This window comes from Adiantum capillus-veneris, chromosome 6 (genome assembly GCF_014529385.1).
Source record: "Adiantum capillus-veneris isolate H3 chromosome 6, ASM1452938v2, whole genome shotgun sequence".
NCBI lineage: Eukaryota > Viridiplantae > Streptophyta > Polypodiopsida > Polypodiales > Pteridaceae > Adiantum > Adiantum capillus-veneris.
This window is the reverse complement of record NC_140936.1, coordinates 40,310,939-40,383,027: the sequence shown is the minus strand read 5'-3', so window position 1 is coordinate 40,383,027 and position 72,089 is coordinate 40,310,939. Positions and strand designations below refer to the sequence as shown.

The 72,089-nt window shown below is 42.3% G+C and overlaps 1 protein-coding gene across 3 annotated transcripts; it reads left to right on the top strand.

Moving 5' to 3' along the window:
• Positions 1-15,060: 15,060 nt before the first annotated feature.
• On the top strand, positions 15,061-67,949 carry LOC147455386 (tetraketide alpha-pyrone reductase 1-like). Of its 3 annotated transcripts, none has more exons than XM_086514162.1 (6): positions 15,061-15,472; positions 40,192-40,361; positions 65,362-65,550; positions 65,715-65,895; positions 65,987-66,179; positions 67,427-67,949. In XM_086514162.1, exons 1-6 carry the CDS (start codon positions 15,337-15,339, stop codon positions 67,566-67,568), a joined length of 1,011 nt encoding a protein of 336 aa, XP_086370288.1. In that variant the 5' UTR covers positions 15,061-15,336; the 3' UTR covers positions 67,569-67,949. The 3 variants fall into 3 exon arrangements, with proteins under 3 accessions (XP_086370288.1, XP_086370289.1, XP_086370290.1); XM_086514163.1 differs by having other exon boundaries at positions 15,068-15,472; positions 65,733-65,895; XM_086514164.1 differs by lacking the exon at positions 15,061-15,472 and adding an exon at positions 39,879-40,128.
• The last annotated feature ends 4,140 nt before the right edge of the window (positions 67,950-72,089 follow it).

Below are 72,089 nucleotides of genomic sequence, written 5' to 3'. Positions count from 1 at the left end.
GTCCTTTCCTCTTTATATATTACTTGTCTTTTATTTCAAGTGAGTAAATCATTATGTACAATCTACGTGTATATTTCATTTCAATGGGAATGAGTCCTTTGCTCTTTATATATTAGTTATATTTCATTTCAATGTGTGTGTGTGTGTGTGTGTGTGTGCGAGAGAGAGAGAGAGAGAGAGAGAGAAGAAGAAGAAGAAGAAGAAGAAGAAGAAGAAGCAAAAGTACTGGAAGTTTGGTATCCCGAAGAGAATAACCCAAATTTCCTAAGTGTCTTGAGATATTATTGGTGACTTCATATAGGGATGTGTTAAGTATTGTGAATTCCCTCCCAGATACCCGAGAATGAGCAGCTCTTCAAGCCAGGTTTTTGCAAATAAGAGTGGGACAATTAGGGCTTTTATCCAGTCCTACTACGAACCAACTTTTTGAAAGTGTTCGAAATTCAAGAGCCAACTGTGGTGTAATTCAAGAGCTTTTTGTAAAAAGCCATTAACTAGGTATGTGTGAGATTTTTTGGAAAAAACATTTTTCCAATAGTTTTGATAAGTCCAGTAGGACTGTCTTCTCCAGTTAGAGAGAACTAACAAGGTTAGTTAAGCAGCTAAGTAAAGCCAATAAAGCAAGATATGGGTTTTTGGGAAAGTTGAGTATGTGATTAAGCCCTTTAGCCATGATTTTCCAAAGTGTGGTATTTTCAATTATGCTAAGATCACAAGTGTAGACATGCATACCAAACATATCAAAGTATTTACAAAATTTGATAAATTTGTTACAAACACATTCAAGAATGTAGTTGTGTCAAAGAAAATCATTACAGTAGACCAAAGTTTTAATAGGTTGTTGATACTTCCAACCAATAAGTACATTATCAAGTAATTTGTGGTTTCCAAAAAGTAAGTCATTTGAGCAATCACTATTTGTTTAGCTTGGCCTCCTAACCAAGAACAAATAAGGGAGAGATGAAAGTCCACCGATTTTTTGGGGAAGAGTAGGTCCAGATGGTTGAGGATAAACCAAATAGCATGATCAAACCAAATGATGCTAGATTTGCATGAAGCTTTAGGGTCAAGAAATTTGCAAGCACACATAACATAGGGTCAAAAAACATTACAAATGGATTTTGTGTAGAAATCTAGATTACTTTTGGCAAACTCCATGTTCCCCTTTGTACGAATGTAGAGGACTGTATCGAAGGGGAATTGGAATGGTCGATAAGGTTGAGGTTAAAGGGGGCTTTGATGAGTTCCCCTTTGTCTAAGAATTGTCCTCCTTTCAAAATTTTGAGTCTACAATCCTCAATAGTAGAGGCAGGAAGATTAGCCAGGTACACCCAGGTTTCACTAAGAACTGGTACCAAAAATGCTTTGTTAGGTAGGACCCATAGCTGATGGTCCACCCCAAAAGATTCAATTTCAATTTTTTTGAAAACCTTGGATATTTTTGGTACCATTTCTAAAAGGTTAGAGTCACTAAGAGAGCAAAGATTACTTTGAAATTCCTTGACAGTTTCGAGAGCCACACTATCTCTACAAAAGACACCACTTGTTTGAGGGATAGTTGGAGCAACCGGTGTGCTGATAAAAGAAGGGTTGAGGCCGCATAATTTTTTCAAAAAGTTAGATAATTCAGCCCCAGCAAAGGAGAAAAGGGCAAGCTCTTGCTAATATTGTACAGAGAGTATATGTAGCTGGGCTATGCACTGGGAGATCAAATTAACACCATCTTTGGAGTCCTTGTCCAAGGTAGCTAGAATCTTGACCCAATCATTAAAAGATAACATGTGCAAAATAGACAGCTTGTTATCTGTAGTAAGAGCCAAATCATTAGCTAAAAAGAGATGTCCAAAAAGAGCTCATGTACTCTAAAATGTTAAAGTTTTTAAATTTTTTAAGGAGATGGTTATACATATGGTTTCTATATAGTCCCATTTTCTAAAGGACCTTAATAGATATTTATTATAAATATCATTTTGATCAGAAGGCCATCACCCCTTCTGATCCAAGTGTCTTAATACCCACATCAGCATAAAAGATCCGAACCTTCAATATCCTTTGCAGAGAGTGTCCAATCCAACCTTTTATTTTTCATGATTTAAGACCAGTAAAACATCATGGTAGAGTTTTAGTTTGCCCAAGAGCAGAGATTGCCGAAGCTATGCCAACAAGATATAGCATTCAAGGTACCATTTGTGTCCGGCAAAACAGTCCTTCCAGTTTTTAGGGATAAGAGGAAGAAAGTAATGCTAAACCATCCAAAAAATAACCAGTTTTAAGCTTGATAATTAGATCAGTACCACCTTTCTTAATGCTACAACATTCTTTTGTAGTTTTTATGATGCTTACACCTCAACATATCAACGATACTTAGTCAGAAGAAGTGAACGACAGAAAAATCATAACCCATGTAGAAGAACCCAACAAGGATGATAGCCCTAATGAGGTTGGTTAGGGAAAAAACAAAAAAAAAACCTTTTTCATTGATAATTAAATACGGTAAAAACCAGAGTTTCTATAACATTTTATAAGTCTCTACCGATTTCAAAGAGGTAAACAAGAAAAATTATGAACAGTACGTGTTGCGACAGGTCACCTCACCAATGTATGATGCTCCTGAGTTATGCTTAACAAGCCAGGTGGTATCCTCCTTTGTGATGATTGTTGTAAAGCAAACCAATCAACCAATTTCCCATACTCCCAATACCTTAGGTGCCCCATTTTTATGCAGTAAACTTTTTAAGCAAATTCACAATCGAAAACATAAACAAAAACAGTAACACGATCCTTAAACCATAATCATCCATACCAAGTGTTTTTCCAATCAAATGCCAAACGTAGTCTAACTTAGCCACCCACACAGTGGGCCTTACCAAGCTAAGTCACACTGTTTACATGCCTGTAAGTAGAGGTGTTTACATCACCTTTAGACCTATAGAGATAATCATAATACCAAGAACAAATATACAGTAATTGACTTGTGTAGGTTGCACTGCAAGCTCCATAACAACACAATAGAGAATGAATACACACAGTCCTCTCTTTCAGGTTAGGCAAATAAAACACACACAAGGCTAAGTGAGAGGCATAATGCACCCTCACCTCTTTAAATAGAAGAAGGTTGATCCCGAGTACTCATGGCGTGTAGCGAGCAATATCCATCATCATTCCAAGCATTGAGTACGCCAGGTGCCATTTCTACTAGAGAAACAAAAGCAGTCGCCTCTGATGAGGCTCAGTTTCATAGAACAGAGTAATCTACCCACCATTAGCATGGCAAGGAAGAGATAATGTGTGTGGCACATCTGTAGATGAGAGTTAGGCCTCGTTTATTGCTGCCAACTTAACTGCCCGCGTTTTTGGTTTTGTCATTATAACCCTTTAGGGGTATCATCCGACGAAGGATTCTATTCCAATGTAGCCCAAAAAAAAAGTATGCTATAGCTTAAGTGGAATTATATAGAAAAAATGAAAGCAGTATGGGGGTGTTTTTATTAGAGCAAGGCAATATGTGTGAAAACAAACCAGGTGTGATTTAGAGCATAGTAGTTTTAGGTAATATACAGAGAGAGAAGTACTATTGTGTGTGTGTGTGTGTGTGTGTGTGTATAGAGAGAGAGAGAGAGAGAGAGAGAGAGAGATGGAAGAGAGAGAGAGAGGAGGGGGGGACACATGGAGAGAGAGAGAGAGAGAGAAGAAGAAGAAGAAGAAGCAAAAAATCTCTCTCCAAAAATTGATTTTGGAGCGAAGCGAGATTTTTTCTATTTTTTGCTCAATTGAACAAAAATCTAGGAAAATTTCCCTCAAAAATCTCTCTCCATACCTCATCTTCGAGGTATTAAGAGTAGGATCTCTTGCATGTGGATAAAGATGTGGTAGATGGGCGTGAGGAGCAGGGGAAATTGCAAGCGGACATGTTGGATGGAATTCAAGCCGAGGTATCTAGGCCTATAGATGAGGATATGCAGATGGAGGTGGTACCTTGTGGCTATGCTGAAGTGGACCCATGCTTGAGTTTGGTGGAGAATAGTGATGAAGTTGGGCACAATGCGTATACGTGCTCTTATGAAGAGTAATTTTCTACCGATGATATGCTTCAGGGTAATGTGGTATGGAATGACCCCCTTTCTTCTTTTTCTGAGGATGTGATAGTAGGATAAGTGTTTGAAGAGCAAGGAGGTGAAGTCGGAATGCAAGTGGTAGTGGGAGACTAGTATGACCCAATTTTTGTGGAAGGGGTGTTACAGGCATGGAAGAAAGCACGGAGCTAGTGATGGTGGAGAAGCCTATGATGGAAGAGTTTCCAATGGAGCAGATGTGTCCTATTGTGCATGGAAGAGAATCCCAAAGTGTGGCCTTGTCCAAGCTTTCTAAACACGTATGTGCTTCATGGTTGAAGCGTATGCTTATAAAGGCAGTAGTGCAAGGGATTATCCATTGATTGCAAGGTTCTCTTGGGGAGGACTCTACTTTACATGGTTGGGAATGAAGGTCAGGTATGTATAAGGAGCAAGACGGTGGGCACTATGGTGCTCTATTTGAAGTAGGATGGATGCAGGGTGATACTTGGAGTGGTGAAGTTATGATATGGGCATGTTATATGCATGGATGTCTATGTGGTTGGGTGCAACATTATTGGGAGTTGTTGAAGATGGGTGGATGTGCTCAATGCCAAGTGTCTAATCCAGGGGTTTGGCTATGCAGGGGGTTGGGAAACCTACTTGAAGAGGACCTGTGAGTGAATAAGATTTTGTATATATGATAGAATTTTTTGGTTTTCTCAGAGTGTTTTCTAGCTTTGCAGTTTTTAACTAGTTCAATAAGCATGCCTATGGTTGAACATAAATGTTCAACAAGGGGGTTGAGCACTCATGGTGCAGCTAAAGTAGGTTGATGCTATGTAGAAGGAAAAGCAATGTTATATGCGTCTATACATGCATGCGAAGGTGCTAAGGCAGGTATGCAGGTCAAGGGTAGGCACATAATTGTAGGTGTGTATGCTTTATGAGGTTTTTGGGCCAAGGTGCTTTGCCATAGTTCCTATCAGTGCAGTAAGTGGAATTGTTTGAAGTTCAAAAATGGTAGTTCCTAAGGTGGTCTTTGAGGTGTTATCCAAGCTTGCAGATGGCTCTTCAATTGGAGCTACGGTGTGCAAAATATGGCAATTTGAATGTGGAGTGCTTTGTAGATCCTCGCCGGATTGAACAGGTGCAGGTGGATGATCAGAGCAAAGGTGAGTGTCTAAGTGTGAAGTGCTTGATTTGTGGAGCATCTCGGCCTTTTTAGATCAACCATCGGAGTTGAGATGGCCAAGATATGAGTTGTCAATGTTTTGACGAGGGCTAGTTCTGCTCCATTTTTACTATCTCAATAAGCATAACATCAGATGTTTTTATGAGTTTGCCAATATTTTCAGAGGAAGTGTGCAATATATGGAGCTATCTAAACGAGACGGCTCCTCAATTTGAGCTCTTTCCGAGTTTAGGGTTACTTTAGAAAAAGAAGGTAAGGATATTTTGGACTGTGTCATGAGGGCAATAGAGAGGTGGCGATAGAGAGGGTCAGCACATGACATATGATCATTCCCTGAATATAGCTAATAACATCGATGATGAAGCTCTAGCTGCTATTGTCATATGATTCCCATGTGAGAATGTTGAGGTCAATACACATGACCTCTTTCCTATTGAGAGAGGTTAGAGAGGAAATTAATAGTACATGAGAGACATAATTTTAATAGTTTGGAAAATGAGTAGTACTATGATTGTGGATGCACAAGTGAGTTGTTGAGTGCGAGTGCCTTTTGGCTAAAATGCATCGGTAGCATCCCACCATAGCCTCGACCTGTCCTTGTGTGTTATATATATATATATATATATATATATATATATATATATATATATAGAGAGAGAGAGAGAGAGAGAGAGAGAGAGAGAGAGAGAGAGAGGGAGAGAGAGAGAGATCATGCAAATCCACGACCACTTTCTTACTCCCCCTCCTCCATGGCTGACCTTCTTCCTTGAGCTTTGATACTAATATAAGAGACAAGGCACAACCACCCAATCGTGCCATATATGCCCTTTGCCTGTGCTATATATGGAACCCCTTTATTGCATGAGTGTTGTGGCCCTTGGCATGCTCAATCCTACCTTAGGCCTCACAATCCCCAAAACACAAGGCCCACACAAAGTCAGATGCACAAAATCCTCCCCTACGATAAAAAAGGGTGAAGAACACATGGCTAAAGTGCTCACAATACATCGTTTTAAACTAAACCAATAGATTCATCTTTGATGTCAAAATATTCAATAGCAACATTGATTTGAGATTTGTGTTTGTCTTTGTAGTGGTTGTTGTTGGTTGTGGTTGCCTAGTGCTTGTTGTTGTAATCTTTGTATCTTCAACACTTGGATGAGTGATTTTTTTCAGCAATCCTTTGACAAATAATTTCTATGACCCCAATGTGTGCACTAGAGGTTGATCTTGTCTTTGTTGGAGCGATGGTTGATCAATGCAAATGTTCCTCCATTGTTGTTGTTGTAAAGAGTTTATGGTGTATTCAAGAGAGGGTATTCGATCCGTCTCTTTGAGTGTGGTCACAATTTGTACATACATAGCATGTGGGAGTGCTTTGAAAAGCACTACCAATTGATCATCCTCATGTACACTGCACTAAATGTATGTGAGCTGTGTACAAATACTTTTAAGCTGGTTCACTAGTGAGGCTATGTCTTCATTGGGTTCCCTGTTTAGGCTATTCTACATTTTGAGAGAAATTTTTGAGTGTTTGGCTTTGGGTCCAAAGTGTTTTTCTAGTGTGATCCAAGTGTCATAAGAAGTGGTGCAACTATCTAGATAATGCAACAAAATTTTTGCTAAGTGAGGCAACGAGTATGCCCAAAGCTTGACTGTCTTTGACATGAAATTGAGAAATGCTTTGTCTGGACTTCATTCTTTCACTCTCCCCCAATAGTTTGACCACATTCACAATTGTTTTTTCATTAGGTACCCGTTGGTCTTGGCTTGCCATGTGTGGAAGCCTTTGCCATTGAACTTGTCTGTGCACCATTGCTTTGACAAAGAGTTCCATGTTTCATGCAAAAACTAAACACATTGGTGCAAGGTATCACTTCATTTGGGATATCTTCCCAGACAAGCAAATTGAACTAGTCAAAGTTCATACTTATAACAACCTGTCGGATGCTCTTGCAAAGAGCCTAGCATCAAAGCGGTTTTTACATTGCATTGACACTATGGGTGTAGGGTGAAGCCATTGAAATGCTTTACACTTGTACAAGTTTGTACATATTACTTGTTTTTTGAACACTTTGGGCCACATTTGCCTTTAAGTGGGAGGTTATTGGGAGAAAAGCCACTATGACTCCACAGCCAGACATGGTCACGGTCACCCATCTTCTCACTAACACATTATTCTATACTCTGTGGATAACAGAGAATAAGGAGTTGCACAATTCTTGTGCATGGGCTCCACTAGATCTTTGTATATTCTTCTCTTCTCTTTCTCTCTCTCTCTCTCTCTCTCTCTCTCTATATATATATATATATATATATATATATATATATATATATATATATATATATATTCATTCCTAGGCTTGTCTTTTGAAGTCTTAAGCTTGATGTTTCTTGGTCTTTGGTGTGGCATATTTGAGTTAAGAGAACTGGCTTGGCTATAGGTGAATGTAAATCTCTTAAAGTATGTAAGATATGCTTGAAAGTAGGACATACTATTGACATTTTCATAGTTTGAATTCTAAAAAGCATGAAGAAATGTAAGAATCACATATGGTTTGTCTTTAGGAAACCAATTATACATGTTTTTAATCCTCAAATATTTGTTTGCATAGTAAAACTATGCCACCTAGAACTACAATATGCTCATGTAAGATTTGTTGGCTTTAACAATGCATGAAATGTTAATATGTTTCAATACAAAGTTCTTTTTAGGAATGTGTTTGTATGTGTGTGTGTGTGTGTGTGTGTGTGTGTGTGTGTGTGTGTGTGTGTGTGTGTGCGTGTGCGTGTGCACATGCGCACACATTTGTGGGTGTTCATTCTCTTTATTAGCTAAAACCATTATTATAAGGAGTCAAATTGGGGGGAAAAAAAAGGCTATGTCACATAGGTCAGTTTGGACCTCAATGAAAGGGTGGGCTTTCAACATCTCATTGTGAATTTTCTGTGCCCAATAATGGCTTCAATGAGAGAGAGACTTCAACAACCTTAGCCACCAGTAGCTTTACAACATGTCCACCTCAACAAAGTTGTCTAGATGGAAGGCACCTTTCGTGATGGTGTATCAACTTTTAGGTGTCTTGCTATTTCAATGAGCAAGAGTATTTAGGTATGAAAGTTGGGCAGAATTTGTTGGCCTTGGACTCTCCCTCCATCCCTCTCTCTCTCTCTCTCTAGAACTTTGAGGTCTCCTTTGCTTGCCCCTTATACGATGCTAAAACTTCTCTTTTTCTTCTTCTTCTTCTTCTTCTTCTTCTTCTTCTCTCTCTCTCTCTCTCTCTCTCTCTCTCTCTCTCTCTATATATATATATATATATATATATATATATATATATATATATATATATATATATATGGATATGGTTGTGTGTGTGTCTCATGCAAGACTTGGGAAAAGTAAGGTTTGCTTTATTCATAACGTGCTCATACTAAGCTCTTGCTTTCTCAAAACAATTTCTTAAAAGTTAGGTTTGCTTTATCCATTGATCGAAGATATTACTTTCTCAAATTTCAATATTTGAATGAGAAGGAGAAAAATCCTTTCAAAATTTACACAATTAGCTCATATAAAATTTAAAATTATAGAGATAATACTATGTCCTCAAATTTGGCGTTTTCCTTCTCAAATTACAATGAGAAGAATTTTGAATCGGATCAATAAATTGATAGTCTTGAGCCTTGCTCTCATGTGTGCGCGATGAAAATCATATTCTCAATCTTCTTCTTCTAATCTCTTCTAGTCCATGATTGAGTAATAGCACATATCAACAAATACTTCACGAGAAGCACAAAGAGCTCAATCTGGTCAGATTTTCCATTCAGGCACATTTCGGCCTCCTTTTCCACTACAAGCAGTGCTCCGTAGGCAATTTTGTCATTTTGTGCAGAATTTGTACTAGTGTTGTTTTTTGTGTAACAGGTCCTTACAGTCTTCTATGGGTTGTGCTATATAGTATGTGTTGGTCTTATTTTGTTTCTCCTCTTTTTGGGCAGTTTTCACGTCAGGTAGAAGCATTCACCATGGCTGACAACAACACATATGTGCTCAAGATGTTTGCTGCTGAGGATAGATTGGATGGGGAAAACTACCCAATGTGGGCTTACATGATGCAACATGTTCTTGTGTCAAAGGGTGTTTGGAATGTTGTGTAGGACATTAATGTGCGCCCTGGTTCTGAGGATGCAGACGATGTTGAGGATGTTGTAGGTTTTGGTGGCAGGGTTGTTGTTGGTTTGCCTACGATTGAGCAAGCTCGTTGGGATGTTAGAGATGCACATGCTCATGCATTGATTGCATTATCCATGAAGCGCACTGTTACTCCTCACATTCGTTTAGCTAAATCTACAAAACAAGCTTGAGATATTCTGTAGGTCTTTATGCAAGTCGCAATGAGGCTAAAATTGCATTGTTGCGTAAAGAACTGGAGTCGAAGATTATGCATGAGGAAGATGAAATGGATACTTTCCTTGCTGGTATCAAGGATATTAATGATCAACTTATTTCTATAGGCAAAGTCATTTCTGAGAATTCCCTTGTGCAGACTGTTCTTGATGCTTTGCTAGATTCTTACGAGACTTTTGCAGTTACTTGAAGACTTATGACCCAAGGAAATCCAGAAGTTGTCAAGTTTGATGGATTATGCACATTGCTATTGCAAAATTTACTTTCAAGAAAAAACAGGGCTAAACAACATGCAGTTGAACATGCTTTTATTGTTGCTTAGAGGAAAAGTGGTAAGAGCAATGTAGCCACTTTTCATGGTTCTTGGGCGAGTGGCAATTCGCCTGTTTCCAATGCTTCTGCTAGAAACACCTCGTCTGAGAATTTTGGTGAAAAAGGAAAAAAGAAGATGCGTTGCCATTATTGTAAAGCTAATGATTACTTGATCAAGCAATGTCTAAAATTGAAGGCAAAAGAGGTTAATGATCACTTGATCAAGCAATGTCCAAAATTGACATTTAGTCTGAAATGTTTAGGTCGTAGCATCTACAAACAATGTGTATCTTGGTTCACAAGATGTTGTGTTTGTGGAAGATTTTGTTTAGCCCTTTTTGTTATGTACTAGAGACAATAATGTAATCTCACAAGACATTTACGATAGTTTGTTGCCTCTTTTCACTGGTGGAAATTTGAATGAGGCAAATGTACAGCCTATGGGGGTTTCTAAAAATGTTATAAATCAGCTTATTAATGATGCAGATATACATTATGTACTTGCTGTGGAAAGTCTTGAGAATGAGCAAGCTAGAGGTATGCCAAAATGGCTGGTGCATACTTGGTGTGATAGTAAACTGGATGCATCTTTGTCTAGTCGTACTCATTCAGGTTCTTGCCATGCATCTTATGCATCAGATTGCTATGCTTTGGCTATTTCTAGCTTATGTGATGTAGAGGAACCTCTGTCTTTTGATAAAGCACATAATTTTGAAAACTGAATGGTTACCATGCAATCAAAATATGATGCACTTGTAACAAATGACACATGACTTTATGTGATTTTCTTCCTGGAAAAAAGGCCATTGATATGAAGTGGGTTTACAAGTTGAAATGCAAGTCAGATGGTGAGATTGATCACTATAAGTCTTGACTTGTTGCAAAAGGCTATACACAACAAAAAGGTTTAGATTATGAAGAGACTTTTTCTCCCACTTGTTGTATGACTATTGCGAATTTTCTATGTGCATTGGCAACTCATCTTGGATGGGATGTACATCAATCAAACAATTTCACTGCTTTCTTGAATGGTGATATATTTGAGGAAGTTTATGTAACGCAACCTCGATGTTTTGTCAAGAAAGGACAAGAGGATAGAGTGTGCAAATGTAAAAAAGCTTTGTACAAGTTCAAGCAATCTCCTTATGCTTGGTATGAGAAAGCATAACAAGGCTTCCGTAACAGTTCAATAGAAAACACTTTTGTATGTAATATATAAAGCGTAAGGGTGTTGACTTCTCATTCTTGTCCTATATGTGAATGATTTGCTGATCACTGGTTTGAATGAGGCATATATTGTTGAATTAAAGGCTGATTTAAACGCTACTTTCCATATGAAAGATTTGGGGTTGTTGCATCATTACTTGGGCATACAGTTTAAGCAGTGTAATGGTGGTATTACCTTGTGTCAAACAAGTTACATAGAGACGTTGCTATGTAAATTTGGGCTTGAGGTCTACAAACCTATTGCCACTTCCATGGAAACAGGTTTGAAGTTGAGTCTTCAGGATGTTGGTGATCATGCTGATGTCACTCTTTACCAATGGATGCCTTATTTATGTATGCAACACAAGGCGAAATGTTCAGTTTGCGGTCTCACAAGTCATTAGATTTATGCATAGTCCAGGGTCTAAGCATTGGTAGGCTGTCAAGAGGATCTTTCACTACTTGAGTGGCACTTTACATCTTGGGTTGTTTTATCCCAAGCGGGGATCATTGCCGCCAGCTTTACATGTTTTTTTGGAGTCAGATTGGGCTGATTGTTTTGATACGCGAGTATCCACAAGTGGTTTTTGTTTCATGCTTGATAGCTCATGCATATCATGGTTGAGAAAGAAGAAACCTATTGTGGCCACTTCCAGTTGTGAGGTTGAGTACATGGCAGTCTTTACACCTATGATTGAGTGTGTATGGTCAAGATGCCTTATGATGGGTGTTGGATAGGACACTGCCAACATCATCTACACTAACAATCAAAGCGCATTAGCAATTGCGAGAAACTCATTTTTCCATGCTCGCACAAAGCACATTGAGGTGCATTACCACTACGCCACGGAGAGACTCTCAACAGGAGAGATCAACTTGGCTTATGTGCCAACACAGGAAAACCTCGTAGGTATTTTCACAAAGGCATTGTCTCGTGAGAAGTTCAAAGATTTCCACAAAGCTTTGGGCTTACACCCCTTTGTGGGCTGATCATGTCCTCAGTGCATGGAACTTCCATATACTCTATGTGCCAGCTCTCATTCACCGCAGCACTCCCAGGGGGGATTTGTTACCATATACATGTGGTAGTGATGTGTGTGAACACGCTTAGGACCGCCGTGGCATTTTTCCCTCACTAGGAGTTTTTTTCCCCCGTGAATTGTATATACGCCCATCACTCTAGGGCTATCTTATCTTTCCATTTAACACTAATTAATACTACTCTTTGTTGTGTGCCTTGAGCTTCCTTTGTCTTCTCCAAGCTGTGTGTGTTTCCCTGTAACCCTATTTCCAATATGCCCGATGAAAATATTCTCATCTTCTTCTAATCTATTCTAGTCCATGATTGACAAATGTACTAATGTAAAGTATTCCTAATGGCTTTAGAAAAAAACATTCACTACTTACATAGTGTAAGGACACTTTAAAGAGAAGAAGATGCTAAAGGAAAAATGAAGAAAAAAAAAATGTACCAATGTAAAATCGACACCTCTTTATATGGACACACGAAGTCTTTTGATTTTCTATCTTCATGGGTCTTTTCATTTTCTAAACTCACCCTTCACTTATGCACTTTGACATGATTTTTTATTTTTTGAGATTGGGGGAGATCTTGTGGGGTGAGGATACAGAGAGTGCAAGAGAGAAAAGGAGAGAAGGGGGAAGGAGAAGAACACACAACACATGGTGGAGCTATCGAGAGTCTCAACTCCTTATTGACATTATAACCAAATGAATAAGAGTAAGTGGACAAGCGCCCGACCATAACCGACCATAGGGCCTGAAACCTAACAATCTCCCACTTGAAGGCCCAAGTGGCTAAAGAATGTAGGGGCTATTATGTACAATTGTGCAAACATGAAGTATGACCATAGCTTCACCCTACGTCCATTATCTCTATACAATGTGCGAACCGCTTTGAGGCTAAGCTCTTCGTTAGAGCATTTGTTGGGTTTTCATCCGTTTGAACTTTGACTAACTCAATGCATTTGTTAGCCAAAATATCCCGTACCACATGATACCTGACCTCTATGTGTTTTGACTTGGAGTGAAACACGGGGTTCTTTGCTAACACAATCGCACTCTAACTGCCGCAATGTAGCACTGGAGTCTTGTGTATACCAAGGTCTCCCACTACACGAGATAACCACACAACTTCCTTACTGGAAATGGAAATTGCAACATACTCTGTCTCAGTGGTGGAAGACGACATGCAATTTCGGAGACATAATCTCCAAGAAACTGTCACTCTAGCGAACAAGAAACCGATGTGCCGTGCCATCGATGTGCCATGCCGGATGGAAGTCTTCAGGGCTTCGACACCACTCTCAAACATCAAGAGAGTGCATTGCTAGTCATCAGAATTATTCTCTCTCTCTCGCTCTCACTCGCCTGCTCTCTTTCTCTCATAGCTCCGCTCTCTAACTCTATCTCTCGCGGTAGTCGAGCCGAATTGTCGATGTGTTGTCGAGGGCAAAGGTGGGATCAATGGCTTGCACACAAAAAAGTGTGTGTAAGTTAAAGTTTTTTTTTTAAAATCCCAATTCTCTGCAAAAATGTCAAAATTGCAGACTCTACTTTTGACGAGGAAGGTGTGTGGGTGTGTGTGGGTGGTCGGTTCGATGCTCTCTGTCTTTCTCTTGCTCTACTCGCTAGCGCTGCCAGCACTACCTCAAGCTCCTTGCACAAGCCTTGTACTACTTTTTCTGACTTGCTATCACCCGATATGCTCTATTTCTTGCTTGTAAGCTTCGCTTTCTTCTGCATTGTTCGATGCCTCAGAATTTGGCCAGCAGGCTCAAGTCCTAAGCCTGTGTGCTCGTGTCTCCCTCCCCTTGCAAACTTCGGTTCTGCAACAGCTGCCTGCAACTCGATTTGCTTACCTCTGGACTCGAAAGATGCCTTTAATTGCTTGATATGCTACAAATCTCCTTTGTCTTCTCTCACGCCCAATTTGCTGATGCAAGCCACTCACGGGCCTTGCTTGACTTAGTGTGCTTTGCTTCAATTATGCTCCCGAGCTTACTCGATTCTTTGCTTGATACTTTCTTGCTTTGATTACTTGCTGTGTGGATCCCTGCAGAGCTACCAAGCTCTCCAAGATTCCCTCTTCTTTGAGCTAGCTGCATGCACGGGGTGTAGCCAAGATCGAACGAGCTCCTGAGCTCTAATACCACTTGTGGGGTGAGGATACGGAGAGTGTAAGAGAGGGAAGGAGAGAAGGGGCAAGGAGAAGAACACACAACACTTGGTGGAGCTATTGAGAGTAATACATCTCAACTCCTTATTGACATTATAACCAAATGAATAAGAGTAAAGTGGGCCGACGTCGGTCATAACCAACCACCATAACCAACCACGGGGCCTGAAACCTAACACACCTAGCATACATTCTGGCTCCGCTTTTATTAAATTATTAGTTAAATAGAAAGATTCCCTTCTCCCACCCTCTATCGGCTTCTCCTCTGCACCCAGCCGTCTGCATCTGCATACCGCCCTCCAACAATCCCTAAGGAATCTTCAACGAAAGCGGGGAGAGAGAGAGAGAAGGCTATCTCACCCCCCCCCCCCCCCCCCCCCCCCCCCCCCACACACACACACACACACAACATGCGAGACAGAAGAAGAGAGAGAGAGGGAGGGAGGGAGGGAGGGTTGCCTCGCTTCTGCAACAACCCATTGTCTCGGTATGTCCCGCATGCATGCCTTTCAACAACAGCCTTTGCCTCACAATCTTCCAACCACCTGTTCAATGAATGAGAGAGAGAGAGAGAGAGAGAGAGAGAGAGAGAGCCGCCACAAATGTTGGGCGATTACTCTAAAGCCAGAGATGGTTCTCCAAACAATGCAATTTCATTTTTCGAAATCGTGGACACATATATATTAGCACTTAAGTTAGTAGTGTTGCCAATACACTAGTGCTTATGCTAAGTTGTGAAAATCACCGCATGACTCTCATTACCTAGCCTAGCCTGGTAATAAAGAAGGCGCAAGATTTGTGAGCAGAATGCCTGCATGCTTGGTGAGCAGCACTCTCACCTACCAAACAGCACACTACAAGAGCACGGAGGAGAGAAGGGTGGTCGACTCTCTCTCTCTCTCTCTCTCTCTCTCTCTCTCACACACACACACACACGCACGCACGCACGCACGCACGGGGGCTGGCAATGGAGGGTGGCGTAGAGGAGCAGCGGAAGAAGGTGGTGGTGTGCGTGACGGGGGCATCAGGCTTTGTGGCATCGTGGCTTGTGAAACGCCTGCTGGAGCGTGGCTATCACGTCCGCGGCACTGTCCGCAACCTTGGTTAGTGCCCTTCCTTAAAGCCCTTTTTTTTTCTCTGGGGGCGGGGGGGGGAATGCCTCCACATCATTTAAATAAAACCCATTGATTTATGCTTTCTAATAAGGTCATTTAGGGCACCTTTGCAAGGCTCTAACTTGCACCGTAACCTCTCGTCTCTTGGCCATGTGGGTGCCTCGCCATTACTTGCATGTTACTATACTACTTCCTTGTTGCCTTACATCGCCTTTACACCAACCACTTACTTGCTGTATCAATGTATACAATGAGATTGTATCTATGATCTATGAGAAATGGAAACATCAACCTAAAGCTAAAGGCGTAAACATGCAACTACCAAAACGTACATCGATGGTCCCAAATTTACAAGATATTCATGAATAGTTCTTTGTCGAGGTATCACTATCATGGGAAAATGTAATGTGCATCGGCATCTTCCTCCTATGGCACTCCATAATAGCTCCGGTTTGCCTATGATGGGGGTGTCTAGGTCTCCTGTCTTGCGGGAGTGGGTAAACTATGTCAAGCGATAACACCTTTAGAAGAGTAAGCCTTTTGATGTTGTGTCCTTGCTAATGTTGATTAAGGTTGTGTGGTGTTAGCAGCCATACTCAAATTCGGGCATGTAACCACGATGAAGTCAAGATCATGCTATGCTTGAAAGGGCTAGTTGGTGAGGTCTCCTCTCCTATAAAATAGTTGTCCAATATCTCTAGAGCTCCAAGAGAAAGAATTGCAAACATCTCTACTCATCAAAGTGCATGATTTCCATGTTGACTCCAAACCCCCTAAACTCTATTGAAATATGCAATAATATCTCCTCACATATCAAGTAAAATGTATATCTGCAAATGTAATGCTCCTCCAACTTGGGTTGCTTGTCACATTGCTGACATATCTAATCCTCTATGTCTATCCTCAACTAATGTGATAGGGTATAGATTTGGCCAATGGCTTTGCACAATCCATGTGAGAATTGGGTATCCATGTATATGGGTATGATGATGAATCCATCTATAGAGAGTTGAAGAAAGTGACCTTGTGACATAAGGAAAAGAGGTGAGTCTAAAGCAATCTTAATTGTATTGAAAAGGGAGAAATCTATCAATCCACATGTTATCTAGGCTCATCAAAGTGCCGACTTGTGCATAGGAGCACGTAGGACGGCAATGCTAGTCATGGATATCTGTCTCGAGGTGCTCCCACCATAATATATGGATAGAAGGCATTGCTTGCAATAACACTTGGACCGCTATAGGTCTTGCCTCCCGTCTTTGTTCCAATGATCTTGTGTGGGATTGAAGCCTTCTCCCTCATCATATTTGATATCATCATGACTAATGGTCTCTCCATTGAATTCCACTATCATCGAGTTTTCAAGGTCATGTAATTGGTTTGTGAGAGCATGCCCCACTTTGGTTCCCACACACCATATCCCTAGTCAAGATTATCCTCTCTCTCTCTCTCTCTCTCTCTCTCTCTCTCTCTCTCTCTCTCTCTCTCTCTCTCTCAGACACACACACACACACACACACACACGAACACACACAAAAATATTTGAGATCTCTTGGGTGGGTGTGTAAGGCATGGTAAACTGTGTAAAAGTCCTTTACCTCAGAGGAGATGTACTTGCCTCCATTGTCACTACGCGAAGCTTTAAGCTTTCTACCCGATTGGTTCTCGACCAATGCTAAGAACTTCTAAAAGACACTAAAAACGTCGCTATTCCGCTTCAAAAGATAAACCCACACCTTTCTAATAGAGTCGTCTATGAAAGTTAGGAAGTATAATGCTCCCCCTAGAGACTTGACTGGCATAGGTCCGCACAAGTCGTTATGTATGAGATCTAGGTGACTCTCTAACTCTTTGTCCAAAGGCGCTGATGTTAACCTAGTCTGTTTGCGATAGATAAAATGCTCACATAAGGAGAAGTTAGAATAATCTAACACAAGGATATAACCAAAACATTGCAAGACTTTCATTCCCTTTTGACTCATATGTCCTAGCCGGCTATGCCACAACTCTGTAGATGGTAGCTCGGCTACACAAATATAATTCTTTTGCAGAAGAGACACAAAGTGAGTACAATGAGCCAGACTTCTAGCCTTTAAGCATGACCAGATTTCCCTTCTTGATAATCCAAGAACCATGAGCAAAGATGGTAGTGTAACCCAAATCATCCAACTAGCATCAAACTCTTTGTCAATTTGGGAACATGTTTGACATTATGTAGCATAAACTCAATGCCATTACAAATAGAAAACTTGATGCTGCCCACACTGCATATATCAAGCTCATAAGAATTGCCTAGCTTCATCGTGCCATGCGTGGCAGTGTACGTAGAAAACCACTCCTTGTGAGGAGTCACATGAAAGCTAGCACCTGAGGCCAACAATCCAATTCTGCACAGAACACTCATCATGAGCTAACAATGCATCAGGACTCAAATCCGATGTGAAAATCAACACATCATTTGACACTTTAGAAACTTTTTCAATGGCTAGAGACTCAACCACATTAAGCTCTTCAATCTTCTTGCTGCTTTTAGGTTTGTCATACTTTGCTTTCTCTTTTCCCTTATCACGCTGCATTGTGCGGAAATCTTTCTTCAAGTGTCCCTTTTTATGGCAGTAGTAACACTCTACATTTTGCATGTCTTTGCCGCGACTCTTGCTACGACCTTGCATGCGATCCTATGAACGACCGCGGCTACAACCACGCTGTCTTTGAAATTTCCTTTTGTCACGATTTGCACTAGCTACATATGCATCACCATGTCCACTTGCATCAAGAGATTGACGTCAAATCTCCTCAGTGAGAAATGCATCAACAACACTACTGAAATCTAGCTTTCCATTGGGTGCATAATTACTTATGACTGCGTTGAAAGTATCCCATCACGATGGTAGCAAACATAGCAAGAAAATGGCCTTCATTTCATCATCAAAATTGAGACCTTTTGAAGTAAGGTGTGAAAACACGTTGTTGAGCTCGTTCAAATGAGAACTAAAATTACTACCTTCTTTCATATTCATGCGTATCAATTTCTTCATGAAGAAAACCTTGTTCGAGGCATAGTTGCCATCCCAAGCCTGACATAGAGCATCCCACAAATCTTTGGCGTTGGTCTTATCCATTATGGTGAAGTAAATGGATTTACCAAGGTGCAGGCGAATGGTCTCCATAGCACGCTCATCCAAGTCATCCCACTCATCATTAGTGTAGACATGTTCTCTTCTTCCATGTAAAGGTGCAATCAAGCCTTTGTTGATCAAAACATCTTGCATACATTGCCGCCAAATGGCAAAGTTTGAGCCATCAAAATTTTTAATATAGTACTCTTCTCTTTCAAAAGCACTACTCGCACCCATGATTAAGAGAATGTAGCCAAAAACTTTAAGGAGAATTGCCTGCTGGGACAATTTCAACAGAATTCCCCCTAGAATAGGAGCAAAAACCCAAACAAAAATGTAGTACAATCACTATGTAAGAACAACTAGAAGTGCCAAGAACGCATAAAATAGATTCACAGGAAAAATCCGACAGAGTCTCCTTTGTGTGAGTCGAAACTCGACTAAAAAACGCATAAACTGCTCAAAAGAACAATCATTGGGTATATACTGCACAAAACGATTGATCTGCGATCGACAATTCAACATAAAAAGCACAAAAACCCGTCTAGATACATGTCCTATGGTGAGGGTACCATATGGGGGAACTCCAGCTATCTATATCACCAAAGGTATCTCAACATTCGAGAATACCCCAGTTCAAAGAAAACCTTACGTTGTCAACCCTCTAAAGGCTAATGCACACACAAAAGGTCTAGCCACAGTTTCAGAAAGGGCTCTTCCGGTTCAAGTCTCAGAAACAGTAGGGAAAACTGCCAAACTAGTCAAAAATGGCTCCATACGTAGTACAATGGGCAGTGTCCGCAGCTCAACGTACATGAGTGAACCGTGCTCAAATAGGCTCCAAGAACTGCTACATGCAGTAAAAGTGATCCGTGCGGGGATATCAACTCTCAAAAGAGCTCGGTAGCACTAGGTGTGCTCACACAAAAATGCATTTGTCAATGAATCACTCCACAGAGAAACTGTTGTCAAAAAGACTGCTAAAATTGCCTGAAAAAAACATTGTGCTTGAAAACCTGGAGAATGTGTGTGTAAACGGGCTAAAAAGACCCCTGTAACCTGTAACCTACGTGTCGGTGTCGCTATGTGCTAATTTCTACCATCAAGCAGAAATGCGCTAGTAGAATAGCCGCCAAAGGTTTCGTAGGCAAAAACCATGCCCTAGAGCGTGATCTGTGCGCTCGGTGCCAATGATGATTGTCACTCCTCTATGGTAGAGGCACATCACCCGTGCGTATGGCAAGCACGATCGTCCGTGGGAAAACCCTCAACCACTGGAACGTTTGATGTCAAGATCCGATGTCGAAAATTTGTTGCAATAAGAGGTGATGTCGAGCTGTGCCAAATTGCAAGAATCGGTCTCAAAAACCGATGTGCCGGTGCGAAACGATAAATCATTGATGTCGAGGAGTCGGAGCTCTCTCTCTCTCTCTCTCTCTCTCTCTCTCTCTCTCTCTCTCTCTCTCTCTCTCTCTCTCTCTCTCTCTCTCTCTGTTTGAGAGTGATGACGATGTCAATGTCGATGTCGCCTTCTGTCGCAAGACAGAAGCCTCCGGCGCTGAGGTGATGAGGCACCTCCATGAGGCCTCGCCATAGGACATAGATAGAGAGGATGGTGTTGGAATAGGGTTGTGAGAAAACACACACATCTTGGAGAAGACGAAGGAAGCTCAAAGCACACAACAAAGAGTGTATTACTTAGTGTGCAATGGAAAGATAGATAGCCCTAGAGTGATGGGTGTATATACAATGCATGGGGGAAAAAACCTCCTAAAGAGGGAAAAATTTCCCCGACGGTCGTAGTGTGTTCACACACATCACAACCACATGTATATGGTAACAAATCCCCCATGGGAGTGATGCGGTGAATGAGGGCTGACACAAAGAGTAAAGGGAAGTGTCATGCCCTGAGGACATGATAAGTCCACAAAAAGGAGAGCAAGCCCAAAGCTTTGCGAAAAGCTTCGAACTTCTCACGAGACAATGGCTTTGTGAAAAGATCTCCAAGGTTATCATGTGTTGTCACGTAAGCCAAGCTGATCTCTCCTGTTGAGATCCTCTCCCTGAAATAGTGGTAATGCACCTCAATGTGTTTTGTGCGAGCAGGAAAAACTAGGTTCCTCGCAACTGCCAATGCGGTCTGACTGTCAGTGTAGATGATGTTGGCAATGTCTTGTCCAACACCCAAATCAGTCATCATAAAGCGTCTGAGCCATACACACTCAATTGTAGCTGTGAAGACTTCCCTATACTTAGCTTCACAACTGGAAGTGGCCACAGTAGGTTGCTTCTTGCTCAACCATGAAATGCATGAACTGCCAAGCATGAAACAATAACCACTTGTGGACACTCGCGTGTCATAACAACCAGCCCAATTTGAGTCCAAAAAAGCATGTAAATCTGGCGGCAATTATCCCCCCTTGGGATAAAACAAGCCAAAATGCAAAGTGCCACTCAAGTAGCGAAAAATCCTCTTGACTGCATGCCAATGCTTAGACCATGGGCTATGCATAGATCGGCTGACCTGTGAGACTGCAAACTGAATATCCGGCCTCGTGTTGCATACATAAATGAGGCAACCAACATTAGTTTGGTAAAGAGTGGCATCAACAGGATCACTAGCATCATGTAGACTCAACTTCAAACCTGTTTCCAAGGGAGTGGCAATAGGTTTGTAATCCTCAAGTTCAAACTTACATAGCAATGTCTCTATGTAATTTTTTTGACACAAGGCAATACCACCATCACACTGCTTAAATTGTATGCCCACGTAATGATTGTTACCATATACATGTGATAGTGATGTGTGTGAACACACTAGGACCGCCGGGGCATTTTTTCCCTCTTTAGGAGGTTTTTTCCCCCGTGCATTGTATACTCCCATCACTCTAGGGCTATCCATCTTTCCATTGCACACTAAGTAACACACTCTGTATTGTGTGCCTTGAGCTTCCTTCGTCTTCTCCAAGCTGTGTGTGTTTCTCTGCAACCCTAATTCAAACAATTGCTATCAGAGCAGGTCACGTCCTCCGAGGCTTAGTCGCCAGCTGCTCTAGAACACGCCTCCTCACTTTCTCCGATTTCAGTGAGCTTTGGCAAGCGTTCGCAGGTCGACAAATATTTTGGGACCGGATGGTGAGATCGATCGCCATAAGGCTCAACTTGTTGCTAAGGGTTATGCACAACAAAAAGGCATAGATTATGAAGAGACTTTTGCTCCCACTTGTCGTATGACTACTGTACGTTTTCTATGTGCATTGGCAGCTCATTTTGGTTGGGATGTACATCAATTAGACATTGTTACTGCTTTCTTGAATGGTGACATATTTGAGGAAGTTTATGTAACGCAGCCTCGCGGTTTTGTCATAAAAGGACAAGAGGACAAAGTGTGCAGATGTAAGAAGGCTTTGTATGGGTTGAAGCAATCTCCTCGTGCTTGGTATGAGAAAGCTGACACTCATTTGGTTAAACGAGGCTTTCGTAATAACAGTCCAACAGAAAGCGCATTGTATGTAAAGCGTGAGGGTGATGTACTTCTCATTGTGGTTCTTTATGTTGATGATTTGCTGATCACTGGACCAAATGAGAGACATATTGCTGAATTTAAGGTTGATTTGAATGCTACTTTCAAGATGAAAGATTTGGGGCTGTTGCATCATTATTTGGGTATATAGTTTAAGCAGTGTGATGGTGGTATTTCCTTGTGTCAGAAAAGTTACATAGAGACATTGCTATGTAAGTTTGGACTTGACGATTGCAAACCTATTGCCACTCCCATGGAAACAGGTTTGAAGTTGATTCTACATGATGTTGGTGATCCTGCTGATGTCACTCTTTACCAAACTGTTGTTGGCTGTCTCATTTATGTATGCAACACGAGGCCGGATATTCAGTTTGCAGTCTCACAGGTTAGCAGATTTATGCATAGCCCAGGGTCTAAGCATTGGCAGGCTGTCAAGAGAATTTTCCGCTACCTTAGTGGCACTTTACATCTTGGATTGTTTTATCCCAAGGGGGGATCATTGCCGCCAAACTTACATGCTTTTTCGGGCTCAGATTGGGCTGGTTGTTTTGACACGCGAGTGTCCACAAGTGGTTTTTTTTTTCATGCTTGGCAGTTCATGTATATCATGGTTGAGCAAGAAGCAACCTACTGTGGCCACTTCGAGTTGTGAGGCTGAGTACAAGGCAGTCTTCACAGCTACGGTTGAGTGTGTATGGCTCAGACGCCTTATGGCTGATTTGGGTGTTGCACAGGACACTGCCAACACTATCTACACTGACAGTCAGAGCGCATTGGCAGTTGCGAGGAACCCAATTTTTCATGCTCGCACAAAGCACATTGATCTGCATTACCACTATGTCAAGGAGAGGCTCTCAGCAGGAGAGATCAGCTTGGCTTATGTGCCAACACAGGACAACCTTGCAGATCTTTTCACAAAGGCATTGTCTCGTGAGAAGCTTGAAGCTTTCCGCAAAGCTTTGGGCTTACTCCCCTTTGTGGACTGATCCTATCCTCAGGGCATGGCACTTCCCTTTACTCATGTACCAGCTCTTGTTCACCGCATCACTCCAGGGGGGATTTGTTACCATATACATGTGGTAGTGATGTGTGTGAACACACTAGGACCGCCGAGGCATTTTTTCCCTCTTTAGGAGGTTTTTTCCTCCGTGCATTGTATATACGCCCATCACTCTAGGGCTATCCATCTTTCCATTGCACACTAAGTAACACACTCTCTATTGTGTGCCTTGAGCTTCCTTCGTCTTCTCCAAGCTGTGTGTGTTTCTCTGCAACCCTAATTCCAACAATGATGCAACAACCCCAAATCTTTTATCTTGAAAGTAGCATTCAAATCAGCCTTAAGTTTAGCGATATGTGCCTCATTGGGACCAGTGATCAACAAATCATCCACATAAAGAACAACAATGAGAAGTGCATCGCCCTCACGCTTGACATGCAATGTGCTTTCTGTTGGACTATTACGAAAGCATCATTTGACCAAAGGAGTGTCAGTTTTCTCATACCAAGCACGAGGAGATTGCTTCAACCCATACAAAGCCTTCTTACATCTGCACACTTTTTCCTTTTGTCCTTTCTTGACAAAACTGCAAGGCTGCGTTACATAGACTTTCTAAAAAATGTCACCATTCAAGAAAGCAGTAACAATATCAGATTGATGTACATCCCGACCAAAATGAGCTGCCAATGCACATAGAAAACGAAGAGTAGTCATACGACAAGTGGAAGAAAAATTTTCTTCATAATCTATGCCTTTCTGCTGCGCATAGCCTTTTGCAACAAGTCAAGCCTTATGGCGATCAACCTCACCATCCGGCTTGCGTTTTAACTTGTAAACCCACTTTGTACCAATGGCCTTTTTGCCAGGAGGCAAATCACATAAAGTCCATGTGTCATTTTCTATAAGTGCATCATATTCTAATTGCATGGCAGCCATCCAATTTTCTAAATTATGTGCTTCATTAAAATCCTTAAAGGTTCCTCTATATCACATAAGCTAGACACAACCAAAGCCTAACAATTTGATGCATACGAGGCATGGCGAGAACCTGAACGAGTACGACTAGACAAAGGTGCATCCGATTTACTATCACGCAAAGCGTGCACCAGCCATTTTGTCATACCTCTAGCATGCTCATTTTCAACCCTTTCCTCATCAAGTACATCATGTACATTTGCATCAATAATGGCTGACCTGTAACATTTTCAGAAACCCCCATAGGCTGTACATTTGCCTCATTTGCATTTAAATTTGAATTTCCACCATTGAAAAGAGGCAATAAATTGTCATAAATGTCATGTGAGCTTACATTACTATCTCTAGTACATGACAGCAAAGGCTGAACAGAATCTTCCACAAACACAACATCATGTGAGACCAAAATACGCTTTGTTTGCGGATGGTACAACCTGTAACCTTTGCTTTCAACACTATAACCAATAGAACTACATTTGACAGCCTTATAATCCAATTTTCTACGCTACTTGTGGCACTAAACCATAAGCCAAACAACCAAAAACACGCATGTGCTCAATAGATGGATTTCTATCATGCCATGCTTCATAGGAAGTCATAGACTGCAATGCTTTTGTAGGATACCTGTTGAGTACATAAGTGGCACACATGACAACCTCGAGCCAAAACAAATGTGGTAAAGCTTGACTTTTGACCATACATCATGCCATTTCCGTAAGAGACCTGTTTTTCCTCTCAACAACACCATTTTGCTGAGGCATATACGGTACCGTACATTGGTGCTTTATCCCACGACTAGCCAAAAATGCATTAAATTCATGAGACTTATACTCCCCCTCAATCGGAACAGAGGGTGCCCATAGTACATTTAGAGACATTTTCAGCCATAGCAGGAATTTGTTTGAAGCACATAAACACTTTGGACTTAGCTTTCAACGGATATACCCATGCATGCCTGGAGTAGTCATCAATGAGAGTCACGAAGTACAAGTACTTTCCCAAGGTCGGAGTTTGCATAGGCCCACAAACATCACTATGCACAAGTTGCAATCTGCATGTAGCACGAACTGACCCATCCTTTGGAAACTTAGTACACTACATTTTGCCCAAAATACAGCCTTCACAAACATGTTTGACAGGTGCTTCAAGAGGCGGCAAAGAATCAACCATATTAGATTTTTGCAAACACGGCAAACTGGCAAAATTCAGATGCCCAAAATGTGCATGCCACAGTTTTGCATCTAAAACAGCCCTTGAATTTGCAAAAAATTTTTCCACACTTGTCATACAAAGTGAGCTTATACAGCCCACGACAAAAGATGCAACAATTTCATCACCAAAAGTGAGATCATGAACTGTACATCTATCATCCATAAATTTGACTATGAGACCAAGTCTAACAAGTGCAGATACAGACAAAAGGTTCTTTTTTATCCAAGGTACATACAATGCATCAACAAGTGTGAAAGAAGTGCCATTTGCAATAGTAAGCACAATCTTTCCAACTCCTTGAACAGGATAAGAGGCATTGTCGGCACAAGTCATCGTATTCCCATGAGGGACGAACTCAATAGAGGTAAATAAATCACGATGTGAGGTAACGTGCTTTGTAGCACCACTATCAAAATACCACACATGTGAATCTGCAAAAATTAACATACATGCATCATGGAAAATAGGATCATAAGTGCACTCTGCAGTAAATGCCCATTCTGTATCAACATCAACATCACAATCTCCTTTGACAGAAGACTCTACAATTGCTGCACTTGTATTGGACCTTGTAGTGGATCGAGCCTCTTTCTTCATAGCCTCTTTTGCATTCAATTTCGGACACTGCTTGATCAAGTGATCATTAGCTTTACAATAATAGCAACGCATCTTCTTTTTTCCCTTATCACCAAAATTGCCAGACGAAGTGCTGCCAGCAAAAGCATTAGGAAAAGAAGTTTTGCCACTCGCAGCAGAACCATAAGAAGTGGTTACATTGTTGTTCCCACTTTTTCTTTGAGCTGCAATAAAAGCCTATGAAGGAGTACAAGCGGAAGTGCAACACGAGAGAGAGTGCGAGAAGAAGAGCACGACGATATGGTGAACTCGCTCTGTTGTAATGTACAGAGCATAGTGAGTTCTTATTAGGTTTTTACAAAATAATATGTGTACATACCTGGCGGCCCGCCCACTTACCTGGGCGACCACATTGGGATTTATACCCCAACAACCTCCCACTTAAAGTCCAATCTGGTACTTTAAGTATGAGAGAAGCTACTATACAAGCTAATATACAAGAGATGTACTACGCTACACCTAACAGCTCGCGAAAATGCGCAAAGCTCTGTGAGGGAAGTCCTTTTGTAAGTAGATCAGCAGGATTTTCTGTGGTGTGAACTTTGACAAGCTGAAGTTGCTTATCCTCGAGCATTTCCCTGATGAAATGATACTTCACATCCACATACTTTGTCTTTGAGTGATAAACTGGATTGCGAGCCAATTGTATAGCACTTTGACTATCATAATATAACACAGGCATCTCTTCTTTGATTCCCAAATCTGTTACTAGTCGATTAAGCCAAATTGATTCTTTGCATGCCTCTGATGCTGCAACATATTCAGCCTCTGTAGTAGACTGAGTAACACAATCTTGTAATCTAGAATGCCATGATACTGCTCCACCATCCAATGTAAAGACATACCCTGCCGTAGACCTTCGGTTGTCTAAGTCACCTGCATAATCTGAGTCTGTAAAACCCTTTACACTTAGCTCCTGACTCCCATAGCATATATGCATACTCTTTGCAGCTTTCAGGTATCTCAATATTCCTTTCACTGCCTCCCAATGTTTCTTGCCTGGGTTTGACATGTATCGACTTACTACTCCCACTACAAATGCAATGGCTAGGCGAGTAGCAATCATTGCATACATTAAACTACCCACTGCAGACGCATATGGAATCGTATCCATTTCAGCCTGTTCTTCCTCAGACACAGGACAATCTTGTTTGCTAAGTTTCACATATGGTGGCAATGGAACACTCAATGCCTTTCCCTTCTCCAGATTGAAACGTTGCAAAACCTTGTCAATATACTCTGTTTGAGATAACCAAATCAACTTCTTTGATCTGTCTCTCTCAATGCACATACCAAGGATATGACTTGCCTCACCCATGTCTTTCATGTCAAACGATTTTGCCATCTTTGACTTCAAAGCTGAAATTTCTTCCAAGTGCTTGCCAGCAATCAACATGTCATCCACATACAAAATAAGGATCAGCCAACTGCCATCCTTAGCCTTCTTTGTATATAGACAGTGATCGAACTCACTACGTTTGTAGCCTTGAGAAAGCATAAACTTGTGGAACTTATGGTACCATGCCCTCGGTGATTGTTTTAAGCCATAAAGACTCTTTAACAATTAGCATACCAAATCTTCCTTGCCTTTCTCAACAAACCCTTCTGGCTGCTGCATGTAAATTTCCACATCTAAATCACCATGCAAGAACGCTGTCTTGACATCCATTTGGTGCAACACCAAATCTAATATGGCAACCAATGCAAGAAAGTATCTCAATGTAGTCATCTTGACCATTGGAGAGAAGACTTCATCAAAGTCAATGCCTTGTTCTTGCTTAAAGCCCTTGGCAACAAGCCTTGCTTTGTACTTTGGCTTACTATCATGAGCGGTGATCTTATACCCGTAAACCCATTTACAAGGTAGAGCCTTTTTGCCCTGTGGTAATTTAACTAGCTTCCATGTCTGGTTTTTTATGTAGAGCTGTCATCTCTGACTGCATGGCCAATTGCCAATTCCCGGAGTCCTTCATTTGCACTGCTTCCTTGTAACATGAAGGCTCATTGCAATCAGTCAACATGACATAGTTCATAGATGGAAAAAACCTATCAGGAGGTCGCGTGATATGTCCAGATCTACGTACAATAGGTGGCTCAGGCTCAGCCACAACCTGTGGTTCCAATCTATCCTGTCCTTGCTCCTCTTGAGCCCTGACATTTTGTATTGCACGTGCAGGTCCATCTTCTTGGAAGACAACTCTTCTAATCTCCTCAACCCTCTCTGGTTTAGAATGATATTTGGATTCATTAAAGTGAACATCATTGCTGCGGACAACCTTTCTGGATTCGGGATCCCAAAGTCTGTACCCCATCTCACCAGAATTACCATAGCTTAGAAAGATGCACTTTCTACTCTTTGGCTCAAGTTTGTTCCTAAATTCCTTTGGAACGTGAGTATATGCCTCACAGCCAAAGACTCTGAGATGCTTGTATGAGGGAATTTTGCCTGACCATACCATCTCTGGCACTGAATCCTTCTGCAAAACCTTGCTAGGAGATCTATTTACAAGATGAACAGCTGTTGATACAGCTTCAGCCCAAAACCCATTTGGCAGCTGTGCATTAGACAACATACTTCTGACCATCTCTTGTATGGTCCTATTCATCCTCTCAACAACGCCATTTTGAGGAGGATTGTAAGGAGCAGTAAGTTCACGTTTTATACCTTTTGACTCACAAAAGTCCTGAAAGGCCTTTGAAACATACTCTCCACCATTGTCAGTGCGTAAGCATTTAAGCTTCTTGCCTCTCTGATTCTCCACAAGTGTCACAAACGTTTTGAAAACACTAAATGCTTCAGCCTTGTGCTTGAGAAAGTAAACCCATAATTTCCTCGAGTAATCATCTATAAATGTCATAAAGTAAGAAGCTCCCCCTAGAGATAGGTTAGGCACAGGTCCACACAAATCACTATGAACAAGTGCCAACTGTGTATCTCTTCTACTGCTTCTATGCTTATGTGGCTGCTGTGTTTGCTTACCATACAGACAATGTTCAGAGAATTCAAAATCATTAAATGAAAAGCCAGGAAAATAACCAGAACGAAACAAGATTTCCATTCCCTTCTTGGACATATGTCCTAACCGGCTATGCAACAAAGAAACATTCGGCTTCTCGGTTACATTGATTACATTTTTAGAGACATTTGATACATAAATCATGTAAAGTCCTCCAAAATTTACTCCATGTGATATTGTCATAGAACCCTTGGATATCTTCCACATGTTCTGTCCAAAAGTGGTGACGTAGCCAGCATCATCAAGTAAACCTGTGCTGATCAAGCTCTTTGTAATTGCGGGAACACGTCTCACATTCTTCAGCGTGAAAGAAGAGCCATTCTGAAACTTCAATTGAACATCTCCAACACCTAAGATCTCACATGTCTGCCCATTGCCTAGCCAAACATGATCTTTAGTGGTCACATAAGAGGTAAACCACTCCTTGTTTGGAGACACATGAAGTGATGCCCCTGAGTCTATAATCCAGTCACTCAGTGCATTTCCATCAGATGCTGTAAGAAGAGTTGAGTCCAATGTATTCTTCAAGAAGTAGATGTCTCCTGACACTAGACTGTCATCCTTTGCAATAGTGTTTGTCACATTTATTTCTTGAATCTTCACTGAGGACTTGTTCTTCTCACCATGGTCTTCAGCTTTCTCTTTGCCTTTTTCTGCTTTCCATTCTCTGCAGTCTCTTTTCATGTGACCCTTCTTGCCACAATGGTAGCATTCTATGTCACTCTTGCCTTTAGCACTGCGGGACTTGCTACGAGACTGATTCCTCTTTCCACCTTTGTACTTTTCTTTGGTCCTTCCCCTGACAACTAAGGCTGTTCCTTTGCCTTTGTCCATTGTCTTTCTATTGGCTTCTTCAGTAAGCAGACTTCCTTCTACACCTGCTGTGTTCAAACCATCTGGAGGTGCAGAATTACTCAAAGCTCTGCGAAAAGTGTCCCAACTTTCCGGCAATGTGATCAACAAGAACATAGCTCTAACAGGTTCATCAAACTTGACACCTTGAGCTGACAATTGACTGTAGATTGTGTTGAATTCATTCAGCTGATTGGACATAGGTGTCCCTTCTTTCATCTTCAAGTCAACAAGCTTCTTAAGCCAGTATACCTGTGAAGCTGCACTCTGCTTCTCATAAAGATCACTCAGCTTTAACCATGCTTGATAAGCTGACATCTCGTCTGCTACATTGAAGTAAACGCTTTCTGCCAAAGTCAGCATAATGGTAGAGAGTGCCAATTCATCCATTTCGCTTCATTCATCTTCGTCCATATCTTCTGGTTTTATCCCCTTGAGCTTTATAGGTTTTATCTGCTTCTTTTGTACCAACACGTGCCAAATCTGCTTCTTCCACAATGGGAAATTGGTTCCATCCAGCTTCTTGATATTGTAAAGAGAAGTGTCCTGTGATCCAGCCATAGCTACGCTTCACAGTAGTTTACTTTCCTAGGAAAAATTCGGCAGAGTTTCCCCTGTAAACTGACCTCTGAACCAATATCAACCTGTCAAATGAACCAAGAAAGCTTCAGATTTTGCATAAATTTCGGCAGAGTCTCCTTTGTAAAATGGCTCTGGTGTACTCAAAAACAGACCAAAAAACAGCTCAAAAAACCATTGTCTCTCTAACGCTGTAAGCTGCGGGTAAACCTGTCCTGCACCTGTACTGTCTCTCACTGTCCTATAAGCATAGACTGCGACAATGCCTCAACGGCAGTAAAGCAAAGATGCAATCCCAACTGTCTAACTGACAGTCAATACATCCTAGCTGCCTATCTAAGGGTGCTCGAGGGATCGCTCCAAGACCTGTATCACCGAAAGGATCTCAACATTCGAGAATCCCCTAGCTCAATAAAACCTCACTCAACCTCAACAAAGGCTGCAGTAAATCTGACAGTACATAGACTTCCCACAAAGTCATACATCCACAAATTTCCCACTATATGTTGTAACCGCTGCGGTGGTTGTTTGCTGCGTGACTCACAGCCAGCAAACCCTCAACAGACATACATCATCTCTGACAATACATCCCATGTGGAAATACCTGCAATGTCAGGATGAAATCTGGAATATCGAGCAGCAAACACAAGCTACCTGATGAACTAGTGAATGTCGCCTACAGCCTGTGTGTAGATGCGCCTGTGTCGTATGTGACACGCCTCCAAGAACTGTGAGCAGTCCTTCGATGTGTAGACAGCCACAAATCAACACTCTGGGAGTGCCGATATCCTCAGCACCTGCAGTCGTAGGCCGAAACCCCAAATTTGTAGAGTCGGATCTGCACCCGCTGAGACCACCTAGTCGAAAATGGCCTGCGCAGAACTTTGTCAAAGCCGAACGATGGCCGAGATGACCTCAGAATGAAATTCTGAGAACATCGAGCCCTTTGGGAGGTGCCACAAGATTTGGGGCCGTGTCTTCGCTTGTCAAATCTCACTCCAATCTGAGCAGGTGACTCTGGCTACCTGCAAATGCTGCCCCGAGCCTCGATCTGAGCTCTGATACCAGTTGAAGGAGTACGAGCGGAAGTGCGACGCGAGAGAGAGTGCGAGAAGAAGAGCACGACGATATGGTGAACTCACTCTGTTGTAATGTACAGAGCATAGTGAGTTCTTATTAGGTTTTTACAAAAGAATATGTGTACATACCTGGCGGCCCGCCCACTTACCTGGGCGACCACATTGGGCTTTATACCCCAACAGCCTATTCAACTGCACGCTGTCTAGTCCTGTTTTTTTGTTGGAAGTGACTCTTGAAAACAACAATGTGCATAATGCGTCAAACTTGACAACTTCAGGATTTCATTTGGGTCATAAGTCTCCAAGTACTAGCAAAAGTCTGGTAAGAATCTGGCAAAGCATCAAGAACAATCTGCACAAGTGAACTGTCAGAAATGACTTCTCCTGCAAAAATTAGTTGCTCATTAACATCCTTGACACCAGCAAGGGAAGTGTCTATTTCATCTTCCTCATGCATAATCTTTGAATCCAGCTCTTTACGCAGCAAAGCAATTCTAGCCTCATTGCGGCTTGCATAAAGATCTACTAGAATATCCCAAGCCTGTGGCCCAACAACACATTGTCAAGAGAGAATTCCTCAATAGCACAAACAACTCAAGATTTTGTGTTCTCTCATGATTGCCGAACAAGCCCCACAAATTATCACCATAGTGCTATCACCAAATTGGGCCATCAACACTCCCAAAATTGTACGAGCTACTTTCGGCTCCATCTTAGCTGCTCCACCTTCTCAACAAGGAGGTTAAAAAGGCATTGCAAGCACAAAAGAGGCCCAACAACACATCGTTATGAGAGAAGTCCTCAACTCAAGGTCCTCAATAGCAAAGGCCTTAGGTTGGTTACACACAGAACGCCCAAGCTTGGGCATGTTGGCATGGATTCAGACACCCTTGCCATTTCATTTTTTTATTTTTTATTTGTCTATCAATGGCAAAGGCCTTAGGCTGGTTACACACAGAACGCCCAAGCTTGGGCATGCTGGCGTGGATTCTAGGTGGCGACGTTGGATTCGATGCGCAAAGAGAGGAGTGCCCAAGACAAAGGACAACCAAGCTCCCCTTGTCCATTGATGGACGGGGGTGGAGCTCACGTCCCGACAGCAACAAGACTTTCACGCAACCAATAGCCTACGCACCAACTACTGCAATATGCAGCTTTTATTTAATTCTTACTTGAAGCTGGGTAGGCAGGTGGGTAAAGCTCACCTGCCCACCCCAAATTGAAAGTGAGGCGGTGCCCGTTAGTGTGTAAACGCCCTTAGTGTTTTTTGACTTGGTAGTGGCAAAGGCCTTAGGGTTGGTTGAGTTTTTTTAGATTTTGAGATAAAACAATGATGGGTTTAAGTGGATACCTTCAGTTAATTGTTTTCTCTTTAATGCTAAATCTTCAAATTGAAATAACCAAGTCATTGCAACCAGGACCTTGCTTTCTGAGACTCCTACATCCCTTCACCTCTCTCCTTCAGACCCTACTGCCACATGATTTCCCCCCCCCCCCCGCGGGCCCCTTCCCCCCAGCGCTTTCCTTGTCCGCATCAAATCTGCTGCCTCAGCTGCATCAGAGAGAGAGAGAGAGAGAGACGATCTCTCCCAGCTCGAACCGTCCTAGCACAGGACAATCGCAACATACAAACCGATGCACAACAAGCTTCAATGCAAAGCTGGGGCTGCCCCTTTTGGCAGTGCTGGTATTTGTCGCTCACTTGCATGTGTGTGTGTGTGTGTGTGTGTGTGTGTGTGTGTGTGTGAGAGAGAGAGAGAGAGAGAGAGAGAGAGAGAGAGACCTCTCAAGCTCCTAGCCCGCAGTCTCACCAACACACCTCTCTGCGCGTAGAAGCACAAAAAAACGTCTATCTGTGTACCTGGGTGAGCATAGAACCTCTCTCTCTCTCTCTCTCTCTCTTCCCTCCACGTGCCCCCTTCAACCCAGAGAATCCACCAAGATTCGCGTGAAAAAAAATGGGTCCAAAATCGTCAAGACATAGTGTTTATCTTTTGTTTAGCATTCCCGTCTTTCTCTCTCTTCCTTCTCTCACATGCTCTCAAAGAGGACCTCCACGCGGTGAGTTTCAAGACTATGCTGAAACTATTCCACACACCTGAAAAGGAACACTTCATCAACACATTCACACGTGTTTTGATTCATTTGCCACCACTTCTAATAGCAAGTAACCCAATGCCCACAAAAAGGTTAACTTATTATTTTGGTGACTTGCAATACCAAGTCAAACCTCTCAAAAGGAACGGACCTTTTCTCTAACTTTTGCTCTTTTAGTCATTCTATATAGTCGCTAACCTTTTCATGTAGTGGAACTCACGACAAGGATGCACATGGGAATGTCATTTGGGCCGAGGAAGTAGGTATGAGTATGGGTTGTAGATGTCTTTATAAGAACGTCATGCAAACAATGAGAGTCTAGCTAGGACCTCAAGAGCATCAAAATGTCACGTGGAGAGCATTAGCCTACCTTGCTCCTTTTCCTTGCCCCCATGAATTCAAGCAGCAAGCAAGCGCATGCAGGTTGCCGATCCACTTCTCACACCTGCCCTCCAATATTGCCCCCATTGACTACTAAGTGGATTTAGAGGCATACTTGCTCAAGATTTTTGATTACTCATTGCTAGGTGTACTGGTTGAACGACTTGGTGTGCTTCAAGAAGGTGGCAATGGAGGGGGACATGACCAACACACTGGCACCACGAGGGGAAGCTTAGGGGAAGGCGACACCATTGTGGAGTTGTACATGCATTGCATCTCTGCTAGAGCTACAAAGCTCCTTCTATTACCATTGAAGATAGTAGGGGCGGTACTCCTTGAAATTAGTGTTGTCTTGCAAGGAGGAGGAAGAAGATGAGAAACCGAGGTAGGAGCCACACCCATCAAAACCACTTTTGGTGGTGCCATGCTTGCATAAAACAAACCTTAATTGCATTAATGCTTGGCTCCTTTTGCAGCAGTACCAACGGAGAGATCTAATGATCAACATGATCATCATCAACATCAACTCCTGTGTTTATGGAGAGAGAGAGCATAATTATCATCAACATCAACTCCTGTGTGGATGGAGAGAGAGAGAGAGGCCTGTTGTGATCCATCGATGATTGTGCTAGTATTGATGGAGGTAAACATGAAAGATAATCATGAAAAACATCAAAAGCCCCATTAATAATGGAAGGTCAACTAGATAAGGCTAGAAATTGTAGTTCATCTCTCCCTTTCTACATTATCTACAAGTGTTTTTGAAGTGCAAAAGGGAATATTTTTGCTCCAATACCAATGCAAGTATCTATATGTATTCTATAACAGCAGTCCGAGTACCCTTTACATGTGTCAACGTCTGTGAGCTGAAGGCTAAATGCCAAGCACGGGATAAAGAGGGGGAGTGAAAGAGAGAGAGAGACTCCGCCTTCGGCAGCCGGCCGTACTCGTATGTACTAAGGCTAAAGCCAAAAAAGTAGCTCTTACACTCTATATCTCTTAAGTTTCTTTATTTATGGTTTGGTCTGTTGTCCTAGTGGTTGAGGTGAGGTCCTTTAGGCACACCCAATATGGTTCAACCCCTGCGCGGACATGAGGTGTGGGTGAGCACAACCCCTATGCACAATCTCGTAAAACTAGCTCGCACAAGCTAGATGGCAAAAAAAAAGTTTTCTTTATGATTTGGTTTGTGTGTGTGTGTGTGTGTGTGTGTGTGTGTGTGTGTGTGTGTGTGTGTGTGTGTGTGTGTGTGTGTGTGAGAGAGAGAGAGAGAGAGAGAGAGAGATTGTAGCATCCTTTGTCCGTACATCATAAGTAAGTTGTTTGACTGTTAACCGTACATGACAAATAAAGCCCAGTGCCAACAACTATCCACTTCTTGCTCTATTTTGTAAAAGTATGAGACTTAGATTTTTGGCTTTCTAAAAGAAGCCTTGGTGTTGAGTCGAGTTAGGCATCCTTCCAATGTTTTTAGTGCCAACGATAGAGACTCATCTTAAATGTTGATGGACTTTGTCAAATGGGTCCCTTTCATTTCATAGCCTTAGAGGGCTTTTTAAGACTTTGCTTTGTTTATTTTTTTTGTCCTTGCTCATCTTATATTATTTTCAACATAAACACACAATTTATACTTGTTCTTTTTTCTTAGGATGGGACTACATTGCTTTTATTTTGTGTACCTTTTTATTTTTAAAGTTTTTAAAGAGTAAAGAGCTTTTTTCACAAGAACAAACGATTGTGACTCTCTCTCTCTCTCTCTCTCTCTCTCTCTCTCTCTCTCTCTCTCTCTATATATATATATATATATATATATATATATATATTGTATTTTTATTTCTCTCATATCTTGATTTCCTTTTTGGAAAGCCATCGTGAAATCTCACCTTGTTTAATAAGGTGCATGCATCTCGTCATTGGCTGGCCTGTAATTTTATCTCTAATTTAAAAGCTTGTCCTTTGTTTCTTGAGTCCATGTTCACACCATCAGAATAGGGACTACTTAGTAGAGGCTTTTATCCCACAAGTCAAGCTCTACATGCAACGCACATTTCAATGTATCAAGGAGTTTATTACCTTGAGAAGAACAGCTTATCCTTGTTTAATTGTATCATCAAGAGAAATGATATAGCCTTCCATCTATGTCCAACAACAAAAAGGAGTGCTTAGATAGAAAAACATAATAAATTACAATTTGTTTCTGTTAAAAAAAAATCAATCTGCTCTTTGTAATGGCCTTAGAAATTGCTACTAGTGATACTTTTTCCCCATTGCATGTGCGTATGTCGAGTTGACATTGTGTACCAAGTGATGCCCCATGCAGGACATCATGAACAATTTATGCTGCTCTTTGACGCTCTTCGCTATGGGTTTTTTTTGGCACAATTGGACCGTTGAAATGCCTCTCTCTCTCTCTCTCTCATCATGCTAATGGTTTTCAACACATCTTTTAACCACAATCAATATACTTTTAAATATCTCTTTACCCCACACCACAAGCATGCATGAATTTTGGGAGATAGATGTTTGATGGTGACTTTTATACCGCGAGCTATATCTGAGTGCATTTGTAAATTGTAAGTATGTTTTTGTACCGAGTGCATTTGTAGGAATCAAGGGAAATGTTATCTCGCTTGAAGAGCCTCGATTCTAAAGCCTACGGGGTCTTTAAGACCCCTGGGCGGTGGGATCAACGACAGTGATTGCCTGCAAAAATCTCGAAAAAGCTTTAAGGCTCAACTAAAAGGGGCTCCGCTAACTAGTTTAGGTTTCGAGACTAGCTCGAGGCATGCAATGGAATCAACGACCTTGAGCGCTTGCACACATCTCAAAAAAGCTTTATGGCTAATTTAGATTTCAAGCCCATCCCACTGCCATTAGAGCTCAATGCCTTACCATTATGCTCGTGCACATTTCTTGAAACAAACGTGTTGACATTCGTATATGCTAGTAAACTCGGATAATGCTTTGTTGTCTAAGCTTATTTTCATGATCTTGGTTTACTTCACACAAATCCTATTGCTTGTGCCTCCTTGAGAAGTGTTCGGCCACTTCGTTGCCATGGATCCCATGAAGGGGGCTTCATTAAAGGCCCTGTCATAGTAGGTAGTGTTAAGAAAGATTGAGGAGGCTTTCTGCCTATATTTCTATCAAGTGACTTGATTAGGTCTCCCCAATCTCATAAAAATAAAAATTCTTACAAAACATATTAAGTGCCTAAGTGAAAGGGTGAGTTTAGAAAATGAAAAGAAAGATGAAGGTGGAAAGTCAAAAGACATATGATGTCATTAAATCTAATATCTAACCAACCCAAATGATTCTCTCATATTAAACTCATCATTTAATGTGGGATAATAAAGGGGAACAAGGGTTAGAATATAGACATGTGCTTACAGATCTATCTCAACAAGGGGCCAATGGTAAAGGGGCCCAAATGAGAGATGGTCTGTCAAAGAGCAAGGTTAACTAATGGAGTTTAAAAGACCTTATAGTTAGCTTCATTAAAGACCTCCAATGGTTAGTGTTAAAAGTCCTTTGACCTTAGGCAAGCTAGGGCTGAGCTTGAGGTGGGAACCCCCGACCTAAACTTGCCTTTGACCTTAGGCAAGTTAGGTTTGAGCTTGAGGTGGGAACTCCACCTAAGGTGCTTGTCATGCTTGATGACCAAGGTACTTGAGGTACTTGTCATATTTAATGAGGAAGGTGCTTGAGAAGCTTCCCATGCATGGGGGGTAAGGTGCTTGAGTCAAAAAGAGAGTCCCAGTGCTCGAAAAAAACTTTTTTCCAAAAACTTGGTAAACCTATGTATTTGAAACAACAGAGGTAAATTGACAAAATTTGAAGGTTTTTACACCAAATTACACTAATTTTTTAAAAATTTTGTAGATTTTCTCACCTTAAAAAATATAATTTAGAGGTAAATTTAAAAATTTGTAGGTGGGATTACACTAGACCTAGGTTTTTTTCAAGCATTGAAAGAGACCCTACAAACTTAATGAGTAAGGTGCTTGAAAAGCTTCCTATGCATGAAAGTCACAAAGTTAGGGGAATCTTTGACCTAACCTTCCACTCACCCAAAGGGCACCCCTTTTCTCAAAGAACACATGTCATATTCTCCTTAAGCTTAACCACATGGTGTGCTTCTATTGGTTCGGCTAAAGAGGGGTCCAATGAGCTTGCAGCATGTGGAAAAGTCACAACTCGCCCCAAGCAAGCAAGGGGGGTGCTAGGGGGATATACACCAACACACACTTATTTTTTGGGGGAGCCATTCTCACTTGGTGAAAGTTAAGGAACTCCACCTCCTTCTCCAAGCTTGTGAGAAGTGAGAGCCTACACCAATACTCTTGGCTATGGAATGCAAATCCAACCAAGAGCCATGCTTCAATGCTTAAGCTTGCCATCTTCTCCATCTTCATTACTATGCTATTATGTATATTAGTAAGAAGAGTGATGATAAGTGAAGAGCTATTTCTTTCTCCTATGAAATGTTTCTTCTTCCTCTTTCCTATCCTCATTCCCCGCTAGCTCTCTCCACCTTCGAAGGTGTTTGAGGTCTTGGGATTGAAGCTTGGGATAGTTAATGATTTCTACAAAGTTTATGTTATGCTTGTGATGCATGAAGCTTTCCATCTTCATTGCATCACCTAGGTCACAAGGAACACAAAGATTGTATTGTACCAAATCTCTCTTGATGGGAGAAACTATAATACAAATGCCTATTGGAGGGGAGACCGGCTCCATATGAATGTGGTCCTCAACTATTGTCATGTTCTCTAAACTCTCTCTCTCTTGCAAAAGTAATGTTCATGCCAAGTTAACTAAGTACCATGTTTATGTTGCTACCATTAATTAAATTCACCCGCTATGCTTACAAAGTAATCTCACAAAAGTGCTTCATCTAATTTCTTAATTCCGCTACTCTCAAAGTTCATAGGCCATTTCCATTACATATGAAGGTGGAAACTCAAAAGACCTTTTGTGTCCATGTAAAAAGGTGACCAACTTCACATTGGTATATTTGTGTTTCTCCTCTCTTTTATTTTTCCTTTAGCGTTTTTTTCCCTTTAAAGCTTCCCCCCCCCGCTCTCTCTCTCTCTCTCTTTCTCTCTCTCTCTCTCTCATTGTTGTGTCCGTCCATCCCGGCTGATAACTATAGACTAGTATATCATTTTTTTGTTGTTGAGGAAATCTGTGGATTAGGAATACCTTTTAAGTTTTTTAAAATCATTTAGGAATACCTTTTAATTCTTTTCATTTTAAGACGTGCCAATGATTTAAAAAAGGGAAAATTACCAAAATACCCCTCTAATTTGTGGAAATTCCCAAAATACCCCTCAAATTTCAAAAATTCCCAAAATACCCTTGTATCTATTTTGGTTGAATTATTCAAGCTTATCATTCCTTTATTCTTTTCTGACAATCAAGATCCGTTTTTGAGTGCTTAGCATGTGATTTGTCACAAATTACCTCGCAAAAAAGGGCAATTATATCTAAAAATAATGAAGCAATTCCTCTATAAATCCTACATAACCTACTCAAATTCTAGTTTTAGTATCTTGTATTGATAGACAATCAGTCTTCTTATGAAAGGTATGAATTTTTTAATCTTTGGAAAAATTTTATCTCACAACCAGGGGTATTTTGGGAATTTTGGAAAATTTGAGGGGTATTTTGGGAAATTATGACAAAATATCGGGGGTATTTTGGGAATTTTTGAAATTTGAGGGGTATTTTGGGAATTTCCACAAATTAGAGGGGTATTTTGGTAATTTTCCCTTTAAAAAAAATTGTTATGACACGAATCTTGCAAGTTCTGGACTGCCTAGTGGCGAGGCAACCAACTAGGTGCGCATGCAAGAGGGGGTAGCCAAAGGCGACGGACGCAGGCAGGGCGCAAGGTAGCTCATGAGGGGAAAGTCGGACCAGTGCGCCAGTTGGCAGAGCAGTGTGCACAACGGAAGGGGAGGCATCAAAGGTTTTTTTAATTGCAAAATGAGTCGCATGCAGTCACACGAGCTCTCTCGAAGTGTTGCCTTGATTGAGAGGGCTTACTTTTAATCGGGGTGTGCGAGCTCGATTTGTGAATATTGCATGTTCCCATTTTGAAATCAATATGCAAAGTGCAATATTGGAAGAAGAATCTTTGGAGATTCTGCCTAATAATGAAGTTTGATGGTGCGTCCTTTGAAATTATTGTTTGTGCATGAGAGAACTTTGACAGATTTTGTGGAGATGCAGATGACAAGGCCAAGACAGCCCATTTGCAGGCGCTGGAAGGAGCGCAAGAACGGCTTGAGCTGTGGCCCGCAAACTTGCTCTCGGAGGGCAGCTTCGATGCTGTCGTTGATGGGTGCCATGGTGTCTTCCACACCGCTACTCCCGTTAAAATTGTCAAGTCGGACCCTCAGGTAAGAGCTTTCTTGCTTCATTCTCTACCCATTTTTGTGTGTGTGTGTGTGTGTGTGTGAGAGAGAGAGAGAGAGAGAGAGAGAGAGAGAGAGAGAGAGAGAGAGATGTAAAATTGTCATGTACGCTCTGCATGTTGCTCTATCGCTTGAATAAATATGTGTAAGATGTTTACATCCAAAGAGCTGCTTTACCACTTCATGATTAGAGGATACATCAAAGGATATATCTCGCGGTTGTATGGGTATTTTCCTCCATGATCTCATTGTATATCTTCCATGTTTTTTCCCATATTTATTGTATATAGATAAATATATAGCTCTTCTAATGGCTTCAAAAAAAATATATTCTCTACCTATATAGTTCTAAACTTCTAAAGAGAAACAAACTCTAAAGGAAAAATAAGCAAAAGAAAAACACATATGTATCAATGTGTAGTCAACCATATGGACATAAAAAGTCTTTGCCTTTCCATTTTCATAGGTCTTTTCATTTCCTAAACTCACCTTTCATGTATGCGCGTAAGATATTTTGAGACTGGGGAGACCTAATAGACCTTTGGTCGACTTTTTATGTAATGCAAAGGGTCACAAGCCCCACTTCTTGTGTGTGTGTGTGTGAGAGAGAGAGAGAGAGAGAGAGAGAGAGAGAGAGAGAGAGAGAGAGAGATATTAATGTCTGCAAAAGGTCAAATTGACCTATGAAACCAAAAGGTATAACCATATGAGAAGTGATACAATCATCTTGGAAAAACATTATAAAGAAAATCCTAGATCCAAAACAAAATTTGGTGGTCCGCAAGGGTAGTGAGGCTATAGGTAACAAGGATACGGCCTTTGTGATACAAATAACATTACTGCGGAGGAGATAATAACGGGTGAAAAGGAAGTGATTCATCCCATGGGAACTTGCATAAGTCTCTGCACGTAGCATCGAACTCAATAGCCTAGGAGGTCTTGCATAGTTTCCAGTGATAATATTCTCAATTCTCTCTTGTATGCATTGTCTATGCATAAATCTCTAAGGTCTTGGACATTTGAATTGGTCAAGTTGGATTATGCGATCAAGTAGTACACCTTGTCGAGGAGATATCTCTTGGTGTTGCTCGGAAGTTTCTTGAGTGATGGTGGTGAAGGAACCCATATGCTGTTTTTGGACTGGGCCCTTTGTGGTTCGATATGCTGCTCTTCAAGATTCTCTCTCTAACTTTGTATAACTATAGAAAAAAGAGCCCCAAACATCTCTCATGAGTGTAGTCCATGACTTGAGAGAGTGGTCCAAACCCCTCTCTAAATAGGTAGCGTAATCGTCCTTGGATCTCATAATAAGTTGTGCAATTGTATATGTAATGTTCCTTTGTCTTAGACTCCTTTTGACGAATCTAACATATTTTCATAGAGGTATATCTCTATATTTACCAGCTTTATATCTAGTTGATGTGATGAGGTGCGTATCTAGAAAATTGTACACCTCAATACATGTGAAAGGTGGTGATGCATGCTAATGTTGTTGGAAAGATAGGTGCAAGAATGCAAGATGGAGAAGATGAAGGAGAAGCTAAAGAGCAAGGGAAGTTGTATTACTGTGCGTGCTAATACAAAGATAAGGCTTATACAAGTTGAGGGAAAAAAATCTCCTAGAACCTTCTTGTCGATAGTCATAGTCTCTCTGACATACTTGATAATACTCCTCAATGTGCTTTGTGAGAGCATGGAACACTGGGTTCCTCGCAACTGCCAAAGCACCTTGACGATCAGTGAAGATCGTGGTGGCAGACTTGTAATGATTTTACTTATTACTTAGTCTTTGTTTAACTGGCCATTACACTGTAGAGGGTGGTATTCATTCAATTACTTGTTAACTTTACAGAGAGGATTAAGAAGAAAAGAGAACACAGATGCGTCCAACAACTAGAATGTCACTTCGCACACAAAGATCGACGAGTCATGACAGGAACTGAATACGTTGAACTTTGTGTTGATGTATGCTCATGTGTGTGTGCGTGTTGTGTGTGTTGTGTTTGGGAGCATATGTTAGTACCTAGTTCTACACCCACTATTGAGTATTGACGACGTTAGTGGAGATGTCATGGTATTTAGTCAATACTAGGCATGATGGAGCTGATGGTTATATTATCTTGTGGGTGATTACCATAGATCTATACCTTGCACTTTCCTTTGGTGAATTTGTGCTTATCCTAGATTTATCTAGGCATATAGATTCTGTAAGGTGCAGCGGAACGAATGTTGAACTTTGCTCAAGATGAGTTCTCCGAACTGTGCTCAAGGTTCCTTTTACTGAGGGAAGGGAGAGCCTTCCGTGTCTTTAGTGAGAGAGTGCAATGGATACAAACAAAGTGAATGGACACTGTGAATGAAGGTGCATGAGACTGAGAGATAGAGAGAGAAGAGAAATACGACACCAGAGACGTTGTAAAACCCTCCTCCAAGGGTCCCACTCTCTATAGCGACAGCGGTCTACTTATGATTGCACAAATCTCTACAATGCTTGGAATTGCGGACGATGTTGACGACGACAACGAGACGGGCTGAAATCTGAAAACGCTAATGGCTAATGTAACAGACTTGGACACTCCAAGTCAAGAATCTACCGCGACAACACCAAAAAACCACTTCAAACAGTTTACAGTTCACAATTAATTCAACACTGGCCCGACGGAGTTCCGTGCTTAGAGTATTGGCCCCAAAGACTAGCGCCCCTTTCGGTATTTCTTTTTGTATTAATCTGAGTTCAAAGTACAAGAGTGCGGGCAGGCGCTCACACTCAGACTCTGCGTCCAGATGCTCTGAGTTATGAGGCCCTGCCTGCTTATTTAAAGTGTACAAGGGATGCCAAAAGCAGAGCCCCAAAAGCTGAAAATTAAAAGCCTAAAAATAAAGCAAAGGCTCTTTCTCTCACAAGCTCCTATGCTTTAGTAGAATAAAGCAACTTTCAAATTTGCGTGGAATTCAAGCCTTGCGTAGCTTTTCAGCTTCCGTAAAATCCGCTGCGATTTGTGGGCGTCCTACAGCTACCACGTGTCAATCATCCCGCTTTTTCTGGGCAGTGTCACAAATGCGGGCACCACGTGCCAATAGAAAAGAACAGACTGAACAGACTTTTAGCACTTCAATAACAACTGAACTGAAAGAGAGAGACGACACGCGACACGGAGTGGCGGAAGTCCACCCCAGAGAGTATTGGCCCCAAACCTTGGCGCCCCTTTCGGTATTTCTTTATATTGCATCATCAAAGTACAAGCCGATACTCCAGACTCTGCACCTTCTCCAGGAAGCATGCCAGAGAATGAGCCCTAGCCTCATATTTAAAGGCCCTTGGCCTGAAAAGCAGTTATAGTAAAAAGCCTTTAAAACTCAAAAGCTTCTGGTCCAAAAAGCAGTTTACATGAAAAACTTTCAAACTCAAAAGCTTATGGTCCAAAAAGCAATGCCAAAAGCTGCCAACGTAAATCACGGAAATCCGTACAGCCTGCCACGTCATCATGTCAGCGCAATTTTTGGAATTTGTCTGCTGCCTTAGGGTTAGGGCTTCTAGCAGAAATTAGGGTTTGCAGGTTTTAGGGTTAGGGTTTCCAGAATTAGGGTTTCTGCAATTAGGGTTTAGGCAGAAATTAGGGTTTGCAGGTTTTAGGGTTAGGGTTTCCAGAATTAGGGTTTCAGCAGTTAGGGTTTTTGGCAGAAATTAGGGTTTGCAGGTTTTAGGGTTAGGGTTTCCAGAATTAGGGTTTCAGCAGTTAGGGTTTTTGGCAGAAATTAGGGTTAGGGTTTCTGCTCTCGGTCAACCACGTCATCACTCTGTGACACTTCTTCTGTTGCTTGTTCCTTCTAGGGTTTAGGCCCCTCGGCCGGTAGCTCCGTTCTTCAGTAGGTCGACACGTCAGCAGTTTGTTACATCTCCCCTTCTTGAAAGAGAATAATCGTCCGCGATTACAGCATATCTGCAAAACAACTCAAGTTAGTTCAAAAATTTCCGAGGGTCATTCCGAGGGACAATCAATTTGCTCTTTTTATTAAGGAGTTAGCTTCTCCTTTCTGCTCTTTTGATCAAGGAGTTAGCTGCTCCTATCGGCTGTTTTGATCAAGGAGTTAGCTTCTCCTTTCGTCCAGATCGGAACTCTTGATATTCCGGCGTAGTAAAATTAGCCATCACACCCAGACCGTACTGATCTTCCTCGGGTGTCTTGATGCACTAAAATTACATACCCAGGCAATCTCATCCAATTAGGAATATTCAGTGGTTGGCACATCACAATGCAACACAAATGCTCACATATGCTTGTTACAAGACATAGAAACATAAAGCCGCCGATGAACACTCCTCCCGCATAACCTAACAAGGTCCGGGCCGGGAGATATTCAACGACTCCCTCATCACTCCTCCCGCATAACCTAAAAATGTCCGGGCCGGGAGATATAGAGGCCTTTTACAACCAAACGCCCCCCAGACCGCAGCCTGCGTCGTTTGGAGGTGCTGAGAGTAACCACTGCTCAGACTTCTTAATACTCCTCCCGCATAACCATCCAGGTCCGGGCCGGGAGTCACACCAACAATTATTTTACAAGCATACAACCAAACGCTCCCCAAGCATCGGCCTGCGTCGTTCGGAGGTTTTCAAACATACAACGAAACGCTCCCCAGGCATCGGCCTGCGTCGTTCCCAGGTTCAAACAATACCAAAACAGTATTTCTCACTTCTCCACCCGGGAGTAAAATCACCAATCATTGAAACCAGTATCAAACCAGAGTCAAACAATTCAAATCGGCACCAAAACAAGTTCAAAACAGATACCATCCATTTCAAACAAATTACAAACAGGATCACCAAACAAGCTCAAACAGAACTCAAACTTAAAAAAGCAATCTCTACATCAATCGAGCTCGAAAAGTCGACTGACTTTCCATCCTGAAACCTGCACCAAAAATTAGGGTTAGGTTCATTCCATAAGGTCATAGCTGAGCACAACATGGTCCATCAGCTCTTGGACAAACAATGTTTCTTTGGCGGCGATAGTAGTCCCAAGATAGCAATCGCACTCGGTCTCCAAGTTCATCTGCTCGTGAAGAGACATCTACTGGGAGATGTCGAGAAACTTCAAGTTATAATCTGCTAGGGTTTCCATGGCAAGCATTTCAGGATACCCCGCTCTGCCAAAAGTTGCACTCCGAAGGAAGATGTCAGAAACCATATAACTTCGGGCAAAAAATATCTTGAAAGTTTGCCAAGTACTTGGAGTATGCTGCTTGGTAGCTGTAGACGTCAACATCTGCATGGCACTGCTTCTGAAAAAAAACAGTGACTTGAAACAAATCTGGATCCTTCTCTTGCAAGTGATCTTAATTGGCTGATGCCCTGTAAGACACTGCGGTGAAGACGGGAGCGCGCCCGATGCGCAATGAAGTAAGGGTGGGAGTGGCTAATAAGTCCGGGTTGAGAGTGGCTAATAAGTCTCAAATAAAGCTGTGTCTGCTCTTTTGTAGGACCGGTATGCTTTCAGAAAAGCACACGCCTGATGCTCTGATACCACTGTCACAAATGCAGGCACCACGTGCCAATAGAAAAGAACAGACTGAACAGACTTTTAGTACTTCAATAACAACTGAACTGAAAGAGAGAGACGACACGCGACACGGAGTGGCGGAAGTCCACCCCAGAGAGTATTGGCCCCAAACCTTGGCGTCCCTTTCGGTATTTCTTTATATTGCATCATCAAAGTACAAGCCGGTACTCCAGACTCTGCACCTTCTCCAGGAAGCATGCCAGAGAATGAGCCCTAGCCTCATATTTAAAGGCCCTTGGCCTGAAAAGCAGTTATAGTAAAAAGCCTTTAAAACTCAAAAGCTTCTGGTCCAAAAAGCAGTTTACATGAAAAACTTTCAAACTCAAAAGCTTATGGTCCAAAAAGCAATGCCAAAAGCTGCCAGCGTAAATCACGGAAATCCGTACAGCCTGCCACGTCATCATGTCAGCGCAATTTTCGGAATTTGTTTGCTGCCTTAGGGTTAGGGCTTTTGGCAGAAATTAGGGTTTGCAGGTTTTAGGGTTAGGGTTTCCAGAATTAGGGTTTCTGCAATTAGGGTTTAGGCAGAAATTAGGGTTTGCAGGTTTTAGGGTTAGGGTTTCCAGAATTAGGGTTTCAGCAGTTAGGGTTTTTGGCAGAAATTAGGGTTTGCAGTTTTTAGGGTTAGGGTTTCCAGAATTAGGGTTTCAGCAGTTAGGGTTTTTGGCAGAAATTAGGGTTTGCAGGTTTTAGGGTTAGGGTTTCCAGAATTAGGGTTTCAGCAGTTAGGGTTTTTGGCAGAAATTAGGGTTAGGGTTTCTGCTCTCGGTCAACCACGTCATCACTCTGTGACACTTCTTATGTTGCTTGTTCCTTTTAGGGTTTAGGCCCCTCGGCCGGTAGCTCCGTTCTTCAGTAGGTCGACACGTCAGCAGTTTGTTACAAGCAGTCTCGCCACGTCAGCTTTTCAGCCCCTTACAGAGCAGCCACGTCATCATGACACAGACAGGTGTGTGTATACCGCAGCCACGTCACGAGTTTGTGACATACCCCCCTCCTGAAAGCATTGTAATCGCCCTCGATTACGCCTGCAAAACGGACAGAGGCCATAAACTGTCTTAGCAGACACTGACTGTTAGTACGGATGCACTAGGAACACACATCTAGCACATGTACCAATCGACAATCACATCACAGGACATCACAGAACATCACATGACATTCAACATTCATTCGGATCTTAGACCATGATTTATCGGCAATGTAGCTAGCAATCGCATCTAGATGCAGTGGGGACCTCATTGATGTCCGATTGACTAACCCCTATTGCAACCATGTCTATTCGAGATCAATTAGACCAAAATGCTGCAGTCATTTCGTCTATCAGTTCCCGCACTTAAAACAAGTCAAGAACAAATCAGTTTCATATTCAGGAATTCCATTTCATAAAGTCATACAGTAGAATATTGTCAGCTCTCAGTATCCCTGAAGCTCAAAGAGACATCAATGACTTTAGTATACAAAAATCAAGGCATCTGTTGACAAAGGAGCGGAGTAATTGTGCATCCCACTGCACCAGATCTCCGGCCAAGCTGAATTCTGGGTTCCATTTGGAGTAGACTATACTAAACCAAAAGCTTCGAGGTAAAATTTCACAATCTGAGGAGTATCTGCTAGGTCCTCCTCCTCCATCCACTTCGCATCCGATACAAGATAGTTCTTGAACTTAACCAAAAACCGCCTTCGGACTTTACCTTTATTCTTTGTATCCTTATGTGCCAAAATCTGTTTAGAAACAAGGATCTCCTCGTTTTCTTCCACTTCGGGTTGCTCATCAAGCTCCCCATCATCAAGCACATCACCTTTAAAAGGTTTTAAGAGACTCATGGAATGCATTGTGAATCCTCCAAGTGTCAGGTAGTTTTAGTCGGAAGGAGACATCATTGATCTTTTCAGAGATCTGGAAAGATCCGTAGTATCGCATACTAAGCGGAAAAAGCCTCTCCTTTCCCTTCTTCTTTCTCAAGCGTGCCTTCTCAAAACGTAAGAGCACCCAATCATCCTCCTTTAATTTCAAATCGCAACGATGGTGATCCGCTGCCTTTTCTGTCGTTCTTGAGATTTCTGCAAAGTCTCACGGACCTTGGCAAAAACCGTGTCTAAGTCGCACTTATACTAATCCGCTTCAAAAATCTTATCTTTCATGCTTAGGAAGGGTGGAACCTTCGCAACACCTTCAACAATCTCAAATGGCGCCTTCCCCGTCGAAGAGTGTATCGTGTTATTGTAGGCAAATTCCACCAAAGGTAGATACTTTTCCCATTGAGTCTTCTGATCCGGGATATAAGACTTCAATAAATCTAAAATCATTGAGTTGGCAATCTCAAATTGCCCGTCAGTCTGCGGATGGAACGATGACGAGAACTGCAACCGCGTATCAACGTTCTCCCAAATTGCCTTCCAAAACAAACTCGTAAATCGAGGGTCCCTGTCAGAGACAATTGTCTAAGGCATGCCATGTAATTTGAAGATCTGGGCCACAAATAGTCTCGCTAAGTGATCCGGCTTGACTGTTTTCTTCACTGGAATGAAACGAGCCTGCTTGCTAAATCTGTCAATAACAGTCCAAATACCATCATGACCACTCTATGTTCTCGGGAGATCAAAAATGAAATCCATTGCAATACTTTCCTAGGGGCGGGTGGGTATGGGCAAAGGCTGTAACAATCCCTGTGCTTTATGCCTGTCAAACTTGACCTTCTAGCATACCAAGCAACTGCGCACACTCTTCCACATCCTTCTTGAGTCTCGGCCAAAAGAAGTATCTCTCTATCCCTTTCATGGTGGTAGCGACGCCGCGGTGACCCGTAAAAGGTGGACAGTGGCATTCAGTCATAACCTTTTCCCTCAACGGCTGTGTAACTCACAACATGGTTTTTCTCATCAAGTAGCCACTGTAACAGACTTGGACACTCCAAGTCAAGAATCAACCGCGACAACACCAAATAACCACTTCAAAACAATTCACAGATCACAATAGATTTGCACTGGCCCGGCGGAGTTCCGTGCCTAGAGATATTGGCCCCAAAGACTGGCGCCCCTTTCGGTATTTCTTTTTATATTAATCAATTCAAAGTACAAGAGAGTGGGTCGGGATTCACTCTCAGACTCTGCGTCCAGATGCTCTGAGAAGTGAGGCCCTCACCACTAATTTAAAGGTTACAAGGGATGCCCAAAAGCAGAGCCCCAAAAGCTTCAAATCAAAAGCAATTGCTCTCTCTCTCTCACAGAGAGTCAAAACTTGAGAGCAAAAGCATTCTCTCTCTCTTTCTCATTGCGTAGAGAAAAAGCAAAATTTGCGTCGCTCATCATTTAAATTTTTTTTTCCCCTTCAGCCTCTGCGATTTCCAAAAATTAGGGTTTTCAGGAATTTTAGGGTTTTTGAAGGGCTGATGCAGACCAAGGTTGAATTGTCAAAGAAGCAGGAATTGATGACACAAATGATCAATGGAGACCTCTCCGCTATAACTGGCTAGTCTTGTTTAAAAGAAGCGTGGACCGCCAAGTACGAGCATTCCCCTTAGAGTAAGAGGCAACTCTCCGAATCTTGGAGTGCTCTGAATAGCGTCCTCCTGCGAAAGCAATGTCAAACTGCTGTATAAAAGACAAAGCCTTCGAAGCATTTGAGTATCCTGAAAAAGTATCAAACTTGATCGAGTGGCCACCTTCCTTAAACTCTCGGACTTTCTTGCTTTTATCTTCGAGAAAGTCATACTGGTTAGCTTTGTAAAAATTCTTCTTGTTCGCATAAAAGTTTCCGTCATCGGAATCTGAGCTATCTATAGACGAGTCCTCAGTAGAACTGTCAGTCTCTGCGCGAGATGTAGCCTTCTTTGCCTTTTTCTTGCCCTTTCCGAAGCTTTGTTTCTTGCTTTGCTTTTTACCTTTTCTGTCTTCTTTGCTCGAATCTGAAGAGCTAGAAGAACTGTCAGATGAAGAAGAAGAAGAAGAAGAAGAAGAAGAACTGGGTACTCCTTCAAATCGAACACGCTTCTTCCGTTTCTTTGCCTTGTCAAAAGTCGACTGACGACCCAAATATCCCGAGAAGTCAATTCTTTTCTTTTGCTTTTTTCCGTGCTTTTTGGCTTTCTTTGCGCGTCAAAAAGCTGAGCAATCCGAGCATCAACCACCTCTTCTAATTCCTTCTCTGAATATTTCTTGTGAGCAGAAGGTTTCTTGAGAGTGGGTGTGGTTGTTTTCTGCCACTGCTCATGCACTTCCTGAAAAGAAGTCTCGCTCATATATTTTGCAAATTTTGGATCCTTCGCAAAATTGAGCATCATCTTCGTTGCATCGCCGATCAATTGGCGATGCTCCATCTCTCGCCGCTCCTCCTGAGTAGGCCAAGGCGGCCATACTCTCTGCCGGAATCTTCGTTGTGATCCCTGCCCGCATCTCCAGATGCAGAGGGAGTCGACTGACTTTGCGTGAAGCCATAGGTGCCGCGGAAAAAAATTGGGGATCGGATTTCTCGTAGAAGAGAAATCGGCCGTGCTCTGATACCATTGTAACAGACTTGGACACTCCAAGTCAAGAATCAACCGCGATAGCACCAAATAACCACTTCAAAACAATTCACAGATCACAATAGATTTGCACTGGCCCGGCGGAGTTCTGTGCCTAGAGATATTGGCCCCAAAGACTGGCGCCCCTTTCGGTATTTCTTTTTATATTAATCAGTTCAAAGTACAAGAGAGTGGGTCGGGATTCACTCTCAGACTCTGCATCGAGATGCTCTGAGAAGTGAGGCCCTCACCACTAATTTAAAGGTTACAAGGGATGCCCAAAAGCAGAGCCCCAAAAGCTTCAAATCAAAAGCAATTGCTCTCTCTCTCTCTCACAGAGAGTCAAAACTTGAAAGCAAAAGCATTCTCTCTCTCTTTCTCATTGCGTAGAGAAAAAGCAAAATTTGCGTCGCTCATCATTTAATTTTTTTTTTCTCAGCCTCTGCGATTTTCGGAAATTAGGGTTTTTGGCAAAAATTAGGGTTTGCAAGAATTTTAGGGTTTCTGGCAGAAATTAGGGTTTTTGTTGTCCGCCACGTCATCACTTTGTGACAGCCATCCCGAATGGAATATCCCGCTACTATCTCCCCATCCCATATCTGTGTGAAAACGTCTTCAAAATCTGTATCTGTGGCATACTGGTCGACCATATCCTCGAAGCTCCTATGATGTATCGCGGAAATAGTCAGAACCAACGGCTTCCGAGACAAAGCATCTGCCACCACATTCTTCTATCCCTGAACATGGACAATCTGGAAGTGAAACTGTGACAAGATGTTCGTCCACCGCATCTGCTTTTCGGATAGCTGCTTCTGTGGCAAGAAGTAGCGTAAACTCTGATGGTCTGTAAAGACAGTAAAATCTGCTCCAAGTAGGTAATGCCGCCATTGAGTAAGACCGCCAAAAGCTCTTTCTCATAAATCTGTGCTGTCATTTTCGGCCTTGAGAACAATCGGCTCTCGTAAGCAATGACATGGCCTTCTTGCATTAAGACCGCACCTAGACTACGACCACAAGCATCACAATATACTTCAAATGACTTCGGCAAGTCCGGTAAAGTCAAAACTGGTCCCGTAGTCAATTTCTCTTTCAAACTTTGAAAGGCAGTCACCTCTGTGGGTCCCCATGAGAAAGGGACTCCTTTCTGTGTCAAGATATGCAAAGGGGAAGCAACCTCTGCAAACTTTCGAATGAACCGCCTATAGTACGAACACAGTCCCAAGAAGCTTCTAACTTCATGGAAATTCTTCAAATTGGGCCAATCACGGGTAGTGTCTATCTTGGCCAGATCCATTTGCACCTCCTGCCTGCTGAGACAATGTGTCCCAAAAAGTGTATCTCTGGTAAGAAAAATTGACTTTTCTTCGCATTAATCACTAACTTGTAATCTCGTAATGCCTGAAAGACCTGAAGCAAATGATCTCTATGTTCTGCCTCATTCTTGAAGAAAACAATGATATCGTCAAAGAAAGTGCCAACAAATAGCCTGTAGTCTCGAAAAATCCTGTCCATTATCCAGTTAAATGTCGTAGGAGCATTGGTTAAGCCAAAAGGCATCACCAAAAACTCAAATAACCCAAAAGTCGTCCGAAATGCTGTCTTGTAGATGTCTCCCGACGCGATTCTGATTTAATGATATCCACTCTTCAAATCAATCTTGCTAAAGCACGAGGATCCCTGTAATCTGTCGAGTATATCATCGATCCTAGGAATCGGAAATCTGTTCTTGATGGTGATTTGTTGAGAGCTCTATAATCGATGCACATTCTCCAAGATCCGTCTTTCTTCAAAACCAACAACACTGGAGAGCAATAAGGTGAAGTACTAGGTTGGACAAGACCCTTTTCCAAGAGGTCTTTCACTTGGTTCATAATCTCTTCATTTTGTGCTCGGCTCACACGGTAAGTTGGCCGGTTCGGTGGTGTGCTTCCAGGTATCAGATCAATGGTATGATCTTCAGGATGAGTAGGTGGTAACTTGCCTGGTAGGCCCTCTGAGAACCAATCGGCGTGAGAGTGGAGAAAATCTTGGCTTTTTTAAATCAAGTTTAGACATATTTCTCCTATCCTCATCACTCAACTCTTTCATAAAGATCGAGTAAACAAATAGACTGGATTTCATTAATTTAGAAATGGCCGAAGCCGATACAATAGGGACAGACTCGCCCTTTAGTTTAATGTCAAGTACAATGGTTCTGCCCTTCTTTGTAATCATGTCGCTTTCCTCGCCCGATAGTCGACCACGGCGTTGTTCTTGTGGTACCAGGGAATTCCCAAGAGAACATCACAACCTTCCAAAGGCATTATGTAAATGTCCTCATGCCCCAAATACCTCTGACAATGCAACCGAAGTTTGCCAATGACAGGTGTAATTGCTACGTCCCTGTCGGGTGCCGCTAGAACAACCTCCGTAAGTGGTCCCATCCGATCGGGAGTGATCTCGAGCCGCGCTGCCAATTTCGGTGAAATGAAGTTGGCCTCGGCTCCTCCATCAAAGAAGATCAGGGCCTCTTGGTCTTTCACTTTGCCCCAAGCTCGACAAAGTTCTGTACTCTCGTCCATTGTGTTGAGATCGGTACCCACACAATCTGGAACCTGTCCTGTTTTCATCTTGCCTTTTCTTCCATGTTCCTCAGCTGCTCTCGAACTCTCAGGCCTTTCGTCGTCCTTGTCATGTTGTTCTTTCTGTGCTTTAGGGCACTTCGCGGATATATGTCCAGGTTCCGCGCATTCGAAGCACTTTCCCTCCCTGATGAAGCGAGCTCTCTCCTAAGGAGTAAGTTGGGTTGTGCATCTTTCTTTTCTAAGTTGCTCTCTCTCTTTCTACTTTCATTTGTAGAAGTTTGTTCAGCTCTTTGTGTCATGACCTCATCGGTGGGGTAGGTCAGACTGCTAGAGTGAAATGGCAAAACCCCGTTTCGCATGACTCATCAACTCCTGAATAGAAGCTAACTTCTGTTCCAAGCAGTGATTTCAGATCTCTGTAGGTAGACCCAAGGTAAACCGCTCAATCTGTTCTTTGAACGAGATCTTCTTGAATGAAGAGGCGGGTAGAAAAGAGCTCTAGAATCTCTCGCAATAAGCGTTCACTGTATCTTTCTTGGTCATCCGAAGATGGTTCCAAGCAGCTCGTATATCGTGTTCATACTCTTGAGTCAGCCAAGAAGAAATAAAAAGCTTCTTAAAATTTTAGAGTGCTCTGAGTAGCGTCCTCTCGGAAAAGCGATGTCAAACTGCTGTACAAAAGACAAAGCCTTCGAAGCATCTCTATATCCCGAAAACGTGTCAAATTTAATACGTTGTCCACCTTCCTTAAACTCTCGAACCTTCTTGCTTTTATCTTCCAGAAAGTCATATTGGTTTGCTTTATAAAATTTCTTCTTCTTTGCATAGAAATTGCTGTCGTCAGAGTCTGAACTGTATGTAGACGAGTCCTCTGTAGAACTGTCACTCACTGGGCGAGATTTAGACTTTTTTGCCTTTTTCTTGCCCTTTCCGAAGCGTTGTTTCTTGCTTCGCTTTTTGCCTTTGGGGTCTTCTTCGCTCGAGTCAGATGAGCTAGAAGAACTGTCCGAAGAAAAAGAAGAAGAATTGGGTACTTCTTCAAATCGAACACGCTTCTTCTGTTTCTTTGCCTTCTCAAATGTCGACTGACGACCCAAATAACCCGGGAAGTCAGTGCCTTTCTTTTGCTTTTTGCCGTGCTTTTTAGCTTTGTTTTGCGCTCAAAAAGCTGAGCAATCCGTGCATCAACCACCTCTTCTAATTCCTTCTCTGAATATTTCTTGTGAGCAAAAGGTTTCTTGAGAGCGGGTTTTGGGGGGGGTGTTGTGGTTTTCTGCCACTGCGCATGCACTTCCTGAAAAGAAGTCTCACTCATATATTTTGCAAATTTTGGGTCCTTCGCAAAATTGAGCATCATCTTTGTTGCATCGCCGATCAATTGACGATGCTCCATCTCTCGACGCTCCGCCTGAGTAGGCCGAGGCAGGCCATACTCCTTGCCAGAATCTTTGTTGTGATCCCTTGCCGCATCTCAAGATGCAGAGGGAGTCGACTGATCCTTGCGTGAAGCCATAGGTGCCGCGGAAATTTTTTTTGGGATCGGATTTCCCGTAGAAGAGAAATCGGCCGTGCTCTGATACCACTGTAACAGTCTTGGACACTCCAAGTCAAGAATCTGCCGCGACAGCAGCAAAAAACCACTTACAGTTCACAGTTCACAATTAATTCAACACTGGTTCGGCGGAGTTCCGTGCCTAGAGATATTGGCCCCAAAGACTGGCGCCCCTTTCGGTATTTCTTTTTGTATTAATCTGAGTTCAAAGTACAAGAGTGCGGGCAAGCGCTCACACTCAGACTTTGCGTCTAGATGCTCTGAGTTATGAGGCCCTGCCTGCTTATGTAAAGTGTACAAGGGATGCCAAAAGCAGAACCCCAAAAGCTGAAAATTAAAAGCCTAAAAATAAAGCAAAGGCTCTTTCTCTCACAAGCTCCTATGCTTTAGTAAAATAAAGCAACTTTCAAATTTGCGTGGAATTCCAGCCTTGCGTAGCTTTTCAGCTTCCTTAAAATCCGCCGCGATTTGCGGGCGTCCTTATAGTTGCCACGTGTCAATCACCCCGCTTTTTCCGGGCAGCCTCGCCACGTCAGCTTTTCAGCCCTTACAGAGCAGCCACGTCATCATGACACAGGCGGGTGTGTGTATACCGCAGCCACGTCACCAGTTTGTGATAGCTGAAATCTGCAAATCGTTATCTGCTGAATTCTGACTCTATGTCGACGACGATGCAACGACGACGCGCTGAAAATGCAGATGCTGAAATCTGTGTTTTCAGGGCTGAATCTGCAAACTACGCGGGATTTGACCGTGCGGCGAGGATCTGCTGCGGGAAGGTGAGATCTGCGAGGTTTGGGGGTTCTACTGCGGGTTTTGACTGCTGAAAACTGAAACGCTGATGCTATCTGATGTTCCGTCGCGGTGAATCTGCAAAACGCTCAAGTGTCTTGCAGATGCAAAAACGCTAGGGCTGAAAATCTGCTGCTGGAGGAAATCCACTAACGCTAGGGCTGATTTGCTGTCGTCAAGTGGATTTGCCGTGTCTGCTAATGCTGAAGCCTCTTTGCAATGCAAAAACGCCAAGGCTGATCTGTCTTGCAAAAACGCTAGCTTGATGCTGTTGCAAAAACGCTAGGCCATGTTGTTCTGGTCCTGCTGAGAAGTTGCATGTTGAGCAAGGTGCTCCTGTTGCCTCTTCGTCAGAAAGTGCTAGCGCTAGGTTTGCTTATATACAAACTTAGCAAAATTGCCCTACCTACTTTCTAACAAAAGTCACTTAAAAGTAATAAGTGAAAAATGTCAAAAATAGGGAAAATAGGTCTATGCGCTATAAAAATGCTACTGATGGGATCTGACTGGAATCTGATGGTCATGCGGTGTGCAACCAGAGGATATGCATCTAATCTAAGTGTGTGGTCATGCACGGTCTGCGAACAGACTCACAAAAGTGCCAGATCACTTCTTATTCTAGACTGATTTGACTAAACTGAACCCCTTTCATGCTGTAGCTTGTCCACGGACACATAGGGTTGGATGTGTTACGTGACATCCCCTCCTTTTCAAAGTGAGGTACTAGTACCGAACTGTATGGCATCGAGGGAGATCGCCAATAGCATCTGGAATCCTGGAAAGGACTCTTCGCCGGCCCACTCTGATGTGTGGGTTGTGCGATACTTGAACTTCATAAAGGTCTGCAATGCTTGCTTCTTTGGGCCGCATAGAAAGCGACAAAGTCTTCTGAGTCACCTTTGATGCTTCATCTTCGTCTAGAGTCATGTGTTTACCTTCTTCAAGAATCTCCGCGGCTGAAAATTCCTGAAACCACTTCCAACACAAAAACATGAACATACCTATTTCATGTAAGGTGACTGGAAAAGCTCTTTTCTTCTCTAAAGACTGTGCACGCAATGTAGATGAACAAATAGACAGAGTGCCAACCCATTCATCCAAGACATGCAAACAATGAGATCGAATCTTTTCTTTCTGATCTAAATCAATCAACTTTGGCAATTCACAATAGAATCGCCCATGCTTGGTGCTCATACTTTCATGTGCTCTTTCTACAACTGTGTCGTGCCAAGGAAGAGACAAGGAATGTGACTTCCTTAAATGCATACTTTTCAGCTTTTCATGAACAATCCGCATACATCCGTGCTGACTAATCATTCGAACACATAGTACTTCCTTTAAGGGTTCTTTGGATCTAGGCTCGAGAGTCAAGATCGGTTCTTCCTGAGGGGGTTCTTGGGACCTAGGCTCGAGAGCCAAGATCGGTTCTTCGTGATTGATCGAAGCTGCAATGAGGTTAGCTTCACTAGAAACAGTATCAACTAATCCATCATTCTTGTGAACAATCACATCGCGGTCATACAAATCATCATGCTCGTGAGAAATCACATCTTGGTCATGCAAATCATTATGCTTGTCATTGTCATGCAATTCTTCATGCTTATCATTGTCATTCAAATCATCATGCTTATCATCATGCAAACCCTATGTGTCATGCTTTGGAGAAGAAGAGACCGAGAGAGTCTCCTTTTCCCGAATCTCTTGCATTTGTGCCTGCACTTGAGAAAAGAGTCGCAACATCTCTTTCATGTGTTGGGCGCTCTGTTCGGCCGCCAAGCACGCTTGCTTACGCTCACGCTCCAAGTCGGCCTTTCTTTCGGCTTTTCTTACTTTGGCTTCCAAGCGGTACTTACGCTCTATGGTTGCCACTCTTTCTTCGTAGTCACGATCTATGGCTGCCCTTCTTTCTTCGTGTTCTAAACGATTAGGAATTGAGGTCTCGGGTTTCGTGCAACCGCAACAAGCCAAAAAAAAAGTTATGTGGTTCTTGTGGTTCTTTCCTTGGGTGATACAGAACACTGCCAAAGCTCTGATACCAATGTAAGGTGCAGCGGAACGAATGTTGAACTTTGCTCAAGATGAGTGCTCCGAACTGTGCTCAAGGTTCCTTTTACTTAGGGAAGGGAGAGCCTTCCGTGTCTTTAGTGAGAGAGTGCAATGGATACAAACAAAGTGAATGGACATTGTGAATGAAGGTGCATGAGACTGAGAGATAGAGAGAGAAGAGAAATACGACACCAGAGACGTTGTAAAACCCTCCTCCAAGGGTCCCACTCTCTATGGCAAGAGCGGTCTACTTATGATTGCACAAATCTCTACAATGCTTGGACTTGCCGACGATGTCGACGACGATGAGGACGACGACGAGACGGGCTGAAATCTGAAAACGCTAATGGCTAAATCTGCAAATCTTTATCTGCTGAATTCTGACTCTATGTCGACCGACGATGCAACGACGACGCGTTGAAAACGCAGATGCTGAAATTTGCGTTTTCCGTGTTGAATATGCAAATTACGTGGGATCTGACCGTGCAGCGAGGATCTGCTGCGGGAAGGTGAGATCTGTGAGGTTGGGGGGTTCTACTGCGGGTACTGACTGCTGAAAATTGAAAACGCTGATGCTATCTGATGTTCCGTCGCGGTGAATCTGCAAAACGTTGACGTGTCGTGCAGATGCAAAAACGCTAGGGCTGAAAATATGCTGCTGGAGGAAATCCACTAACGCTAGGGCTGATCTGCTGTCGTCAAGTGGATCTGCTGTGTCTGCTAATGCCGAAGCTGCTCTGCAATGCAAAAACGCCAAGGCTGATCTGTCTTGCAAAAACGCTAGGCCATGCTGTTTTGGTCCTGTTGAGAAGTTGCCTGTTGAGCAAGGTGCTCCTGCTGCCTCTTCTACCAGAAAGTGCTAGCGCTAGGTTTGCTTATATACAAACTTAGCAAAATTGCCCTACCTACTTTCCAACAAAAGTCACTTAAAAATAATAAGTGAAAAATGTCAAAAATAGGGAAAATAGGTCTATGCACTGTAAAAATGCTACTGATGGGATCTGACTGGAATCTGATGGTCATGCGGCGTGCAACCAGAGGATATGCATCAAATCGAAGTGTCTGGTCATGCACGGTCTGCGAACAGACTCACAAAGTGCCATATCACTTCCTATTCTAGACTGATTTGACTGAACTGAACCCTTGTCATGCTGTAGCTTGTCCACGGACACATAGGGTTGAATGTGTCATGTGACAGATTCTTTCATAGGTATATGTGTATGTCTTGATTGTGAAAGTGTGTTTGTATGCACAGGTGGGTGCGTGCGTGTATGTGTGTGTGTGTGTGTGTGTGTGTGAGAGAGAGAGAGAGAGAGAGAGAGAGAGAGAGAGAGAGAGAGAGAGAGAGAGAGAGAGAGAGAGGTGATCCGTGGTGTGCGTGAGAGCGAGCGCGTGCTCCTACTCTTTCTTTGCCTCTGTGCGCTCGCGAGAGTGTGCTGCTGTAAGGTGCAACGGAAGTGAATGTTGATATAAGTCAAGATGAGTGCTCCAAATTGTGCTCAAGGGTTCCTTTTACTTACGGAAGGGAGAGCCTTCCGTTCCTTTAGAGAGAGAATGCAATGATCACAAACAAAGTGAATGCTACTGTGAATAAAAGTGCTGAGACTGAGAGAAGAGAGAGAAGAATACGACACCAGATGGTTCTCAAACCCTCCTCCAAGGGCCCCCCTCTCTATGGCGAGAGAGGTCTATGCTATAGATTGCACAAATATGGTACAATGGTCTAATAATGTAACCGTGATAAGTGCATATTAACCTTACACTATGTACATACATGTAAGGCAGACATTGTGGTTTTGCAAGAGCATAATCAACATGAATATGCTGGGCAATGCTGGTGAAACCGGCCTATTCAATCCGAAAAGGGCGGTAGACTTTACTTTAAACCTTGATTTAGCTTTCACCCATTATTAGTCGTCTATTTTACCTGCGCTATAGTGACACAAGAGAGGGGAATGGGATACAGATGCTAGAATGCACCTGTATGAGAAGACCGACACCAGATTGGCCCCTAACTTAGGCGCCCCTTTCGGTATTTCTTTATTCTTTAAAAGAGGGAATAAACGCTGTGGTCCCTACAAGCTGCCCCGCACAAACTCGGCTGAATTTCCACTGTTCCAGCCCGATTTCGGCAGCATAATTGTACTAGAACCCTTCACAGTCAGTATTCCCACGCATTGACTGACTTTCCCGACGCATACGGGCACTTTGCAAAACCTGGCGAGGATCTGCAGCACGCTGAATTCTCGGTTTTCAGCCCTGAAAATGCGCCAGATCACCTGTACTGCGGTCCCCTTGCGTCCCCGAACCTCCTGGGGGTATTAGGGTCCGTTTAGGGCCAAAACCCTAAACCTGCAAAAATACACAGCAGGCTGTAATTCACTGTTTCGGGCTCCGTTTCGCGTGCCGGTCGCATCCGTAGCAAGTCCTCGAGCTCCCGCACATGTAGGGCTACTTGCCCTTTGAATCGGACGAGATTTCTGGCGTGAAACCTCTCCGAATTCACCTGTACTTGCGGGGGGATTAGCCGCTAGCTAATCCAGTACCTGTACAAGAGGCTCTTGCCTCGGCAATCGCGCATGAACCCACACAACTGTACATTGATCAAATGAAGAGCCCACTAGAGGGGCATAATATACTGCCAAAGGGGAGAGAGAGGGCAGTGCGTAGCGTGCAGGGCATCACTCCTGGCACCGCACTGTACATAGGAGGGAAAGCAAGCACTCCATAGCTCTTAACCTGTGACAAAACTTAAAATGAGGCTCTCCCCTCTTCAAATTCAGCGCCACTTCTTGTTGCATGAGGCAAGTGCACCAAAATGTGCCACTTGGCACATTTACAAGCATTTTCCCGTTTCGGGGTTGCCGCCTAAAAATATCCCAACTGGTTGTCTAGTTGACTTCACGGCAGAGTAAGAAAATGTTCCCTTTGTCATTCCGGAGGTAATGACGCCAACACATTTTCAGGTCCCAAAATAGCAGTTCCCTAAATTTTAGGAGATGCTGCCATTGTATCTTTCTAGGTCATCCGACCCTCTTTGTACACTGTGGCCACACCCAGAATTGAAATGTAGCCTCTGTAGCAAAGGATTCCACTTTGGCTAGTCAATGACCCCACTTTGGCTAACCATAGTCCTTGTCCAACCTTAGTGCTCTCTTGCCCTCAGGCCTGGACTCCCTCTGGACAGTTCCACACTAGCTATGCAATGCAGGGCAGTTAGATTTCCCGAGGGGTGTTTCCAAAAAGTGAAAGTAAATAGATAATAAGAAAGAAATCAACAAAAAGGATAGATAGTAGTCACACGCTGGTGACAGCTGGTATTTTGCGGGATACTGGATAGCATATGCTGGTTTGTTGGACTTTTTGTTAGGCATGAGTTGCAGCCAATTTTGTCGTATAATGATCGTTGGACGGTGGTCCACCAATGCACAATCAATGGCCAGATTTACGAATTTGGTGGTGTTTATACGCATACGACCTCGGGACAACGAGCTCTTTTGTGGCGTGAGATATCTTCTTATCCATGGCTTTCCAATGCGTTGCTTTGTGGTGATTTTAACAATGCGCCAGCTTCATCTGATAACACCACAAGACATTCACACATGCTAAGCATAGAATTGTATGCATGGACATATCTCGTTGCATGGACACGGATGTTGGACTTGTGAACTGTCACAAGACGGGCACCACGTGCCAATAGAAAAGAACAGACTTAACAGACTTTTAGCACTTCAATATCAACTGAACTGAAAGAGAGAGACGACATGTGGCACGGAGTGGCGGAATTCCACCCCTGAGAGTATTGGCCCCGAACCTTGGCGCCCCTTTCATTATTTCTTTATATTGCATCAACACAGTACAAGCCGGTAGTCCAAACTCTGCACCTTCTCCAGGAAGCATGCCAGAGAATGAGCCCATGGCCTCATATTGAAAGGCCCTAGGCCCCAAAAGCAGTTTACATGAAAAGCCTTCAAACTCAAAAGCATCTGGTCCAAAAGCAATGCCCAAAATCTGCCAGCGCATTTTGCGAAAATCTGTACAACTGCCACGTCAGCACTATCGGCGCGTTTTGCAGAAATCTGTCACATTAGCACTGTCAGCGAAATTTCAGGGCTGTCCGTATAGCTGCCATGTCATCAGTCCACGCGCGTGTGTGTGTGGGTCTTGCTTTATTTTAATGTCTCTATGTCACTTGGAAGTTGGGCCCCATCGGACGGGGTCCCCATAAGACTTCTTCTTCTGTTGTTGCTTGTTCTTCTTAGGGTTTAGGCCCCTCGACCGTGATCTGAAGGTTGGATCTGTTCTTCAGTGACTTGACACGTCAGCAGTTTGTGACATCCCCCCTTCTTGAAGGAGAGTAATCGTCTGTGATTACAGCATATTTGCAAAACAACTCAAGTTAGCTCAAAAATTTCCGAGAAGCATTCAGAGAGACAATCAGTTTGCTTTTTTTGTTATGGAGTTGGCTTCTCCTTTTGGCTCTTTTGATCAAGGAGTTCGCTTCTCCTTTCGACTCTTTTGATCAAGGAGTTGGCTTCTACTTTCGTCCATATCGGAACTCTTGATATTCCAGCGTAGTAAAATTAACCATCACACCCAGACCGCACTGATCTTCCACAGGTGTCTTGATGCACTAAAATTACATACCCAGGAAATCTCATCCAATTAGGAATATTCAGTGGTTGGCACATCACAATGCAACAAAATGCTCACATATGCATGTTACATACACAACAAACAGCGCCGCTGAGCACTCCCCCGAGACAAACGGTCTGCATTATGAAGCTACTCAACCACTACCTCATCATTCCCCACGCAAATAACCTAAAAAGGTCCGGGCCATGAGCTCCGAGGACTGTACAACCAAATGCTCCCCACACCGTAGCCTGTGTTGCTTGGAGGTTCGAGCATACAACGAAATGCTCCCCAGACATCCCGTCTGCGTCGTTCCGAGGTTCAAACAATACCAAAACAACATTTCTCACCACTCTACCGGGGAGTAAAATCAGCAATCAATGAAACCAATATTAAAACCAGAGTCAAACAATTCAAATCGGCACCAAGACAGGTTTAAAATAGATACCATCCATTTCAAACAGATTTTAAAAAAGGATCACCAAACAAATTCTCAAACAGATTTCAAACTTCAAAAGCAATCTCGACATCAACCGAGCTCGAAAAGTCAACTTACTTTTGTCACATGCGCACTTCACTTGTGCCGCGTGGACATGCTTCTGCCATTGTCTAGCATCAGTCATAGCCTAGCTTAGGACTGAGCCTGGCCCTTTGTGAGCCTCTAGCAGGACATGCACGCCCAAGCCGGTCATAGTTGCATACCCTCTCTTGCACAAGAACATTCATTTCATCATGCATGCATTTTACCGCGTGAACCACCTCTTATAAGTCATTTTGTTAAAAGTGACTTTTGGAATTCTTTTTGTAAGTCTGTTGGAAAAGTAGGTAGGGCAAATTGCTAAAGATCTATAAAAGAAACCCATTGGGCACTGAGTAGAAGCAGACACCCAGCAGTCGGGTAGCACCTCAACAGGAGCCCTAGCGTTTTTTTAAGAAGAAGAAGGCCCAGATCAGCTTGGTGCTTTTAGTTTTCCGCAAATAGTCCAGCGTTTTCAGTTTTCAGCCTTAGCCTTGCGAGAACCCCCATCCTCTGGTTGCAGATCCTCGCCAGATTCCCCATCTAGTACTAGATCAGCCTAGCATTTTCAGCCAAGACAGCCAGCGTTTTGCAATCCCAACCCAGATCAGCCCTGCAGTACTGCCACAGTAGCAGATCCATAGTAGAGGTTTTCAGTTTTCAGCCTTGACGTCGTCGTCGTCGACACCATCGTCGTCATCGACATCGTCATCGTAGATCCCTATCTTGACGACGACATCATCATCCGTCATTGTCACAGTCGTCGTCGACATGTCGTCATCAAGTACCACATCATCAGTACCCCTTAGCATCAGCATCTCAGCACCCAGTCATTGTAGTAGCATTGTGCAAGACTAAAGAAAGTACTTGCTCTGGCAACAGAGAAAGGGGGCCCTCGAGGGTTGGGACCCGACATCCCTGTGTCGTCTCTTTTCTCTATCTTGTCTCTCACTTTCTTTCAGTTCAGTTTAGTTCTTTCAAGAGAAGTAAAGTGTCCCTTGTGTTTGTGTGCGGAGTACTAGATCAGAGAAAATCCTTATTCTCTTCCGCTGCAAACTGACAACTTTCCATCCTCAAACCTGCACCAAAAAAATTAGTGTTAGGTTCCTTCCATAAGGTCGTAGCTGACCGCACCATGGTCCATAAGCTCTTGGACAGACAGTGTTCCTGTGGCGGTGATGGTAGTCCCAAGACATAGCAATCACACCAGACCTCCGAGGTTATCAACAAGAGACACCCGCTGAGAGATGTCTAGAAATTTCAAGTTATAATCTGCTAGGGTTTCCATGGCAAACATTTCAGGATACCCCACTCTGCTAGAAGTTGCACTCCGAACGAAGATGTTAGAAACCATATAACTTCAGGCAAAATTTTTCTTGAAAGCTTGCCAAGTCCTTGGAGTATGCGGCTTGGTAGCTATAGACTTCCACCACTGCATGGCACTGCCTCTGAGAAAAACAGCAGCTCGAAACAAATCTTAGATCCTTCTCTTGCAAGTGATCTTTATGGCTTATGCCCTGTAAGACATGAGCAGTGAAGACGGGAGTGCGCTCGATGCGCGATGAAGTAAGGGTGACAGTTTCTAATGAGTCCGGGGTCGGGGCCCGAAGATACTTCAAATAAGATTCCAATAGTCTCTGCTTTGCTCTGTCTGCTCTTTTGTAGGATCGGTATGCTTTCAAAAAAGCACACGCTTGATGCTCTGATACCAGTGTCACAAGACGGGCACCTCGTGCATCAACAACTCCAACTCTTAGTTGACACACGTTTATTGTCGGAAAGTGAATTCACGGCCCTTTGTCGGGCTCGGGTGTGTGTGCAGCATAATGATAAACGAAAATTGGATAAATGGCAGACTCACGCTCGGTATCGACCGTTTGTAGACAAGAGATGAGCCTCTCAAACTATTAAGCGGGTTATGTTCCGACCAGGAGCTTGGACAACCTCAAAGCATGAGCTTGCGAATGCCATGATGTCCCATTTTAGGACTGTTATTTCCGCCCCGCCCGCGGCATACACTGAAGTTATTCATGCACGCCAACTTTTGTTACTGCCTTAGGACGCTTTGGTCATGGAGGCGGATTTTATAGAGAATGAATTGCACTCAACATTGCTTGCTCTCAGAAGATGGCGTTTGCCTGGTTGGGATGGGCTCACTGTATAATTTTTTATCTCTTGGATCAATGCGGGCCCTTGGCTTTGGTCCAAAGATGGTCAATGTCGTATACTTCTTGTATGCTCGCTGATGAGACTGTCAGACATCTGCTTTGGGAGTGTCACTGCACTAGGGCTTTCCTTCGCCGTGTTTTTGCTTGTATGCACCCCTCAGCAGTTTTCCACAAATGATTCTGGCTTTTTGGCATTCTTCCGACTTCCCTCACCAGCAATTTGCCATCCTTCTTCGCATGGGTCAGATTTTGGTCGCTATGGTCTTTGTGGCACCGTTGCAATTTCCGCATGTTTCACCTGCATGCTGCAGATCCTTTTCCATCATTCAAGATTTCGTTGAGGCAATCGTTATGTTTTGCCTTTGACATGCGGACATATCCCTGCATAGCACTTCTGTGTTCTTCCCTTTGTATCTGATCTTTTTGGTGGGTTTCCTCGCTTTGAGGTTTCCAACAGGTAAATTAATCATAACAGATTAAAAAAAAAAAGTATGTCTTGATTGTGTGCTACGTGCAAGTGTTTCAGATCTTCTTTAAGAAATTAAGCTCAGATCTTTCTGACCATAGGAGGGTCTCAAAACATTGCAGTGGCCGAAGAAACTTATGTATATTGTAAATAGCAGAGGATCCTTTATTGTTTGCAGGTGGAGATGATTGACCCAGCTGTGAAAGGCACTCTCAATGTTTTAAGAAGTTGTGCCAAGTCCAGCTCCGTGAAGCGAGTGGTGCTCACATCATCCAGTGCAACAGTTCGCTTTAGAGAGGACATCAAACCTTATGAGTCTTTGGATGAGTTAAATTGGACTTCTTTGGAACTTTGTGAGAAATACCAGGTAGTTTTTATGGTATTTTGTGTAGGCATATGCATGAGTGCTAGTGTGTGTGCATGCGTGCATCTGTGGGGATTTTGTCACTATGTGTATGATCGTATGCACATGTATATCATTTATATGGATCGATGTAAATGTGTGTATATTTTTAACTAGAGTGACACTAGTGTTGGAGCCTGTTGCAGTTGTGGTACGCCAAGGCAAAGGTCCTTGCAGAAAAAGCAGCGTGGGAATTCGCAGAGCAAAACAGTCTTGATCTTGTGGTTGTGCTTCCAAGTTTTGTGATTGGACCGGTATTGCCACCGGACCTTTCCTCTACAGCGTCTGACGTGCTGGGACTACTCAAAGGTTCTTGTTCTCATTAGTAACTGACCAATTGGATCAAGAATATTTGAGAAGTGTGTCATATGCAACAAATGGCTATGTGGTATCCATTCAGGTGAAAGCAAGAGTTTTGCCTATCATGGGAGAATGGGGTATGTTCATATCGATGACGTTGCAACAGCTCACATTCTGCTGTTTGAGCAACCGTCTGCACGAGGCCGATATCTTTGTTCCTCCATTGTCTTGGAGAGTTCAGAGCTTGCAAAGCGTCTTGCTGTCAGATACCCAGAGCTCAACATTCCACAAGAGTAATTCTTATCCTTTTTGGCATGTTTGTGGCAAGGGCTTTAGTGTTTGGTTAGTTTATTAGCTTTTGAGATAAGGCAATGATGGTTGAAAGTGGATACCTTCAAATCATTGTTTGTTCTTTAATGTGAAATCTTGAACTTGGAAAAACCAAGACGATTCTTTTGAGTTTGCACTCATTTCTTGAAAAGAGCTCCCCCGCCCCCCCGCCCAACCCCCCCCCCCAAAAAAAAAAAGAAAACCCCACCCCTCTCTCTCTCTCTCTCACACACACACACACACACACACACACACACACACACACACATCCTACACGATACTATTCTTTATTTTTGGGCAGGTCATCTTAATTTCTTTCACATTTCTTATGCTTGTTTAAAACTGTTTTGGTGCTCGTAGATAGTAGAAAAGTAGGCTGGAAGACTCGGTCTCGGCATCTTTTGTGAGCTTACTTTTGACTATCTTTCATGCCTTGATTAATTAGATGCTAGCGTTTAGCTTCATATAAAGAGGTTTGTTTGGGGGAGGTGGGAGTTGGGCGGGAGCATTGTGTCCTTTTCAGGCCTTTTGATAGAGTAATTTTCACAGAAGCAGTACCAGCAAATGGTGTGGAACACCATGCTCGAGCGATGCAACAGCGGGCTCACGGTCTTCTTAGCCGGTCAATCAAATCACCTCTTGTGTCGCATATAGTTTGATCTTACATCTTAAAACAAGCTTTCTGTCCTTTTGAAAGATGTGAGGACTATCATGTGGATTCTCCTTTGTCATAGTTACCGGTAACGAAAAATTGGAATGCAGAATGGGGAACAGAGATGGGCATGAATTGTCATCCTCTGGTATGGATACACACTTCTAAAACATGGAATGGGGACTTGAAGTTGGAATGGGAACTGGGAACAGAAGCCTGATGATGGGCCATATCTAAGGTATAGATGAATATGTGTGGGCTTCTAGGATGTTGAAGGCGACGAGTTGCCAAACAGCATTGGAGGTCTTTGTTTGAGTAGAGGAAATACAGTCCTAAGAGCAAACCAAGCCTCCTCCAGTTGCATGAAGTTCAATAAGAGTAAACTGCATCTTATAGTCTCTGCATGTTGGTTATGAGAGCTTGCCTGGTTTCTTATCCACAAATTGGATAGAGGAGAAATGAGGCCTGCATGTTATTGATAAGAATATGGCATCTTATGCAGTGATTTTGCTTGCATTTTTATGCACAATCACATTTCTCGTGTTTGAGATTTCGCAGATTTGAAACCTTTGGTGGCGAGCGACCTCTGTATTTGCTGAATTCATTGAAGCTTGAAAAGTTGGGCATATGTTTCAAGACAGTGGAGGACATGTTTGATGATTGTATATCCTCCTTCAAAGAGCGTGGTCTTTTGCCTTGAATTGGATATGGCTAGCTCAATTCTGAAGGCCAAGAGTATTCAGAAACCATTCAAAACAAATGATATTGTTGCAGATCTCGGGAAACAAAGAAGAAGAAACAGAGTGCTCTGATGGCAACCAAATCGAATGGGCAATAAGTAGAGACATTGTCTGTTTTGAAATAAACACATTTTTTTTTTTGGCATGAGGTGAACACCGTTGCTAACTAAATTATACCATCTGTGAAGATATTTATGCATTGCAAGGCAAGAAAAGCATTCGTGTCGTTTCATACGATGGACATATAAATGAAAAGCTTCTATGAGTTGTGTAGTTTTTTGTAAGAGTTGAGATAAATGACCAATCAAAGCATCCTCCTAGAGGCCTTTGCTTCCGCACAATTTTTTCGGAAAACATGCCATTAAAAAAAAGTCATATTCAAGACCCTTTGTAAGATTCCACCCCTGCATTTATATGCATATGCATAGTTTTTAACATATTTGTGACTGCACCTAATATATCCCAACAAAGAGTAGAGGGGAAAATGACATGTATACCATATGAAATGCCTTTTTTGTCTTAATATACACTTTGGTTCTTCAATGCTGAAGCAACAACATTTATTCTCATCATTGGCACAAGAGAGAGAGAGATGGAATAGCACAAGGTTGATTTTCAAACCCCTCTAGTAGTATTATCTTCTAGCTTATCTTTTCCCAATCAGAACTTTCAATCAAATTTTGGAGCCATATTTGCACTGCCATTTGCTAGTGATGACCTAGAGTGTCTCCATGAGACAACTTTGTTTGGCTAAGTCCAACAAGGCAAAGTAGTCATTCCTATCTATTGCAAGGCCAATGAGGCGATGAAAATGTTGAAACCCCTTCAATAAGCATGCATGCACTACAAGATGACTGCTAGAGCAATGATTTTTTCTAGTTGTACCCTACAAGGTACTTTCTTGTCAAAAAGTGTAAGATCATAATTCACAACCTTACCTTCATGCATTAACATCACCAATCGCATGCTTAAAAACGAGATGTGCACAAGCGCAATGGAATTGCCTATAGAATAAAAAACAATCACCTAATTGAAAAAAATATCCAATGTAAAGCCACCATTGGTCCTTAAAGACGTGAACAATCACATTTAAACCGTCTTATTACGTCATTAAAATGATGTCGGATGTTTTCTTTTATACAAAAACATAGTTTATTATGAGACAATTAGAAACCTATCTTGTCATAGAGCTTACTGACCAACATGAAAAAACTAAAAGAATGGTGGAGCAGTCTGCTTACTTGCTAGAATTCTCTGTCTTTTTGAATGACTAGAAAATCGTACAAACGCATTGGATCTCATCCGCTTTCCATATAGAAACAAGTGAAGAGAAACTAAAGAATTGCATATAGTTTTGAAGGTAATGGCAATCCCCTTTCCAAAACTTCTAGAACCTATTTTTTCAGTGGAAATGTTTACAAGTTCCTTACTAAGATAAAAAGATTGCTGCATCAAAGGACCAAGTCTTTTCTACTTTCATGTATTGATATACATTCAAAAATTTAGTAGCACATTTTGTGTTGGTGGTAGAGAAATTTTGTTATTGCTAATGCATTGTGGCATTTTTTTCACATCATGCAAACTATCATTCTGTCATAAAATCTAATATCTAACCAATCCAAACGATTTTCTCATATTAAATTGATTATTTAATGTGGGAGAATAAACGGGAACAAGGGTTAGAATATAGACATGTGCTTATTCATCTATCTCAACACGGGGCCAAGGTTAAAGGGGTCCAAATGAGAGATGGTTTGTCAAAGAGAACAAGGGTTAGAATATAGACATGTGCTTATTCATCTATCTCAACACGGGGCCAAGGTTAAAGGGGTCCAAATGAGAGATGGTTTGTCAAAGAGAAAGGCCAGCTAATGGAGCTTAAAGACCTTAGGGTTAGCTTCATTAACACTAGTTCTGTAAATGGGCACTCAAATGTGTTAGGACACTAAAGTGTCCTGTTTTTTTAATCAACTTTTTTTATTTCCATAAGCTAACAATTGACTTTTTGGCTCTTGCCAAAAAGTCAATTTTTTTCACGTCAAAATATGTACTATAGCAAAATACATATGATAGGTTATGAGGTGAAAAAAGTACACCATTTTTTTCACGTCAAAATATGTATTATAGCAAAATACATATGATAAGTTTTACAATGAAAATTCACGCAAATTATGAGCTGTTTTTGGTTAAAAAACATAAACTCTATAACTTCCTAAAGAAATCATATTTTTCAAACTTATAAACCCATATTGAAAACAAATGCCATCTTGATAGGAAATTATTATATTTGAAAGCCTATATTTATCAGTTATTATAAGTAGTAAATGAGAATTTGATTTTTGCAAAATGCTGTTTACAAGGTAATTCTCAACCTTTCAAAGCTCTTTTTAAACAATTCATGCTATCTTTTTGCAAATTCATGTTTTAAGCTCAATCTAGGGGTTAAAACCAAGATACTACATATTTTTTGGAAACTTTAGAAGCATAAATCCTCTACATAAATTTGGATTTTGAAATTTTATGAGATACGCTTTATAGTTAATTTACTCTTTTCATGCAAAAACCAATTAAATGAGTATTCAAATGCCCCAGATGCCTTGCTATCAAGGAATTAGCTATACTTTACTAATTTTTTTCAAAATTTCAAGTATTACTTGCTACTATCTTTTACATAAAATATCAAGAATTTCTAGTGAGCGCAATGGTACAACAAAGGAGAAAGTAACTCCTTTAGTTTCTTCAACGCTCTTCAATTATAATCTCCCTTGGAATTTAGAATCATACATGTATATATAACATAGTCAAGACTTTAATGCACAAATATAATGTATTTTACTTTGTATATGATCCAATTTATAAAACATGCCTGTTTGACCCACATAGCTAGCCATAGTTACATACAAATGTAAACTTTTTTTCTTCGAGTAAAATCCTGTATAATTACTTAGCATTGGTATAAAGGAGCAATTTGAAATTTTCTCTTATTCTTTGCAAAATTTGAATGCAGATTTGTGCAACTATAATTATGGGTAAATTTGGTTATTCTTTTAGGCTCAAATATGTAAGGAGATAATATTTAAGAACTCTATTACTATTATAGAAGTGCTTCTTAAAGGGAATTGTATGAATACTTTCTTTTAAGCACATGGGATTTTTTTGAAAATTAAGAAAAAAGGACGCTAAAGTGTCCTTTTTATTACCAAACTAGTGTTAATTAAAGACCTCCAAAGGTTACTGCTAAAAGTCCTTTCACCTTAGGCAAGCTAGGGCTGTTCTTGAGGTGGGAACCCGGCCCAGGCTTGAGGTGCTTGTCGTGCTTGCTGACTAAGGTGCTTGAGGTGCTTGTCATGCTTGCTGACTAAGGTGCTTGAGATGCTTGAGGTGCTTAATGACTAAGGTGCTAAGGTGCTCCATGACTAAGGTGCTTGAGGAGTTCCAAAAGTCAAGCTAGATCCCTACTCAAGGGGGGGCGAGCCCACATTGTAGGGGCATGAGAGAGAACATACACAACCTCACGCAAGTCAAGCCTTGCTTAAAGAAGCAACAAGGATACATGTCAAGTTCCTCTCCATGTTGCCCTCATATGGTGCCTAAAGCCTATTGGTTGGCCTCTCAAGGAGTCCAATGATAATTTAGATAATTTAACTAATTGTTTATGCATTTATCAAGTCCTCTCTCTCAAAGGGGAAAGGGGGACACTTGTCCCAAGGCTAGCATGATTGCTTGATATGCACTCTGCATATGATTGGCTAGGCTTGAAGGGGTCCAATCAACTTCCAACATGAGCTACAAGGGGGGGGGGGGGGCGACCAAGGAAGCTAGGGGCTAGCTTGGGGGGTATATTCTCCCACACACACACTGAGAGCCTACAAAAACAGTCTTGGCTATGAAATACAAATCCAACCAAGATCCATGCTTCAATGCTTAAGCTTGCCATATTCTCCATCTTCATTACTATGCTATTATTCTATGCTAAGCAAGAAGAGTGATGATAAGTGAGGAACTATTTCTTTCTCATATGAATGTTTCTTTTTCCTCTTTACTATCCTCATTCCCCGCTAGATCTCTCCACCTTTGAAGGTGTTTGAGGCCTTGGGACTGAGGCCGAGGTTAATGCTTTTACAAAGTTTATGTTATGCTCGTGATGCATGAAGCTTTCCATATTCATTGCACCACCTAGGTCACAAGGAATACAAAGATTATATTGTACCAAGTTTCTCTTGCTGGGAGAATCTATAATATAAAAGCCTACTAGAGAGGGGACAAAATCCGATCCTCAACTATTGTCATGTTCTCTAATTCTCTCTCTTGAAAAATAATTGTTCATGCCAAGTTAATTAAGTATAATGGTTATGTTTCTACCGTTAAATAAGTTCACCCTCTATGTTCTCAAACTATTCTCATGAAAATGCTCACTCTAATTCTCTTAATTTCTTTTTTCTCAAAGTTCATAGGCCATTTCCATTACATTGGTATCAGAG

Excerpts from the sequence above, each read along its gene's own strand:
- LOC147455386 (XM_086514162.1), top strand. The coding sequence starts at position 15,337 with ATGGAGGGTGGCGTAGAGGAGCAGCGGAAGAAGGTGGTGGTGTGCGTG. Across the intron at positions 15,473-40,191 it reads CGGCACTGTCCGCAACCTTG|ATGACAAGGCCAAGACAGCC; the intron begins GTTAGTGCCCTT and ends GTGGAGATGCAG. Across the intron at positions 66,180-67,426 it reads GAGCTCAACATTCCACAAGA|ATTTGAAACCTTTGGTGGCG; the intron begins GTAATTCTTATC and ends GAGATTTCGCAG.